Source organism: Eleutherodactylus coqui, chromosome 4 (assembly GCF_035609145.1).
Source record: "Eleutherodactylus coqui strain aEleCoq1 chromosome 4, aEleCoq1.hap1, whole genome shotgun sequence".
Taxonomy (NCBI): Eukaryota; Metazoa; Chordata; class Amphibia; order Anura; family Eleutherodactylidae; genus Eleutherodactylus; species Eleutherodactylus coqui.
Window position 1 is genome coordinate 52,403,567 of NC_089840.1, and position 72,089 is coordinate 52,475,655.

The 72,089-nt window shown below is 47.2% G+C and overlaps 1 protein-coding gene across 1 annotated transcript; it reads left to right on the forward strand.

Moving 5' to 3' along the window:
- Window positions 1-12,230: 12,230 nt before the first annotated feature.
- Window positions 12,231-36,971, forward strand: LOC136626479 (uncharacterized). The gene is made up of 7 exons (XM_066601539.1): window positions 12,231-12,267; window positions 12,396-12,479; window positions 15,608-15,976; window positions 33,171-33,440; window positions 35,065-35,322; window positions 36,740-36,795; window positions 36,846-36,971. Exons 1-7 carry the CDS (start codon window positions 12,231-12,233, stop codon window positions 36,969-36,971), a joined length of 1,200 nt encoding a protein of 399 aa, XP_066457636.1.
- The last annotated feature ends 35,118 nt before the right edge of the window (window positions 36,972-72,089 follow it).

The window sequence follows — 72,089 nt, forward strand, 5'->3', positions numbered from 1 at the left end:
AAAGGCCAGGCAAAAATATACAGTTAATTAATACAATTGAAGACCCTACTACTAGAAGTGGAAAGAAGAAAGACAAAAAATTCTGAAGGAAATTAGAGGAGCAAGAGTCACCGATCACAAACAAAAATGTTTCTACACAAATGCCCAGAGCATGGGAAACAAACAAGGAGAATTAGTGCTCCTAACACAGGAATAGGAATATGATGTCATAGACATCACAGAAACTTGGTGGGATGATACACATGATTGGAGTACAAGGCTTGAAGGATACAACTTATTTATTAAAAACAGACTTAATAAAAGGGGAGGAGGTGTTGTGTTGCATTTAAGAAAAGTATACATCACCACAGAGATTCAAGCTTCAGAGCATGGTAGTTCTGTAGAAACTATTTCAAAAAGAATACAAGGAGAGAACAACAGAAAGGACACCATTGTAGGCATTTACTATAGGCCGCCTGGACAAGCAGAAGATATGGATGAACTCTTTCCACATCAGATGGCCAAGCTCTTAAAAAAGCATGACATAGTGATCATGGGAGATTTTACCTATCCAGACATTTGTTGGGAATCGCTCAGGTAAAAGTAATGGATCCAACAAATTCTCATCCGTTCTTGCTGACAACTTTATCTTCCAAAAAGTAGAAGACAAAACAAGGGGATCTGCTATCTTGGACCTAATTCTTACCAACAGTGAGGGAATGGTTAAGGAAGTAAGGGTGGCTGGGATCTTAGGAGGCAGTGATCATGATATCCTTGAATTTTGGATAACAAAGGTAGGAAGACCTGTGAAGTTTCAGACTGCAAGCTTGGATTTCAGAAAGGCAGATTTTAGTGGACTCAAAAAGAAGGGAGGAAGGATCAAATGGCTGCATGCTGTTAAGGATAGAAATTTCCAAGAAGGTTGGGAAATATTGTGAAATGAGATTCTCAAAGCACAATCGTTAACAATCCCTAAAAGAAGGAAGAATGGGAAGCTTTTAAAGAGACCAAGATGGATGAACACAGAACTTGCACACATGTTAAAAAGGAAAAAAAAATATGTTTATCAAATAGAAAGAGGGGGGTATATCTAAAGAAGAATATAATGCGGTCTGCAGAAACTGTAGGGCAAGTGTCAGAATAACTAAAGCTAATAATGAATTGAGGCTTGCAACAGAGGCCAAAAGCAATAAAAAAGGATTTTGGGGGTATGTCCAAAGCGGAAGAAAAGTTAAAGATGCTATAGGATGTTTACAGGATTAAAATGGTGAATTGCTTAAAAATTATGTTGAACGATGATAACGGAACATTTAGCTAACTTTAATTCAAGTCTCCATGTCCAGCTGAATTACATCCTAGGATACTGAAGGAAGCAGTGGAGGTAATTGCTAATCCAGTCACTGAACCAATCTTTGAAAATTCCTGGAGTATAGAAGACGTTCCAGAAGATTGGAAAAGGGAACTGTCCTTATCTTCAAAAAATGAAATTGGTTGAATCTAGAAAACTACAGGCCTGTGAGCCTGACTTCTGTACCTGGAAAGGTCTTTAAACAAATTATCAAACAACATGTATGCAAGAACATGGATGAGAATGGAGTAATTAACCAGAGCCAGCATGGGTTTGTAACAAACAAGTCATGCCAGACTAATTAAATTTCCTTCTAGAACAGAATCACCAACTGAGTTTTTCCGGGAAATGCGGTGGATATAATATATCTTGACTTTAGTAAAGCATTTGACAAAGTATCTCATACCATTTTTATTACAAAAATGAACAAAAATGTATTCGACAAGGCAACTGTTAGGTGGATTCACATCTGGCTGAGTGATCGTAGTCAAGGAGTGGTCATAAATGGCTGCAAATCCAATTAGGAGAATGTCAAGTGGGGTACCACAAAGCTTTGTCCTAGGCCCAGTGTTCTTCAACATTTTTAGAAATGATCTAGATGAGGGAATTGAAGAGAAACTAATCAAAATTGCAGACAACACAAAGCTAGGAGGGATAGCTAACACTAGAGAAGAGAGGGGATCCAAAACGGCAGTGGGTGGCGACTAACAGAATGGTATTTAACAGGGAGAAATGCAATGTCCTCCATCGGGAAGAAAAAAATGAAAAAAAAAAACAAAACACACACAGAATGGGAGGAATCGGGCAAAACAGCACTTGTGAAAAAGACTTAAGTATACTAACTAGAGATGAGCGAACACCAAAATGTTCGGGTGCTCGTTATTCGGAACGAACTTCCCGCGATGCTCGAGGGTTCGTTTCGAACAACGAACCCCATTGAAGTCAATGGGCGACCAGAGCATTTTTGTATTTCGCCGATGCTCGCTAAGGTTTTCATGTGTGAAAATCTGGGCAATTCAACAAAGTGATGGGAATGACACAGAAACGGATAAGGCAGGCGAGGGGCTACATGTTGGGCTGCATCTCAAGTTCCCAGGTCCCACTATTAAGCCACAATACCGGTAAGAGTGGGCCCCCCCCCCTCCCAACAACTTTTACTTCTGAAAAGCCCTCATTAGCATGGCATACCTTTGCTAAGCACCACACTACCTCCAACAAAGCACAATCACTGCCTGCATGACACTCCACTGACACTTCTCCTGGGTTACATGCTGCCCAAACCGCCCCCCCTCCCCCCCACAGCGCACACCAAAGTGTCCCTGGGCAGCCTTCAGCTGCCCTCATGCCACACCACGCTCATGTCTATTTAGAATTGCGTCTGCCATGACGAGGGACCGCAGGCACACACTGCAGAGGTTGGCACGGCTAGGCAGCGACCCTCTTTAAAAGTGGCGGAGCGATAGCCCACAATGCTGTACAGAAGCAATGAGAAATAGAATCCTGTGCCACCGCCATCAGGAGCTGCACACGTGGGCATAGCAATGGGGAACCTATGTGCCACACACTATTCATTCTGTCAAGGTGTCTGCATGCCCCAGTCAGACCGGGCTTTTTAATTCATAGACACAGGCAGGTACAACTCCCAATTGTGAAGTCCCTGTCGACCCACAGCATGGGTGGCTCCCTGGAACCCACCGGCGGTACACAGAAATATCCCATTGCATTGCCCAACACAGCTGAGGTAGTAATGTCGTGCTTAATGCAGGTGGGCTTCGGCCCACACTGCATGCCCCAGTCTGACTGGGGTTCTTTATAAGTGTACAGATGTAGTAAAAACTCTGTGTGCACCTACAGCATGGGTGGGTGCCAGGAAGCCACCGGCGGTACATAGAAATATCCCATTGCATTGCCCAACACAGCTGAGGTAGTAATGTTGTGCTTAACCCTTTCCAATCCAATTTGTATATGGTTTTCCTAGGAGGCTTACTCTTTTTCTGCCGTTATACAACGGCGCTATATGCTGGCTAAAGCCAGTACTGCATGAGCTGACATGTAGGATAGGCTCGACAGCAGAGAGGCTGGCAATATACAGTAAGAGAACCCCGACGGACGTCTACCAACAACGGAGCTGTACAGCCTTAAACCCTAATGTCTTCACAGGTCACACAGTGGACTGGAAAGGGTTAATGCAGGTGGGTTTCGGCCCACACTGCATGCCCCAGTCAGACTGGGGTTCTTTATAAGTGGAAACAGATGCATTTATAATTCCCTGTGGACCCACAGCATGGGTGGGTGCCAGGAAGCCACCGGCGGTACATAGAAATATCCCATTGCATTGCCCAACACAGCTGAGGTAGTAATGTCGTGCGTAATACAGGTGGGCTTCGGCCCACACTGCATGCCCCAGTCTGACTGGGGTTCTTTAGAAGTGTACAGATGTATTAAAAACTCCGTGTGCATCTACAGCATGGGTGGCTCCCTGGAACCCACCGGCGGTACATAAAAATATCCCATTGCATTGCCCAACACAGCTGAGGTAGTAATGTCGTGCTTAATGCAGGTGGGCTTCGGCCCACACTGCATGCCCCAGTCAGACTGGGGTTCTTTACAAGTGGACACATGTAGGTTAAACTCCCTGTGGACCCACTGCCTGGGTGGGTACCAGGAAGCCACCGGCGGTACATAGAAATATCCCATTGCATTGCCCAACACAGCTAAGGTAGTAATGTCGTGCGTAATACAGGTGGGCTTCGGCCCACACTGCATGCCCCAGTCAGACTGGGGTTCTTCAGAAGTGTACAGATGTATTAAAAACTCCGTGTGCACCTACAGCATGGGTGGCTCCCTGGAACCCACCGGCGGTACATAAAAATATCCCATTGCATTGCCCAACACAGCTGAGGTAACGTCAGCTGTAATGCAGGTGGGCTAAAAATTAATTTGATTACACTGTAGGCGAGGGCCCACAAAAATTGCTGTATCAACAGTACTAATGTACATCCCAAAAATTGGCCATGGCCAGCCAAGAGGGCAGGTGAAACCCATTAATCGCTTTGGTTAATGTGGCTTAAGTGGTAACTAGGCCTGGAGGCAGCCCAGTGTAACGAAAAATTGGTTCAAGTTAAAGTTCCAATGCTTTTAAGCGCATTGAAACTTATAAAAATTGTTCAGAAAAATTATTTGAGTGAGCCTTGTGGCCCTAAGAAAAATTGCCCGTTCAGCGTGATTACGTGAGGTTTCACGAGGAGGAGCAGGAGGAGGAGGAGGAGGAATATTAGACACAGATTGATGAAGCAGAAATGTCCCCGTTTTGGATGGTGAGAGAGAACGTAGCTTCCATCCGCGGGTGCAGCCTACGTATTGCTTACGTATCGCTGCTGTCCGCTGGTGGAGAACAGAAGTCTGGGGAAATCCAGCCTTTGTTCATCTTGATGAGTGTTAGCCTGTCGGCACTGTCGGTTGACAAGCGGCTACGCTTATCTGTGATGATTCCCCCAGCCGCACTAAACACCCTCTCCGACAAGACGCTAGCCGCAGGACAAGCAAGCACCTCCAGGGCATACAGCGCGAGTTCAGGCCACGTGTCCAGCTTCGACACCCAGTAGTTGTAGGGGGCAGAGGCATCACCAAGGATGGTCGTGCGATCCGCTACGTACTCCCTCACCATCCTTTTACAGTGCTCCCGCCGACTCAGCCTTGACTGGGGAGCGGTGACACAGTCTTGGTGGGGAGCCATAAAGCTGGCCAGGCCCTTAAAGACTGTTGCACTGCCTGGGATGTACATGCTGCTCGATCTACGCACATCCCCTGCTACCTTGCCCTCGGTACTGCGCCTTCTGCCACTAGCGCTGTCGGCTGGTAATTTTACCATCAGCTTGTCCGCAAGGGTCCTGTGGTATAGCAACACTCTCGAACCTCTTTCCTCTTCGGGAATCAGAGTGGGCAGGTTCTCCTTATACCGTGGATCGAGCAGTGTGTACACCCAGTAATCCGTCGTGGCCAGAATGCGTGCAACGCGAGGGTCACGAGAAAGGCATCCTAACATGAAGTCAGCCATGTGTGCCAGGGTACCTGTACGCAACACATGGCTGTCTTCACTAGGAAGATCACTTTCAGGATCCTCCACCTCCTCCTCCTCCTCCTCCTCAGGCCATACACGCTGAAAGGATGACAGGCAATTAGCCGGTGTACCGTCAGCAGCGGCCCAAGCTGTCTCTTCCCCCTCCTCCTCATCCTCCTCATGCTCCTCCTCCTCCTCCTGTACGCGCTGAGAAATAGACAGGAGGGTGCCCTGACTATCCAGCGGCATACTGTCTTCCCCCGCCCCCGTTTCCGAGCGCAAAGCAGCTGCCTTTATGGTTTGCAGGGAATTTCTCAAGATGCATAGCAGAGGAATGGTGACGCTAATGATTGTAGCATCGCCGCTCACCACCTGGGTAGACTCCTCAAAATTACCAAGGACATGGCAGATGTCTGCCAACCAGGCCCACTCTTCTGAAAGGAATTGAGGAGGCTGACTCCCACTGCGCCGCCCATGTTGGAGTTGGTATTCGACTATAGCTCTACGTTGTTCATAGAGCCTGGCCAACATGTGGAGCGTAGAGTTCCACCGTGTGGGCACGTCGCACAGCAGTCGGTGCACTGGCAGCTTAAAGTGATGTTGCAGGGTGCGCAGGGTGGCAGCGTCCGTGTGGGACTTGCGGAAATGTGCGCAGAGCCAGCGCGCCTTTACGAGCAGGTCTGACAAGCGTGGGTAGCTTTTCAGAAACCGCTGAACCACCAAATTAAAGACGTGGGCCAGGCATGGCACGTGCGTGAGGCTGCCGAGCTGCAGAGCCGCCACCAGGTTACGGCCGTTGTCACACACGACCATGCCCGGTTGGAGGCTCAGCGGCGCAAGCCAGCGGTCGGTCTGCTGTGTCAGACCCTGCAGCAGTTCGTGGGCCGTGTGCCTCTTATCGCCTAAGCTGAGTAGTTTCAGCACGGCCTGCTGACGCTTGCCCACCGCTGTGCTGCCACACCGCGCGACACCGACTGCTGGCGACATGCTGCTGCTAACACATCTTGATTGCGAGACAGAGGAGGAGGAGGAGGAGGAGGGTGCTTTAGTGGAGGAAGCATACACCTCCGCAGATACCACCACCGAGCTGGGGCCCGCAATTCTGGGGGTGGGTAGGACGTGAGCGGTCCCAGGCTCTGACTCTGTCCCAGCCTCCACTAAATTCACCCAATGTGCCGTCAGGGAGATGTAGTGGCCCTGCCCACCTGTGCTTGTCCACGTGTCCGTAGTTAAGTGGACCGTGGCAGTAACCGCGTTGGTGAGGGCGCGTACAATGTTGCGGGAGACGTGGTCGTGCAGGGCTGGGACGGCACATCGGGAAAAGTAGTGGCGACTGGGAACTGAGTAGCGCGGGGCCGCCGCCTCCATGATACTTTTGAAGGACTCCGTTTCCACAACCCTATACGGCAGCATCTCAAGGCTGATGAATTTTGCTATGCGGACGGTTAACGTTTGAGCGTGCGGGTGCGTGGCGGCGTACTTGCGCTTGCGCTCCAACAGTTGCGCAAGCGACGGCTGGACGGTGCGCTGAACTACACTGCTGGTTGGGGCCGAGGACAGCGGAGGTGAGGGTGTGGGTGCAGGCCAGGAGACGGTAGTGCCTGTGTCCTGAGAGGGGGGTTGCATCTCAGTGGCAGGTTGGGGCACAGGGGGAGAGGCAGGGGTGCAAACCGGAGGCGCTGAACGGCCTTCGTCCCACCTTGCGGGGTGCTTGGCCATCATATGTCTGCGCATGGTGGTGGTGGTGAGGCTGTTGGTGTTGGCTCCCCGGCTGAGCTTTGCGCGACAAAGGTTGCACACCACTGTTCGTCGGTCGTCAGGCGTCTCTGTGAAAAACTGCCAGACCTTAGAGCACCTCGGCCTCTGCAGGGTGGCATGGCGCGAGGGGGCGCTTTGGGAAACACTTGGTGGATTATTCGGTCTGGCCCTGCCTCTACCCCTGGCCACCGCACTGCCTCTTGCAACCTGCCCTGCTGATGCCCTTGACTCCCCCTCTGAAGACCTGTCCTCCTGAGTAAGCGTTGCACACCAGGTGGGGTCAGTCACCTCATCGTCCTGCTGCTCTTCCTCCGAATCCTCTGTGCGCTGCTCCCTCGGACTTACTGCCCTTACTACTACCTCACTGCAAGACAACTGTGTCTGATCGTCATCGTCCTCCTCACCCACAGAAAGTTGTTGAGACAGTTGGCGGAAGTCCCCAGCCTCTTCCCCCGGACCCCGGGAACTTTCGAATGGTTGGGCATCAGTGACGATAAACTCCTCTGGTGGGAGAGGAACCGCTGCTGCCCAATCTAAGCAGGGGCCCGAGAACAGTTCCTGGGAGTGTTCCCGCTCCTGAGCAGGTGTTATTGTAGTGGAGTGAGGAGGCTGGGAGGAAGGAGGAGCAGCAGACAGAGGATTCGGATTGGCAGCAGTGGACGGCGCAGAACTGCGGGTAGACGATAGGTTGCTCGAAGCACTTTCTGCCATCTAGGACAGGACCTGCTCACACTGCTCATTTTCTAATAACCGTCTCCCGCGTGGACCCATTAATTGGGGGCGATGAATGTGGGGACGCCAGAAACGTGCCTCTCTCCTAATCGCGCAGCAGTCGGCTGCGACACACCTGGATCAGGAGCTTGGCCTGTGCCCACACCCTGACTTGGCCCTCCGCGTCCTCGGCCGCGTCCACATCCTCTAGGCCTACCCCTACCCCTCAGCATGCTGTATTACCAGTGATTTGATTTCACAGGCAGGAAATAAATTGGCGCAAGACTGCAGGCCAAATATAATTTTTTCCCTTTTTTGAAAACGAAAGGCCCCACTGCCTCTAGTGAATGAATAATCTAAGTTTAATAACTGTGCTCTTTTCCTGCTAATGTGTCACAGAACGTGAGGGTAGCAGAGTTATTAACTGTGGCAGAGCAGGTATTTTTTTTCCCAATTAAGGAAAGCAAATGGCGAAGCCAAGAGTAAAACGTAGCTGGGTGCGTATGATTTTTACAGGTTGCAGACGCAGCCGACACGTGTCCACCGGCGTTAGGACGGACAGAGGCAGGACAAATAGAATTATTTTCTGTTTTTTTGCACCAAAAGGCAGCACTGCGTATATTCTATGAACATGAGAAGTTTAATAACTGTGCTGTTTTCCTGCTAATGTGTCACAGAACGTGAGGGTAGCAGAGTTATTAACTGTGGCAGAGCAGGTATTTTTTTTCCCAATTAAGGAAAGCAAATGGCGAAGCCAGGAGTAAAACGTAGCTGGGTGCGTATGATTTTTACAGGTTGCAGACGCAGCCGACACGTGTCCACCGCCCTTAGGACGGACAGAGGCAGGACAAATAGAATTATTTTCCATTTTTTTGCACCAAAAGGCAGCACTGCGTATATTCTATGAACATGAGAAGTTTAATAACTGTGCTGTTTTCCTGCTAATGTGTCACAGAACGTGAGGGTAGCAGAGTTATTAACTGTGGCAGAGCAGGTATTTTTTTTCCCAATTAAGGAAAGCAAATGGCGAAGCCAGGAGTAAAACGTAGCTGGGTGCGTATGATTTTTACAGGTTGCAGACGCAGCCGACACGTGTCCACCGGCGTTAGGACGGACAGAGGCAGGACAAATAGAATTATTTTCCGTTTTTTTGCACCAAAAGGCAGCACTGCGTATATTCTATGAACATGAGAAGTTTAATAACTGTGCTGTTTTCCTGCTAATGTGTCACAGAACGTGAGGGTAGCAGAGTTATTAACTGTGGCAGAGCAGGTATTTTTTTTCCCAATTAAGGAAAGCAAATGGCGAAGCCAGGAGTAAAACGTAGCTGGGTGCGTATGATTTTTACAGGTTGCAGACGCAGCCGACACGTGTCCACCGGCGTTAGGACGGACAGAGGCAGGACAAATAGAATTATTTTCCGTTTTTTTGCACCAAAAGGCAGCACTGCGTATATTCTATGAACATGAGAAGTTTAATAACTGTGCTGTTTTCCTGCTAATGTGTCACAGAACGTGAGGGTAGCAGAGTTATTAACTGTGGCAGAGCAGGTATTTTTTTTCCCAATTAAGGAAAGCAAATGGCGAAGCCAGGAGTAAAACGTAGCTGGGTGCGTATGATTTTTACAGGTTGCACACGCAGCCGACACGTGTCCACCGGCGTTAGGACGGACAGAGGCAGGACAAATAGAATTATTTTCCGTTTTTTTGCACCAAAAGGCAGCACTGCGTATATTCTATGAACATGAGAAGTTTAATAACTGTGCTGTTTTCCTGCTAATGTGTCACAGAACGTGAGGGTAGCAGAGTTATTAACTGTGGCAGAGCAGGTATTTTTTTTCCCAATTAAGGAAAGCAAATGGCGAAGCCAGGAGTAAAACGTAGCTGGGTGCGTATGATTTTTACAGGTTGCACACGCAGCCGACACGTGTCCACCGGCGTTAGGACGGACAGAGGCAGGACAAATAGAATTATTTTCACTTGTTTTACAAGCAAAAGGCAGCACTGCGTATATTCAATGAATAACAACTGTGTTGTCGCCCTGCCTATACAATTCTTTCCCTGCAGTATCAATGGAGGGTGGAATGCTCTGCAGAGGCGATTTTGAGAAGCCAAAAAAAAATGCAGCACAGCTAACAGCAGCCTGGACAGTACTGCACACGGATAAATATGGCCCTAGAAAGGACCGTTGAGGTTCTTGAAGGCTACACTCACTCCTAACACTCTCCCTGCCTATGCAGCACTTCTGTCCCTAATGCCAGGTGCAACGCTCTGCAGAGCCGATTTTGAGAAGAAAAAAAATGGCACTGCTAACAGCAGCCAACACACAGCTATCAGTGGCCCTAATAAGGACCTTTGGGGGGTCTTGAAGCCTACACTAACTACCAATTCTTTCCCTACAGCAGCTCCGGTACAAACAGCACTGTCCCTCATCTAACTCACCAGGCATCTGAGCCGAACCGCGGGAGGGACCGACTTTTATGTTCGGGTGACACCTGATCTTCCCAGCCACTCACAGCAGGGGGGTGTTATAGGGCTTGAATGTCACAGGGGGAAGTTGTAATGCCTTCCCTGTCTTTCAATTGGCCAAAAAAAGCGCGCTAACATCTCAGGGAAGGAAGTGAAAGTAACCAGAACACCGCATGGTGTTCGTTACGAATAACGAACATCCCGAACTCCCTAATATTCGCACGAATATCAAGCTCGGAAGAACACGTTCGCTCATATCTAATACTAACAGATTACAGACTGAGCATGAGTCAACAGTGTGATGCAGCCGCAAAAAAAGGCAAACACAATTCCGGGATGTACTAAGAGAGGCATAGAGTCTACATCACATGAGGTAATTATCCTCTTCTACTCTTCCTTAGGGCTCATGTCCACGGGGAAAAGAAGAATTAAAATCCGCAGCGGATTTTAACTCTTCTCCCGCGCGCGGATCCGCACCCCATAGGGATGCATTGACCACCCGCGGGTAGCTAAATACCCGCGGATCGTCAATAAAAGTGATTTAAAAAAAAATGGAGCATGAAAAAATCTGGACCATGCTCCATTTTCATGCGGGTCTCCCGCGGGGACGGCTCCCGCGGGCTTCTATTGAAGCCTATGGAAGCCGTCCGGATCCGCGGGACACAAAAATCACATTTTACTTACCCGCTCCGTTTCTTCTCTTCGGCGCCGCGCCATCCTCTCTCAGCCGCGGCCGGATCATTTTGCTTCGGCCCGGCGCATGCGCGGGGCACGTCACAGACGTCATCGTGCACATCCGCCGAGCCGAAGAATGAAGATCCGGCCGCGACGAGAGAAGATGACGCCGCCGCGAAGAGAAGAAACGGAGCGGATGGGAGGTGAGTTTATTGTCATTTATTCTTATTTTCAGCGCTCATGTCCGCGGGGCAGGAGAGACCCGCTGCAGATTCTACATGTAGAATCCGTAGCGGGCCCGATTTTCCCCGTGGACATGAGGCCTTAGTCAGACCTCATATGGTGTACTGTGTCCAGTTCTGGGCACCCCGACTTAAAAAAGACAGAAAATCTTTAGCAAGTTCAGAGAAGAGCTACCAGGATAGTGAGCAGTCTACAAATCATTTCCTATGAGAAACGATTAAAGGATCTGGGAATGTTTAGCTTGGAAAAAAGAAGGCTGAGAGGAGACTTAATAGCTGTCTACAAATATGTGAAGGGCTGTCACAGTGCAGAGGGATCAGCCCTATTCTCATCTGCACAAGGAAAGACTAGAAGCAATGGGATGAAACTGAAAGGGAGGAGACACAAATTAGGTATTCAAAAAAAAACTTGTGAGTTTGACAGTGAGGGTGATTAATGAGTGGAACAGGTTGCTACGGGAGGTTGTGAGTTCTCCTTTAATGGAAGTCTTCAAACAGACGCTGGACAAATATCTGTCTGGGATGATATAGTGAATCCTGCACTGAGCAGGGGGTTGGAACCGATGACCCTGGAGGTCCCTTTCAACTCTATGATTCTATAATTCTATGACTATTCACAGTGTTACTATAATTTTTTTTAGAGGCATTGTGGGGGCAGTTTGGACACCAACACCAACACCCCTCTAACCTGAGGACACTGGTGTATGTAAATCATGCAGAGCATGTGATGTGGGGTTCAGGAATCAGCTATAGGAGGAGTAGGAGTGAGGGCGCCCACCCACTGGCGTTTGCGTTTTCCGCGGGAAAAAAACGCAGCGTTTTTCGCGGCGTTTTCGCGGCGTTTTCGCGGCTTTTCCATTAATTTCCATTGACTTTCATGGGTGCATTAGGAGAAAAATAAGGACACATATGCAACTGACAGTTCCTATGTTAAAAACGCAAACGCAACGCAAAAAAAACGCCAGTGGACAGGAACACATGTTATCTCTATGCCTGTGCAGGAAAAACGCAAAACGCAAAACACAGGTAAAAAAACGCCAGTGGGTGCTCGCCCTTACAGTTCACATACTATATATAATGTACATGTGGAGGCGCAGGAAGTGTGGCAGCTATGCTTGAGACATCGTCTTCTTCCGTTTGTCACTTTTCCTCAGAACTTCCCCATTTAGTTGTCAGCGAGAGCAGCAGGAATATGTTGTCTCTGTGTGCGCTGTGTGTCCTCCTGTCACTGGTACCAGGTATGTGATGACATATAGGATCCTGGGGCTGTACATGGTCAGGAGTGTGTGTAGGTAGGTAGGTGTGGGTATGTACTGTATGTGTGCATGGTGTGTGCAGTATATGTATAGTACATGCACTGGTAGACCTCTAGGGGTGCAGAGGAATAGCCATACATGTCCCTCTGCTTTATTACCGGTGGACTTTCTACTATCTATTATGGCCTATTGTATATACTATTCTTATATGTAGTCACACTTTATAATTGTCAGCACTCGCACTTTATGCTGTTCTTTATTTCTGTACTATAAAGGGATATTCCCATCTCGGGTTTTCATGACTGAGATGGGAAACCCAACGCTCTGCCCCGACCGCCTGTTGCCAAGAGCTGAGCACAGATAAGTGTACTACTCTGTTTCTGTAGCTCCATTCACTTCAATCAGAACTACGGAAACAGCGCTCGGCTGAAGAGCTCGGCTCTTTCCATAGGTTATGGCCGATAACCATAGGAGTCGTTTTCGATCTTGGCTATGAAAAGCTGAGATAGGAATATCCCTTTTAGCTCTGCTTTTTTATTGCACCCACTATGGGGGTTATGGCTCCCCTGACACCATACTCCATTTTTCAACTTCTTGGGCTGATAATGCCTGCTGTACCACTGACTGTGTTTTTTCCACCCCTTAGCTTTGATTGCTGAGAAAAACATATCAGCAGAGCCCGAAGCACATAGTCCACCAGTGCGTACCACAGTACAAAGTGCGAACCTGCCTGATGATAGTGAGCACGACTGGCCTCAGCGTTGTCCTCCGTGTCTCCCTTACTCAGTGTACGCATCTTGTTAGATAGAAGAAGAAAGAGGACAGACCATCGCTGTTGGCACTGGCCACCAAGTTGTAAATCCCCTTTAAGAACCCTATGTTTGCCCCTATGTTGTTCACCATTTTTAAAGGGAATACCCTACTATCAAGTTTTATCACCTATCCATATGATTGGTGATGAAAAACCGATCGGGAAGAAGGAGTGCGGCGTCTCACCGCTGAGACACTCACTGATCCTGGGACTCTGAGAAAGGGGGTCCTGTATCCCCCTCTCCTCCTCACCGCACCCCTCGTAGTGAGAAGAAGTTTCATTGGAGTGGCAGCCAGTTATATGCGATGCCCCTCCATTCGTTTTCCATGGGAGTGCTGCAGATAGCCAAGTACAACCAGACCGGTCCATACACTTTGCAATGGCCTAGCAACGTACTGCAGGGATATCTGTCATTGAAGTGAATGAAAGCTGTGCCTAAAATACCATGTCGGGCCACTGCAAAGTGTATGGAGTATGATTTCTGCACATAGAAACAATGGTCTAAAGCACAGCTGATCGGCTGGGGTGGTGGACCCCACTGTTGGTGACCCCCCTGAGGCTAGTTCATCAGTCTTTCAGATCTACACAACCCCTTTAGCCCGACATATATCTGTTCTTAATGACACTTTAATCACTTTATCTGTATGCTGTGACATTACTACCATGTTTTATACATCTGGTTGTACAGATATATATCCCAGTCAGCAGAGCTAACTGGTTTTGATCATGTTCGGTCGCTGAATGGCGTTGTCTGCCCCTCGCTCTGCCCACCTAAAGGATCTCCTTATACTTACCATTATAAGCTAGTAGATTCAGGAGGTTTGCTTGTGCTTCAGTTCAATTTTGTTCTCTAAGACCTAGATCCATTAGAAACGGAAGCCTTGATGCTGGGGAATATGGAGCCTAAGAGCGTCTCCTGTTTCATATTTCCAATTTGTTTTCACATAATCATATATCTGTCTGTCGGCTTCATGCCGCTACAACTGTGAACCAGTTAGTATAATTTATTTTGTCACATTCAAAGTGAGAGTGAGCGCTCTGTGACATTGCCCTAGTATTGATTGCTTGGCTATCACAGCGCAAATTATAACTACATCTAGGCCTTGTGAAAATTTTTATTCTATTGGCCAATTTTGATACACTGAGCATGCTCTGGTCTATGAATACTGAGAACGCCTCTGCATTGTGGAGATTTTTAGTCTATTAGCCCATTTTGATCAACTGAGCATGCTCAGGGTACTAACACAGGGAGTGCTTCAGCAACGAGTCTCCCATTGGCTGAATGTTATGTGTTTCTCTATTGGCTGCCATATACCGTTTCTCCTATTGGTCTTTGCACTGATGTCTATGCATTAAACCCACAGCCATTACTGGTTGATCCCTCTGTCTCTCACACAGCTGATTGGTGGTGGGGATGATACTGATCCCGCCTCTTACTGATATATATATCTGTTACTGCTGGGTGCTGCATCTATAGCTCCATGTACCCCTGGGATGCCAGTTGTCTGGCGAAGCATGTCAGGAAGCTCTAGTGCTATGTTTTAGCTTCAGATATATTCTGTAGGCAGTTATCTCCTCACTATTGATTGTGGTGCTCTCAGTATATCAGTATATGGAAGCTGCTGCGCAGTGATTGGCTTCACCTGTCATGTGAACAACAAAGGGCGTGGGAGTGCGGCGGGTGTACAGTGAGCTGTGTTAGTGATACAAGCATTGAGGCGGTGGGACTTCTGCATAACGTTTGCCTGTTGTGTCTAAGGATAAGATTTCTGTCTTTATGGCTCTATATTGTCCATATTGTTATTAGTAACTGGTGTTACTACGACATTTTGCAGTGCCAATCACAGCGCAGCTTTCATTTTTCCTCAGCGGTATAAGAAATGAAAGCTGCGCTGTGATTGGTTGCTATTGCCAACAAAAATTACAAGGGTAGTCAGCGAGTTTTCAATTTTTAATTCCACCAGTTTTCGTCGCCTGGGGCTGAAGAACGCTCATGCAGAATGTCACTCAGATCGGACCAGAACTGGATTTGTATCCGACACAAACAAGCAGATTTTGCGTTTTATATATAAGATATTGCTATTTATTCTGCTGGGTTTTTACTACCGACTCCACAGCTCTCTGACCATAATATATGGGCTCGCTTCCATACTTGTTACTTATAGATCTTTCTGTATCACTTATTATTAGGGGGCAGGGATGTAATTATAGGATTATGTATAGTATTCTATCCTCATTGTATACTTACCCCAATATAATATACTATAAGATGTTCACTGAATGTTCTCTTTACCTACAGGACTAAACACCGGGGGCGGTGACCACACCGAGATGTATGTCCGTCCGGGATCTGACGTTCTCCTCCCGCTGAGTTATAACCTGACTATAGATAAGACTAATAAGTGGTGTGATACCTTTGACTGGCAGTTTGAACAATCCAAGATCAGCAAAAGTAGAAGCTGTGATATACTAGACTATAATAACATTACACATTTCAATATGCTTAATACATCAGTTGCGCCTTTCTCTAATTATAAATCATCAGCGGATGGAACTATAAACCTCATCAACGTCACCTGGAAGAACAGCGGCAAATATAATGTTATTGTAAACAACCCAACAAAAGGATCAGCAGTATTCACTCATACGTATACTCTCCATGTACAGGGTAAGTGACCCCACTAGGTCTGTAAGATTCTACTTGGGACAAAACAATAAACATTATCACCCACCAGTGAGAATATAGAGAGGGATGGGAGGAACTTCTCAGGATTGGGAATGAGCAGGGGATATTTGTATGGTACGGTGGAATGAGCAAGGGATATATTTAGCATACAACGGGGTATAACTAGGGAGGGGGCAACTATGGCATTAACCCCTGGTGTAGCTCGGATTCGAGGGTGGTGGGGCACCGCTATAGGACAGCTGTCAGGAGCTGCTGGCAGTTTAATAAAGCAGTTAATGCAGGTGCTGCCCACCTAGCGTACTTGTCAGCGATCTGTAAGGCGCCCCCCTACCACACATGAACACTGCAAAGTGCCGTGCTTTAAATCGCAGCACTTTGACGCGTTTTACTTTTTTGGCATTTAGCGTTCCTCATCATTGATAGGAATTATTTGATACTATAGGCCAGTGATGGCGAACCTTTTAGAGACCAAGTATCCAAACTATAACCCAAAATTCACTTATTTATCGCAAAGTGACAACACAGCAATTTAACTTGAATACTAAGGTTTTAGTTTAGGAAAAAGATTGCATACATTAACATCTTTTGTCTGAGCAGGCCGCTGGGAACCAGAAGCCAGGGAGCGCTGACAGTGGGAAGCCTATGGAGGAAGTGAGGTGAAGCACCACATAGTATGAAATCAGCTACAGATAAGAGGCTGCTTTCCAGTTCAAATTGGTGCAGATTTTGACTGTTTTTTGAATGCGGAAATGCTGCATAATTTACCACCTCCTCCCTTCTCCTCTTCTGCAGAACAAAGGAGGAGAGGTCAGGGGAGGAGGATCCCAGGTGCACACACTGCTGTCAGTTTGTGCACCCGTAGCAGCGCCACTGAGTGTTTACCAGCCAGAGAGTCGCGGCACCCTGGCTGGTAATCACATTCATGGTGACCAGACATCCCGAAAGTGGGACAAAAGCGGGGCAGACATTAGAAAAACCGGACAAAAGGCTGCCCCGCTTAGGGACCCACCTATTGTCCCACCTAAATCTGGACTTCTGGTCACCTTATTTTAGTATTACTAATGAAAAATGGCACACATGCCCACAGAGAGGGCTCTGAGTGCCCCCTCTGGAATGTGTGCCATAGGTTTGCCACCACTGCCATGGGCTGTATTTGTACATGAGCTGTGCCCTGATGAGTGGGGACCTACAATGGGACAGTGGGTGGGGCCAATTGCCCATCCAGCAGCTGCGGGAACCAGTTGGGCCAAGGAGGACCCTCCAGTTCTCTAATGGGCCAGTCCAGCACTGACCTTATTGTTTTTTTTTTAAAAAGAGAGAAGAAAGCATTTTTCTAAAATATGCTACAGTCCAGATCAAAGGGTATAAAGTGCAGTTACTTATTTTCCTTTTACGTCTCAGCTGGGAGTCTCAGACAAAATCACTTGAAGTAAGCTTTGTTGGAATTGTAATAAGGTTATTGGTCCATGGCAATATTTAAGAAAATGGGCAATAGAACAATGACCCCTTCATTGTAGGAACAGCTTGTGAGGCACCCCACAACAATAAGGCCCACTCAATTCTTCCCTGGACCGCTAATGCCCAAACATCAATACTGACCGCATTTACATGCACCCCATCATTAAGCCAGTGGTTCCCATGTCCTAACTTCAAATCCAAATAGAGAACACAAATACCCTCATTTCGAACAACAAACTCCGAAATGGCCCTATTTAATTTAACACAAGCCTTATTCCATTTTTCTGCGAAGCGAACATTACACCAGGTTTTTCTGGGGATGACCTCGGATCAAACCATGATCAGCTAAGGGTGCTGGGACCAGAGGTGCAAGAGGTCACAGTGAATGTATTTATTCAGCTCACAAGATGGCTAGACTCCCCAATTATTACCCACAACATGTAGGACTAACATGTCTGGAACCCTGTGTCAAGTATGGCAAAACAATGCTTCTCCAGTAGAGATGAGCGAACGTGTTCTTCCGAGCTTGATATTCGTGCGAATATTAGGGTGTTCGTGATGTTCGTTATTCGTAACGAACACCATGCGGTGTTCGGGTTACTTTCACTTCCTTCCCTGAGACGTTAGCGCGCTTTTCTGGCCAATTGAAAGACAGGGAAGGCATTACAACTTCCCCCTGTGACGTTCAAGCCCTATACCACCCCCCTGCAGTGAGTGGCTGGGAAGATCAGGTGTCCGCCGAATATAAAAGTCGGCCCCTCCCGCGGCTCGCCTCAGATGCCGTGTGAGTTAGATGAGGGACAGTGCTGTTTGTACCGGAGCTGCTGTAGGGAAAGAATTGGTAGTTAGTGTAGGCTTCAAGACCCCCAAAGGTCCTTATTAGGGCCACTGATAGCTGTGTGTTGGCTGCTGTTAGCAGTGGCAATTTTTTTTTTTCTCAAAATCGCCTCTGCAGAGCGTTGCACCCGGCATTAGGGACAGAAGTGCTGCATAGGCAGGGAGAGTGTTAGGAGTGAGTGTAGCCTTCAAGAACCTCAACGGTCCTTTCTAGGGCCATATTTAACCGTGTGCAGTACTGTGCTGGCTGCTGTTAGCTGTGCTGCATTTTTTTTTACTTCTCAAAATCGCCTCTGCAGAGCATTGCACCCTCCATTGATACTGCAGGGAAAGAATTGTGTAGGCAGGGCCACAACACAGTTATTATTCATAGAATATACGCAGTGCTGCCTTTTGGTGGAAAAAAACGGAAAATATTTCTATTTGTCCTGCCTCTGTCCGTCCTAAGGGCGGTGGACACGTGTCGGCTGCGTGTGCAACCTTTAAAAATCAGACGCACCCAGCTACGGTTTACTGCTGGCTTCGCCATTTGCTTTCCTTAATTGGGAAAAAAAATACCTGCTCTGCCACAGTTAATAACTCTGCTACCCTCACGTTCTGTGACACATTAGCAGGAAAACAGCACAGTTATTAAACTTAGATTATACATTCACTAGAGGCAGTGGGGCCTTTCGTTTTCAAAAAAGGGAAAAAATTATATTTGGCCTGCAGTCTTGCGCCAATTTATTAGCTGCCTGTGAAATCAAATCACTGGTAATACAGCATGCTGAGGGGTAGGGGTAGGCCTAGAGGAGGTGGACGCGGCCGAGGACGCGGAGGGCCAAGTCAGGGTGTGGGCACAGGCCGAGCTCCTGATCCAGGTGTGTCGCAGCCGACTGCTGCGCGATTAGGAGAGAGGCACGTTTCTGGCGTCCCCACATTCATCGCCCAATTAATGGGTCCACGCGGGAGAAGGTTATTAGAAAATGAGCAGTGTGAGCAGGTCCTGTCCTGGATGGCAGAAAGTGCTTCGAGCAACCTATCGTCAACCCGCAGTTCTGCGCCGTCCACTGCTGCAAATCCGAATCCTCTGTCTGCTGCTCCTCCTTCCTCCCAGCCTCCTCACTCCACTACAATGACACCTGCTCAGGAGCGGGAACACTCCCAGGAACTGTTCTCGGGCCCCTGCTTAGATTGGGCAGCAGCGGTTCCTCTCCCACCAGAGGAGTTTATCGTCACTGATGCCCAACCATTCGAAAGTTCCTGGGGTCCGGGGGAAGAGGCTGGGGACTTCCGCCAACTGTCTCAACAACTTTCTGTGGGTGAGGAGGACGATGACGATGAGACACAGTTGTCTTGCAGTGAGGTAGTAGTAAGGGCAGTAAGTCCGAGGGAGCAGCGCACAGAGGATTCGGAGGAAGAGCAGCAGGACGATGAGGTGACTGACCCCACCTGGTGTGCAACGCTTACTCAGGAGGACAGGTCTTCAGAGGGGGAGTCAAGGGCATCAGCAGGGCAGATTGCAAGAGGCAGTGCGGTGGCCAGGGGTAGAGGCAGGGCCAGACCGAATAATCCACCAAGTGTTTCCCAAAGCGCCCCCTCGCGCCATGCCACCCTGCAGAGGCCGAGGTGCTCTAAGGTCTGGCAGTTTTTCACAGAGACGCCTGACGACCGACGAACAGTGGTGTGCAACCTTTGTCGCGCAAAGCTCAGCCGGGGAGCCAACACCAACAGCCTCACCACCACCACCATGCGCAGACATATGATGGCCAAGCACCCCACAAGGTGGAACGAAGGCCGTTCAGCGCCTCCGGTTTGCACCCCTGCCTCTCCCCCTGTGCCCCAACCTGCCACTGAGATGCAAACCCCCTCTCAGGACACAGGCACTACCGTCTCCTGGCCTGCACCCACACCCTCACCTCCGCTGTCCTCGGCCCCATCCAGCAGTGTAGTTCAGCGCACCGTCCAGCCGTCGCTTGCGCAACTGTTGGAGCGCAAGCGCAAGTACGCCGCCACGCACCCGCACGCTCAAACGTTAACCGTCCGCATAGCAAAATTCATCAGCCTTGAGATGCTGCCGTATAGGGTTGTGGAAACGGAGTCCTTCAAAAGTATCATGGAGGCGGCGGCCCCGCGCTACTCAGTTCCCAGTCGCCACTACTTTTCCCGATGTGCCGTCCCAGCCTTGCACGACCACGTCTCCCGCAACATTGTACGTGCCCTCACCAACGCGGTTACTGCCACGGTCCACTTAACTACGGACACGTGGACAAGCACAGGCGGGCAGGGCCACTACATCTCCCTGACGGCACATTGGGTGAATTTAGTGGAGGCTGGGACAGAGTCAGAGCCCGGGACCGCTCACGTCCTACCCACCCCCAGAATTGCGGGCCCCAGCTCGGTGGTGGTATCTGCGGAGGTGTATGCTTCCTCCACTAAAGCACCCTCCTCCTCCTCCTCTGTCTCGCAATCAAGATGTGTTAGCAGCAGCATGTCGCCAGCAGTCGGTGTCGCGCGGTGTGGCAGCACAGCGGTGGGCAAGCGTCAGCAGGCCGTGCTGAAACTACTCAGCTTAGGCGATAAGAGGCACACGGCCCACGAACTGCTGCAGGGTCTGACACAGCAGACCGACCGCTGGCTTGCGCCGCTGAGCCTCCAACCGGGCATGGTCGTGTGTGACAACGGCCGTAACCTGGTGGCGGCTCTGCAGCTCAGCAGCCTCACGCACGTGCCATGCCTGGCCCACGTCTTTAATTTGGTGGTTCAGCGCTTTCTGAAAAGCTACCCACGCTTGTCAGACCTGCTCGTAAAGGCGCGCCGGCTCTGCGCACATTTCCGCAAGTCCCACACGGACGCTGCCACCCTGCGCACCCTGCAACATCACTTTAAGCTGCCAGTGCACCGACTGCTGTGCGACGTGCCCACACGGTGGAACTCTACGCTCCACATGTTGGCCATGCTCTTTGAACAGCGTAGAGCTATAGTCGAATACCAACTCCAACATGGGCGGCGCAGTGGGAGTCAGCCTCCTCAATTCCTTTCAGAAGAGTGGGCCTGGTTGGCAGACATCTGCCATGTCCTTGGTAATTTTGAGGAGTCTACCCAGGTGGTGAGCGGCGATGCTACAATCATTAGCGTCACCATTCCTCTGCTATGCATCTTGAGAAATTCCCTGCAAACCATAAAGGCAGCTGCTTTGCGCTCGGAAACGGGGGCGGGGGAAGACAGTATGCCGCTGGATAGTCAGGGCACCCTCCTGTCTATTTCTCAGCGCGTACAGGAGGAGGAGGAGGAGCATGAGGAGGATGAGGAGGAGGGGGAAGAGACAGCTTGGCCCGCTGCTGACGGTACACCGGCTGATTGCCTGTCATCCTTTCAGCGTGTATGGCCTGAGGAGGAGGAGGAGGAGGAGGAGGATCCTGAAAGTGATCTTCCTAGTGAAGACAGCCATGTGTTGCGTACAGGTACCCTGGCACACATGGCTGACTTCATGTTAGGATGCCTTTCTCGTGACCCTCGCGTTGCACGCATTCTGGCCACGACGGATTACTGGGTGTACACACTGCTCGATCCACGGTATAAGGAGAACCTGCCCACTCTGATTCCCGAAGAGGAAAGGGGTTCGAGAGTGTTGCTATACCACAGGACCCTTGCGGACAAGTTGATGGTAAAATTCCCAGCCGACAGCGCTAGTGGCAGAAGGCGCAGTACCGAGGGCAAGGTAGCAGGGGATGTGCGTAGATCGAGCAGCATGTACATCCCAGGCAGTGCAACAGTCTTTAAGGGCCTGGCCAGCTTTATGGCTCCCCACCAAGACTGTGTCACCGCTCCCCAGTCAAGGCTGAGTCGGCGGGAGCACTGTAAAAGGATGGTGAGGGAGTACGTAGCCGATCACACGACCATCCTTGGTGACGCCTCTGCCCCCTACAACTACTGGGTGTCGAAGCTGGACACGTGGCCTGAACTAGCGCTGTATGCCCTGGAGGTGCTTGCTTGTCCTGCGGCTAGCGTCTTGTCGGAGAGGGTGTTTAGTGCGGCTGGGGGAATCATCACAGATAAGCGTAGCCGCTTGTCAACCGACAGTGCCGACAGGCTAACACTCATCAAGATGAACAAAGGCTGGATTTCCCCAGACTTCTGTTCTCCACCAGCGGACAGCAGCGATACGTAAGCAATACGTAGGCTGCACCCGCGGATGGAAGCTACGTTCTCTCTCACCATCCAAAACGGGGACATTTCTGCTTCATCAATCTGTGTCTAATATTCCTCCTCCTCCTCCTGCTCCTCCTCCTGAAACCTCACGTAATCACGCTGAACGGGCAATTTTTCTTAGGGCCACAAGGCTCACTCAAATAATTTTTCTGAACAATTTTTATAAGTTTCAATGCGCTTAAAAGCGTTGGAACTTTAACTTGAACCAATTTTTCGTTACACTGGGCTGCCTCCAGGCCTAGTTACCACTTAAGCCACATTAACCAAAGCGATTAATGGGTTCCACCTGCCCTCTTGGCTGGCCATGGCCAATTTTTCTGATGTACATTAGTACTGTTGATACAGCAATTTTTGTGGGCCCTCGCCTACAGTGTAATCAAATTAATTTTTAGCCCACCTGCATTAAGCGCGACATTACTACCTCAGCTGTGTTGGGCAATGCAATGGGATATTTCTATGTACCGCCGGTGGCTTCCTGGCACCCACCCATGCTGTGGGTCCACAGGGAATTATAAATGCATCTGTTTCCACTTATAAAGAAACCCAGTCTGACTGGGGCATGCAGTGTGGGCCGAAACCCACCTGCATTAACCCTTTCCAGTCCACTGTCTGACCTGTGAAGACATTAGGGTTTAAGGCTGTACAGCTCCGTTGTTGGTAGATGTCCGTCGGGGTTCTCTTACTGTATATTGCCAGCCTCTCTGCTGTCGGAGCCTATCCTACGTGTCAGCTCATGCAGTACTGGCTTTAGCCAGCATATAGCGCCGTTGTATAACGGCAGAAAAAGAGTAAGCCCCCTAGGAAAACCATATACAAATTGGATTGGAAAGGGTTAAGCACAACATTACTACCTCAGCTGTGTTGGGCAATGCAATGGGATATTTCTGTGTACCGCCGGTGGGTTCCAGGGAGCCACCCATGCTGTAGGTGCACACGGAGTTTTTACTACATCTGTACACTTGAAAAGAACCCCAGTCAGACTGGGGCATGCAGTGTGGGCCGAAGCCCACCTGCATTAAGCACGACATTACTACCTCAGCTGTGTTGGGCAATGCAATGGGATATTTCTGTGTACCGCCGGTGGCTTCCTGGCACCCACCCATGCTGTAGGTGCACACAAAGTTTTTACTACATCTGTACACTTATAAAGAACCCCAGACTGGGGCATGCAGTGTGGGCCGAAGCCCACCTGCATTAAGCACGACATTACTACCTCAGCTGTGTTGGGCAATGCAATGGGATATTTCTGTGTACCGCCGGTGGGTTCCAGGGAGCCACCCATGCTGTCGGTCGACAGGGACTTCACAATAGGGAGTTGTACCTGCCTGTGTCTATGAATTAAAAAGCCCGGTCTGACTGGGGCATGCAGACACCTTGACAGAATGAATAGTGCGTGGCACATAGGTTCCCCATTGCTATGCCCACGTGTGCAGCTCCTGATGGCGGTGGCACAGGATTCTATTTCTCATTGCTTCTGTACAGCATTGTGGGCTATCGCTCCGCCACTTTTAAAGAGGGTCGCTGCCTAGCCGTGCCAACCTCTGCAGTGTGTGCCTGCGGTCCCTCGTCATGGCAGACGCACTTCTAAATAGACATGAGCGTGGTGTGGCATGAGGGCAGCTGAAGGCTGCCCAGGGACACTTTGGTGTGCGCTGTGGGGGGGAGGGGGGGGCGGTTGGGCAGCATGTAACCCAGGAGAAGTGTCAGTGGAGTGTCATGCAGGCAGTGATTGTGCTTTGTTGGAGGTAGTGTGGTGCTTAGCAAAGGTATGCCATGCTAATGAGGGCTTTTCAGAAGTAAAAGTTGTTGGGAGGGGGGGGGGCCACTCTTGCCGGTATTGTCGCTTAATAGTGGGACCTGTGAACTTGAGATGCAGCCCAACATGTAGCCCCTCGCCTGCCCTATCCGTTTCTGTGTCGTTCCCATCACTTTCTTGAATTGCCCAGATTTTCACACATGAAAACCTTAGCGAGCATCGGCGAAATACAAAAATGCTCTGGTCGCCCATTGACTTCAATGGGGTTCGTTGTTCGAAACGAACCCTCAAACATCGCGGGAAGTTCGTTCCGAATAACGAACACCCGAACATTTTGGTGTTCGCTCATCTCTATTCTCCAGCATTGGGGCAAAATGATGCTTCTCCCAGTTCCAGACATAACTCTGACCCCAAGCCTCCTGATGACTGTGGCATTCCTTTCAAAACTAAGCTGCCTCCTGTTAGGATGAACCTTTGTCTACCATAGTAGACAAATGGATGGCCAAATATCCACACTAATGCTACAGCACAAAAAGAAAAAACGGGTAGGAGAGAAGGGGGGAAGAACAACTTTAAAGAGCAGAGTGAACAATTTCAACATACCACTAGGGATGAGCGAACGTGTCCGTTACGGACACATCCGCACCCGGACACCGGCTTTGCCGAACACTGCAGTGTTCGCGCGTAAGTGTCCGGGTGCCGCCGGGGGGCGGGGAGATGCGCGGCGGCGCGGGCGGCAGTAGCGGGGAACAGGGGGGAGCCCTCTCTCTCTCCCTCTCCCCCCCACTCCCCGCCGCACCCCCCCGCGCTGCCACGGCGGCCCCCGAACTTTTTCGCCCGAACACTGAAGTGTTCGCAAAGTTCGGTGTTCGGGCGAAAAAGGGGCGGAGCCGAACGTGTTCGCTCATCTCTACATACCACCCATAAGTGAATTCCCACCCATTAAATTTGTTTCAGCAATTGGGGATAAACATAGGACTTGACGCACTGTGACTCCCACCTTCAATTTTCCTAACCAACAACAGACTTAAACCTCAATTTTCCGCTTTGGTGGCTACCTCTATCCAAATAAAATGCGGAGCATATGGGGATCCATTTAGCCCAAAACGGACAGGGTTTTCCTTAAAAACACTGTAAAATTATACCTGGACAGGAAGGAACCGTCCTCATGCCTAAGCAAAGGACTGGGTTTTGCCCACCTGCAAGCTGTATAAGTGGACAAGCTGGATAAGGGACACATCCCTGCCCCCAGGACCCTCCTTAAAGGGGTTGTCCCGCGCCGAAACGGGTTTTTTTTTTTTTAAACCCCCCCCCCCCCCGTTCGGCGCGAGACAACCCCGATGCAGGGGTTAAAAAAACCACCCGCACAGCGCTTACCTGAATCCCGGCGGTCCGGCGTCTTCATACTCACCTGCTGAAGATGGCCGCCGGGATCCTCTGTCTTCATGGACCGCAGGGCTTCTGTGCGGTCCATTGCCGATTCCAGCCTCCTGATTGGCTGGAATCGGCACGTGACGGGGCGGAGCTACACGGAGCTACACGGAGCCCCATTCAGAAAAGAAGAAGACCCGGACTGCGCAAGCGCGGCTAATTTGGCCATCGGAGGGCGAAAATTAGTCGGCACCATGGAGACGAGGACGCCAGCAACGGAGCAGGTAAGTATAAAACTTTTTATAACTTCTGTATGGCTCATAATTAATGCACAATGTACATTACAAAGTGCATTATTATGGCCATGCAGAAGTGTATAACCCCACTTGCTGCCTCGGGACAACCCCTTTAACTCTAACTTTTTCCCCATCCTAGGTGATCCATCCTTGAACGCCAAACCCACAGCTTCATTATGTCACCACAAACCATTGCTTCTTCACTCAAGATCCCACTTAGCCTAGCAGTTGAAGAAGCTACCAATTCTCTCACCCTCAATGGCCCCAAAAATGCCAAGGAAAATGAAAGGCGAAATAGTACTCAAATGGCAAAGTACAGACCAAAGACACCGAGTCACTCCAGTAACCGAAAAGGCACAGGCCTCTGTCTATCTGACTGTATCCTACCCCTCGGAAACCCCTCAGGGGCTGGGCAATCAAAAATGACTTTGTAATATCCCTAAACCCCCGTAACTGGAAGCTGAAAGCCAGAGCCAACACAAATCGATTCAACCTTGCTATTGACCAGCCCACCGTAGCTGCTTCTCCCAATACATACAGAAGCGACCCAACCCAATGACGCCAGCCAAGATGGTGAATGTCTGCAGCCAGTTCATGAACGTCTGTGGGATTAAAAACACCATATCCACTTCTCTTCCTCCTTCTTGCTATCTTCCCTCTTCCCTTTGTCGAAATTACATTTTTCCAAAGGGAGGTGGGAGAAAATGTATACGCACTCAGCCCACTAATTTTCTTTCACCCCCTTTTCAGGTGCGCCCCTAGTGAGCTCTCAAAGCAATTGTAGATTTCATCTTTAGCTTTATCATCCAAACGAATACCATCCCCTTCTTTTTCCATTTGAAACAACACCGCTACGCCAGATTGTTTCGGTCTCTCGACAAAGAAGGCCCCACCTCTACCTGTTCTTCCGAAAGGTAGCAAGGTGCCACCCATGCAGACACCAGAATTGGGTTTTCGTATTCTCCCACGCAAGTAATTTTCTACCAATGCCTGCAAACCATCTCTCTCTGAACCCCCACCTGCATTTGCATGATCCCCACATGAATTCTGAGCACACCCGCTACCCAGTGAAGAATTCCGGACAAACGAAGGACATAGACAAAACATGGGGCCAAACTCACCAGGCTGTGCAGGAGCTGTGAGCCCACCAGCCGAACATATAAAATCTAGAAGAGATTCACCAAACAGCCCTATTTGCGCCAGCTGTTCCAGCCACAACTTTACCATCCTGAAAGGCAGAACACCCTTGCCCTCGTCTGGGCATAATTATGAAGGAAGCCAAGTGAACAGCTGATTCCTTCCCACTGGGAACAGGCCACTGCACCACAGATTACGGGCCAAATCCCAAAACCTAATATTGTCGACTTCTGCACTCTTAACTCCGTTAGGGAAATAACTCAGTTTTCAACAATGTCAGAACTTCTTGCGCTCAGCGTTCTCTTCACTCTAACTCCTCAGCACTATGTCACACACTCTGCCCCGAAAGCCTTAGGACTAACACTGATCACTTGACCTCCACCAAGTACATGACTGTCCAGAGCTTCTACCACTTAAAGGCACAGAGATCAGTTATAACAATGAAAGAATGTTATAAAACATAACAACACTAAGGTGGGCTATGTTGCTTTCATAGCTGTGATGGGGATTCTGCTTTCCTGCTTTACATAGTAACATAGTATGTTAGGCCAAAAGGAGATAACGTCCATCTAGTTGAGCCTGTTTCCAATGAGGCAGAAGCCAATTTAGCCCACATGGGGAAAAAATTCCTTCCTTGCTTTGTTTGGGAAGAGGTGAGTCCAGATTATTCATGAGATGCTGCTCGCCTTGCCCACCCACTGTTATTGACACTTTTGTAGCTGCTGAAGTGCATAATAAGTATGTGTCAATTACCATAGGTGGGTCGGGGGAGTAGCACTTCATGAATAATCTGGAGCAGCCAGGGAAAAATAAATAAGTAGTCATGGTGGCTCTGCCACTACCCTCCAACATGGGAAATCATGGTCACGGTCAGTGAGTCACATACAAAGGGCTTGAAAACCGTTTAAAGTAAAATAAAACTAAGCTATCGTGACGCCAGTTCGTGTATGGGCCGAGACCCATTATGAACAAAACAAATCAGCAGCACATGTGAAAAAGACTTGGGTATACTAATAGATCATAGACTGAACATGAGTCAACAATGTGATGCAGTAGCTAAAAAGGCAAACACAATTCTGGGATGTATTAGGAGAAGCATAGAGTCTAGATCACGTGAGGTAATTATCCCCCTCTACTCTTCCTTAGTCAGACCTCATCTGGAATACTGTGTCCAGTTCAGGACACCCCACTTTAAAAAAGACATAGACAAACTGGAGCAAGTTCAGAGAAGAGTTACCAAGATAGTGAGCGGTCTGTAAATCATGTCCTATGAGAAACGGTTAAAGGATCTGTGAATGTTTAGCTTGCAGAGAAGGCTGAGAGGAGACTTAATAGCTGTCTACAAATATCTGAAGGGCTGTCATAATGCAATGGGATGAAACTGAAAGGGAGGAGACACAGATTAGATATTAGAAAAAACTTTCTGACAGTGAGGGTGATCAATGAGTGGAACAGGTTACCACGGGAGGTGGTGAGTTCTCCTTCAATGGAAATCTTCAGGGATGATTTAGTGAATCCTGCACCTAGCAGGGGTTGGACCCGATGACCCTGTAGGTCCCTTCAAATTCTACCATTCTATGATTGTTGACAGCCAGGATCCTGCTCTAACAGCCAAGAATGGAGAACCCTCAGATCCTGGCAGTTTAACTCCTTGCATGCAACAAAAAAAGCTCAATAAAGTTTAATTTAAAGAAAAAAAAACATTTTGGCAGATACTTTGGCAGTAGAGATGTAGCATACAGCGTTCTCTTCAACATTGGGAGAGGTAGCCCAGTGTATTAAAGGTGTAGTAATGGTAAAACAAACTAAGATTGGTAGTAAAACAGGGTAAAGCACATTTGAAGGCAAATGAAGAGAAAGTACCCCCCCTCCAAATAGCAGCTCAATCCCCTTCACTTGAATGTACAAAAGTATACAGAAAAAGATGTTACACTGGAGTATAAGGAAACACAAGTATACACAACAAGAAACAGTACTTTTAAAATATACAGGAAGAAAAATAAAAAAAATAAAGTTACCAGATTTGGGATACACGGACCAAAGGGTCTGATTGGCGGAGTTCCGGGAAACAAAGGGACAGTCCATAAGCCGCAGCATATTTCCGTGGTCTGACAATTTGGTTCTGTGGAGCCCCCAATGTAAAGGATTCCCTAGAACACACCTTCTTCCTGTCCCCTTTGAGGTCATTTGGAGAGGGGCTTGTTGGATTTGTACGAACTCTGGAAAATCATTTTTCCCCTTTTCAGTCATATCTCGGCAGGAGGCCCTCCGATCGGTAATATAGGCCCAGCTTATTTCTAGTCATGATTATATCTAGTCATTGATATCAAGCGTGATACATAAATTATGCTCTGGTACACAAATATGCCGTTTGGAGTGATACTGAGATCGTACTGCAACATGTGTGGATGCTGGCCCGCCCGATTCTGAAAACATAATTCATATCAGGCTGGGACCTTTATACATCTAATAATCTGTATTAACCGATTCCCTTTGTATTTAACTCCATATCTTCATGCTAATCCTACCCAAACCGGCATGGGATTATACAGTGGATAAAAAATGGATGCTGAATATAGGTCTAAGGCCTGAAACACAGAACAAAATGGCATAACAGTCGCCATATCACAATGTGTAACATGGGGTATTGAACCTTTCACCCCTTCATGACATGGCCTATTTTGGACTTAAGGACGCAACGATTTTTGGCGGATTTTCTTCTCCACTTTTCAAAATCATAACTTTTTTACTTTTCCGTCGATGCGGCCGTATAAGGGCTTGTTTTTTGCGTGGTGAACAGTAGTTTTTATCGGCGCCATTTTTGGGTACATTGACTATATTATAAAACTTTTATTATTTTTTTTTATGATCGCAGATAGAGAAAACGCATCAATTCTGCCATAGGTTTTTTTCATTTTTTTTACAGCGTTAATCATGCAGCATAAATGACACAATCTATTTTTTCTGCGGGGCGGTACGGTTACAACGATACCAAAATTCTTACATTTTTTTATTACTTTTTTCCACTTTTCTGCAATAAAACCCCATTTTTTAAATCTTTTTTTTTTCTATATCGCTGCATTCAAAGTCCTGTAACTTTTTTAATTTTTTTATGTACAGAGCTCTATGAGGGCTTATTTTTTGCACGACGAGCTGTAGTTTTATTGGTACCATTTTGGGGTACATACGGCTTTTTTGATCACTTTTATTGTGTTTTTAGGGAGGCAAAATGCTACAAACTAGCATTTTGCCTCTGTTTTTTGTGTTTTTTTTCAAAAGCATGTGCAGCTTATTGTACACGTCGTTACGGATGCAACAATACCAAATATGTGGGTTTTTTTTACCCTTTTTTATGCTAATATAAGAAAAAGCATAAAAAAGGTTTTTTTAAAACTTTTTTTTATATTTTTCTTTTTTATTCATTTTTATAATTTTTTTTTTTTACACAATTTGTGTCCCTCTGGAGTACTTACAGTATAGCACTGGTGATCGCTGTAATAAGGCATGGCAGGCCTACTGCCCTGCTATACCTCATCGCTTATACAGCGATCCCAGGCTATGGCAATACAGGACACCAGTGTCTGGCGTCCTGTTGCCATAGCAACCAGCCGGGCTCTCTGCGATTGTATCGCGAGAGCCCGGTGACATCACAGAGGGAGCGCGCTCCTTCTGTGAGCCCCTCCCATGCCGCGATGTACATAGATCGCAGCAGGGAAGGGGTTAACAGCGGGGGGCGCATCTCTGATGCACCCCCGCTGTTGCAGCGGGAGGCCGGCTATGACTGACAGCCGGCTCCTGCTGCGGGATAGTGCGAGATCATAAGTGATCTTGCGCTATCCCCAGGCCGTAAGTTTACGCCCTGTTGCTGGAAGTACCCCGCTGCCAGGACATAAGCTTACACCCTGGAGCGGGAGGGGGTTAATGACCTGATAGAGGGGCTGCACAGTAAAATATCAATATTTGCAGATGATACAAAATTATATAAAACAATTAATACAACGGAGGACAATGTACGGCTACAAACGGACCTAGATAAGCTGGGGGCTTGGGCAGAAAAATGGCAAATGTAAGGTTATGCACATGGGCAGGAGAAACAGATGTCACCAATATTCACTAAATGGGGTACTGCTAGGGAAAAGTGATATGGAAAAAATACCTGGGGGTACTGGTGGATTGTAGACTAAACTGGAGTAACCAATGCCAGTCAGCTGCTGCAAAAGCTAATAAAGTCTTGAGGTGCATTAAAAGAGGTATAGGGGCGAGGGACGAGAACATTATCCTCCCACTATATAAGACACTTGTCAGGCCTCACATGGAATACTGCGTACAGTTCTGGTCACCGGTGCTCAGGAAAGATGTTAAAGTACTGGAGGGGGTTCAAAGAAGAGCAACTAAACTAATACATGGAATGAGGGGACTGGAATACCCAGAGAGGCTATCCAAATTGGGACTATTTACTCTAGAAAAAAGATGGCTAAGGGGTGATCAAATAACTATGTATAAATACATGAGGGGACAATACAAGGATCTCTGCCATGATCTGTTTATACCCAGGACTGCAACGGTAACAAAAGGGCATCCGCTACGTCTAAAAGAAAGCAGGTTTCATCGCCAACACAGAAAGGGATTCTTTAGTGTAAGAGCAGTGAGACTGTGGAACTCTCTGCCTAAGGACGTGGTGATGGCAAAATCCATAGAGGAGTTTAAGAGGGGACTAGATATCTTCCTAGAGCGCTGTGATATTACAGAATATAGACATTAGGTGACCAGCGGGTTGTTGATCTCGAAACTCAGGGATAACTCTGGCTGCCATTATGGAGTCAGGAAGTAATTTTTCCTCCAAATGAGCAAAATGGCTGCTTGGTGTTTTTTTTGCCTTCCTCTGGACCAGCAAGGGTGGGGGTTTAAAACTGGCTGAGCTACATGGACATTGTCTTCATTCAGTCAAACATACTATGTTACTGTGTAATGTGTGACCACATCTAGACAAGTAAATGATGTCTATGACGTGTGACGTGTTCTGTGTGTAAGGACGCTGCTCCTACGGGGCCTATGGTCAGAGATATGATGTGTGTAATGTTTATGCTACTGTTGCTTTAAGAGACTTTATGGCAAGTTAAGGGGCTTTTACATGGAACAATTATAAGTGTTATAATAGAAGGATTGTTCATCTTTGAGCCATAATTGTTTAGTGTAAACACGGGCAATGATGAACGAGAATTTGTTTGCTTCTCCTTCATTTTTCAATTTATGAAAGCATGAAAATCACCGTTTACTAATTGTTCAGTTTAAACTCCGATCATTCAGTCGTTCTCATTCCCGGGTGCAGAGAGCGGAACGACTGAAGGATCCTGTTAAAAAAAAAACAGTTTATCTTTGTGTTTAAACTGGTCGCCCGAGCGAACGAGCAATCTGTGACATTGTTTGCTTGTTCACTCATGCAAACGATTATCGCTACGTGTAAAAGTGCCCTTATTGTCCAATGTTAAGGTACACCAGCCTCCTATGGAGCACAATTATGTTCTTCCTGCTAATGTTAAGTAAAGTTATTTTGAAGAAAATGTGCCACCACTGCCTGTCACCGCATCACCATCTCACATCCTGCAACATCAGGCATTACCACCCACCCGTTATATATCATTGGTGAGAATCTGACTTAGAACTAAACCCATGTGATAATGGAGTCCCTACTCTACACCCTATCTGTATAACAGAACACTCCCATCCCCCTACTTGGTACATGTTGCATCGACGAAAACCTGACTATGGGCTCTTCTAATTACTAACCCCTATAATAGAGGAACCCCACACTGCTCCCTCTCTGTATAACACAAGACTCCCATCCTCATCATAGAATGGTAGAGTTGGAAGGGACCTCCATGGTCATCGGGTCCAAGCCACTTAACCTTCCATCTCTCTGGTCTTCTTCTACATGATTACATAATATTATTGTGAACCTGACTATAGGCTGCTCTAATATGGGCCTAATGTGTAGAAGAGCAACCAATCAGCATTCATCCTGTTAATTGGAGGAAGGCTGTGAGGCAGATTGGATTGGGAAGACCCTCTGTCCTCATATATTTCACATTCTTTCTTGCCCTTGTTCCTCATATAATCTCTATTCCTTCAGCGCCGGTATTGGAGCCTTTCCTGAATGTTTACTGTCGTCATGACGGTGGAGCCGACATCATCTGCGGGACTGACACCGGGGAAGATCTCTCATTCTCCATTATGGTAAATAAAGGTTTATTGCTGGAGAACGCTACCTCATCCACGATGGTGGGAAATGTCAGTGAGGTTCATACAGCTGCGGCTTCACCTGGACCTTGGGATATTACATGTTCTGTGAGGAACCGTGTCAGCGACAGCGAAACCAGAAGAACGATTGTGATCTGTCCAGGTGAGTGTTACTACCTGCTGAGGTCAGTAGCTGCAAGAACCATAGGAAGAAACACAAGCTGGAATCTGCTCAGGCGAGGGATAGTTATGTAAGAACATAACACGGCTTCCTGATAGAGATCCTATGTAGGTGAAGTGAGGGTAGGGAATGAGATACGCACGGGAGGCTGAGCCACTTCTGCAGACAGTTCATTATTGCCAACCCGGGGGCAGTTGGTGGCTATATCTCTTCGATAGGACCCCCGGTTGCACAGGTTGGACCATGCAGGCACATCCCAGGGACAAGTTAGAGTTGTGTTTCCAAACTCCAGTCCTCAAGTCATCCCAACAGGTCATGTTTTCTGGATTTCCTTAATATTATACAGGTGATGTAGTTATTGTCAGTGCCTCAGACACAGGTGTTCTTACTATATGATATCCTGAGTATATGTATGGTGAGTATGAAGCACAGCTCTCTGGACTCCCCATTTCCTCACCTTTGAGGCCCATAATGTACAATGTTGCGGTTTATTTCAGGTTCCCTTTAATAAGTGATGACAAACTGCTAGAATTATTTTATGGGCAGTTGGGTCTGACCGCTCGGACCCTACCGATCCTGAGAATGAGATCAGTGCTGCATTCCTTCACAGGAAAATTGTATGCTGGAGTTGAGCGAACATACTCTGCCGAGCTTGATGCTCATTCGAGTATTAGCGTACTCGATGGTGCTCATTACTTGAACGAGCATCAAATCGTGTTTGACCCAGACCCAGTTCTGGCTCCTCTCCGCTGTGACATGCCTGTTTTGGCCCCTCCCCGCCGCGACGCAGCACGCATTGTTGGCAAATTTTTTGTCGGGCAGGAATGGGGAGAGTGAGAGAGAACACGAACCAAGAAAAAAAAACCATACAAAAATGCTTAAGTCTCCCATTGTAGTCAATGGGGTTCGTTACTCGAGTAGAGCCCTCGAATTTTACGAAAATCTCGACTCGAATGACACAGACCCGAGCATTTGGGTGCTCGCTCATCTCTATTGTATGCGCTTCCAGACACCCGCTGTGCAGGGAAACTGCAGCCGGCCACATTGTAAGAATAGATGGGATCGGTGGGAGTTCAGAGGGCGGACCCTGACTGATCGTTAAGTGATGATCCTAGTGATGCCGTCAGCCTGTGGATTACCTGATCTCTCTTCTATCTTCCTGCATGTCCTGTATATTCCACTCCTTGTTACCAGACGTGTGATACCTTTTTGGAAAATAATTTCCACTTCTTGTAGAGTTGTGAACTTTTTCCTTTCATACTTCAGAGCCCCTTACATAGATGAACATCACCTCTCAAGTGTCCCTAAAGCTTCTGATAAGGCGATATAATCAGCATCGTATTGGACGTAGGTTTAGAACAAAGGATGCAATGATCACCTAGAGTAATGGTTTCCAAACTGTTGCTCTCCAGCTGTGATTAGACTACAACTCCCAGCATTTCTTGACAGCCACATATTTTTAGGGCATTTTGGAAATTGCAGTTTTCAACATCTGGAAAGCCACGGACTATAGACCATTGTTGTAGAGTGTCAGCTTTGTGACTCACATTGAATATTTGACCCCTTCTATATACTTCTCTTCACCAGCTGTCCTTCTATCTTGTAGTTCAATTATCAGACCCCGTCCTAGAGGCCTCGTGTCTCCACAATGGCAGCCTGAATATCTCTTGCTCTGTGGAGAACGGAACGGATACCATCTTTTTTCTGAGTTTGAATGGGACATTATTTTCGTCAAATGTCAAAAAGGGAATGAAAAGAATCAATCATGTCACAGTGCCATCACCTGATCCTTGGGATGTTCATTGCTATGTGAACAACAGTCTTGGAGAGAAGAATGCAAAGAAGACAAATATCACTTGTCCAGGTGAGTGGTAACATGCTGCATCACAGCCCAGCAACCTGCCTACATTATCCGTGGGGGTCTGACTTTCTCCAATCCTCAGATCTGGGGTCCTGTTTTCTCATAATGCACTGATCAACTAATATGAACTCTGATCAGATCAAATCAACTTTGGTCTGACCAGAATTCATCTTAGATGATCCATCAGGACACGCCAGGATCTGGAGACTGGGCCATCCGAGAGTCTGTTTGACCAATTTACTAGTAAATGGTATTCTGCAGAATGTACGGTAATACACAGAAGCTGCAAAAGCCAAACAGCAAACTAATTACAAAAGTATTTCCGAGCTCATAATACAAATACAATAGCAAAAATGAACCAAAGGTCTCCATAGGCTTTAAATAGACATTTACGATGGAATGTGTCCTTGGAATATCTCTGTCTGATAGTCCAACTTCCGGTGTCTCTCCTCAGCTTCCAGCACAAATATTTTCTCTGTCCGCTCACTTCAGCTCAGCAGTCTGTATCTCGCCCTCTGACCTTCACTTCCAGCCAGGATTGGATACCGGCCCTTCTGTTGCCCGTGATGTCATCACAGGGGACTGGCTGTTTCACGCATTTCAATATTTATGCCAGCCCCCTTCTCTGTCTGTGCAAAGGAAGGGTCAGCTTAGTTATTGAAATGAGGTGTACAGCAAGCCCCCTCTGAGAAGGACGCAGCTTCTGACCTGCGAATTAATGCTTACTCAAATGTTCGCATGTATGAATAAATATTCACTGGATGCGTGAAGATTCTCTAATGCCCTCACATTACCCCTTTAGGGCTTTTACTCACTAGCGTTTTTTTAACGCTGTGATATCGCTGCGTTCTTTTTAATGGGATTTTCTAATGTTAAAAACGCATCGTACAAAAAATAGCAAGTTTGTGCGAACACATTAGACAATATTAGCAAAAATCCTCTTTTTGTATAAAAAAAAATACATTAACCCCCCCCCCCCCATACACACACACATATGGTATCATTGTATCCATACAATCACTACAGTGCTCGATGAACCAATCACAGCCATCACATTGAACAACCCTATTAAAAAACTGAGAATATAAGCAACTGTATTTTACCCTGCGAGGGCAGTTGAGCTGGAAGTCTGTTGCAAGTCATGAAGTTACAATTGCTTTACCAAAGACTTTTTAGTACAAAAAGTTTATTGTGCAGTTGAAAGACTGAATTTAAATCTGAACTGACCGGCAAGCAGATACAGCGTTACAGAGATTACCAAGTCTGTGTTGCTCATGGTCTCATGAACTTTGTCTCTGAACTCTTGTAACACCCCCATAAAGTAATGTGTTTTGTGTGGCGTTATTTAACCCTTGTGATTTTTAGGTGATATTAAGCCTCACATAACCCTGATCTTCCTAAATGTCTCTTCACCCTTTAGGTATTTGGAATGAGAAGAGCATTTCATGGGCTCGCCTCCTCGTCTTCCATAGTCTGGTGTGGGTCCTGTACTCTATACTCTTCCTCTGTATAGTCCGTGACCTCAGGATGTTGAAGGATTTCTCATAAAGAGGATGGAAAAGAAAAAGGCATCTGATGTGAAGGAGGAGTCAGCTCACACAGTGCAAACCCTTCACAACTACTGGTGGAAATGCAGGATGTATCAACTTTAAGACATTGTCGCCGTTAAATAGAGTATTTATGTGTGATCATCGTAGAATCCCTTTACTTCCATTCCCGGGGCCGCTAACACTGTGTGGGGACCTAATGCTTCTACTGAACAGATTAATTCCTCAGATAAGAAAACAGCTATACGATATTGTAGTCATAATTCTGATTGACAGAAACTGTGTAGTAAAGATCGCTCAGCTGTTTCTGTAAGTCCCAACCATCCCTGCCATTACATTCAGCTGGTCTGGGAGCAGTGGGGAGCAGAACTAGAGATAAGTGCAGGAACCAGAGGTGGGATCGGCAGGCCTCCCAATAAAAGTTAAACATTGGAGCTACTGGTGCCATTGGTGAAGGCTCATCCCGCTACTCCTCAGGTGAAGCACACGGTCGTCAGTAGGGATGCACCACCCTTGTTGCCCAGGGTCCATGCTCTCACTCTATTCTCATGTAATGTACAACTTTCCCCATGGAAAGATTGTGCAATAAATCAGGCAGGTCAGGATGTTTAATGGACTGCCTACTGACCAGGACCTCTTCCCTGGTGTCAGACTGTCTGAACCCAAATTCCCTCCTCAAACTAAAGTGGGTAACAGTTTCCTGTACTGTTATCTTTAGTTCTTTGTTGATGGCTACCTCTTGTTAAGTTACAGCGCTCTCCTCTTGCATCACTTTCTCAGCTATCCTAAGTCATAAAGATCTGACAGAAGTTCTGGTGCAGGAATCTCCAGCAGCTGTGCTCTCTGTAGGGGTGGAGGTGGTATTAGCCTCTGCGGAAAGCCTGTGGTGGAGCCGAAACAGCAGACTCTATTGTACCTCCTGGGTTGGCAATGCGAGATGTCTGAGGTGCAGCAGTGGAGGCAGAGTAGGTTCAGGAATGGGCATCACATACATCTGTAATCTCAGCTGTATAGGCCAGACCACATTACATGGCAGATTGGCAACACTACTCCAGTCAGTGAGCACAGGGTGCTCCAGATATTTTAGGATTTCTGGCTCATCCCTGAAAAAACACTCTGGCTTGACTAGTAGATAACCCAAAGGTCTACCAGTGAACCCCTCAAAGAAGTAAATTCTCTCTCTTTATCACTTTCACCCTGTCTCAAGACACACCCAGAGTGCAGGATTCTTTTTAACATTGTTTTCTGAACTGAGCCCTAACACAGGTGTGAAACCACCCTTAGGCCTCCTTCCCACGAACGGATTTCCGCCGCGTAATTCGCGGCGAAAATCCGCTGCGTTGCACGCAGCTATTAGGTTCTATTGAATCTAATAGCTCCATGCTCACGATGCGTAATTCCACCGCGGAATTACGCACCGCGATTTCTCCCGTCCTCACCCGCAGCATGCTCTATTTTCTGCGGGTGAGGACGGGCTGTACGCACTGACGGCTTCCATTGCAGTCAATGGAAGCCGTCCATTCACGCTATCTCCCGCTGTAACCAGCGGGAGATAGCGTGAAAAAACGCTTTCCCGCCCACCGCCGAGCGTCATATGACGCCAAATGACGCGGTCCGGCCGCGTCACGTGACACGGCTGGTGACGCGAGAGCGGTGGGCGGTGACGAGCGGTGACGAGCGGTGACGCGGCGGTGGTGGGCGGGGAAGCGATTTCACGCTATCTCCCGCAGGTAAGTATAGGGGCTCTGGGGGGCGCCGTGACGGGCTTCACAGCGGAATATTACGCTGCGGAGCCCGTCACGCTCGTGGGAAGGAGGCCTTACTCCAGCCACTAGCCTAATGCTGATTGGCTATGGTGTGTGCAACTTCAATCTGGGCTGATTAACTCTCTCTATAGTAAACTTTACCTACACCACCGCCTGTAAGATACAGTGGCAAAACATATTAAAGGATGTGCAAAAACATTAGAAAAAACTCAAGTATACACGGCAAACATTATACAGATATTACATGCACATTCTAGATTTAACAAAATGTACAGAACTTTCTTGTGATGCCGGAGTTTCACTCTGTGACACCAAGATAACCTATCCTGCCAGGAAAATTTCAGAAGGGAATACAGCTGTAAAGGACTAATCAGTTCTGTCCTTTACAACTGACGCTCTCTGCAGTCTTTTACTGCTTCTTTCTCTTGATGGGTGGGAGGGGTGTAATAGTAAACTTTGTAAGGTTTCATCACTGATGACAAGTGTGTTTTTTTAGTTACGTTAGTCCCCATCATCAGAGATTTTGTGAAATTGACTCTGTAATAGGATAATAATAAGCCAATTTTTTCTAGTATATTAGTGATGGCTTCTAGTGAGGTCTCTAGGTTAGTGGGTGTTAGGATAACTTTGTCTGCAAAAAGGGTTATTTTGTGTAAAGTTGGACCCTCCTCAAGACCTCCGATATTTGGGTTGTTTCTAATGTCTTCTGCAAGTGATTCCATAACTAAATGAAAAGATCAAAGGTGACGGGACATCCTTGTCTTGTGCCATTGGATATGGTACATTGTTTGGATGGGAGTCCGTTGATCCGCACCGTAGCTGACAGAGAAGAGTATAAGATCGGACTCCTCGAACCTGAATCTCTGCAATGTTTGAAACACATATCCACAGTGGACCCTGTCAAAAGCCTTCTCTGCATCTAAGGAGCATTGCAGAGAAATAGGGTGAAAATTGTTCACTGTTTACTTGGTTTACGGACGACTATTATTATGGCTTTTAGTTCTGTGTTAGCACTCTCTCCTCCTGAAGATGGACTCCTTTCCGGCTCTCAAGCGTTCCTATTTATACCTTCTCTCATACCACATGACAGGACAACCTGATACATCTACATGCAGGCAATGATTTTGTTACTGTTAACCTCTCAAGCGCCGCAGCTGTGCAACACACACACGGGATATGACAGGCCAAGCTTTGCACAGTGCATCTACATAGGACAAACATGTATGACATTTATGGAGGGGACCAGGGTGGTCTTCTGGACTATTACACCAGAAACTTTTCGATGCAGTTATTGCTGCACAATGTGGATCACACCAGAAACTGAGAACAAAGGTTCACATACTTTTGTAACTCACAGATATGTGATATTAGATCATTTTTCTCGATAAATAAATGACAAAGTCTAATATTTTTGACTCACTTGTTTGATGTGGTTCTTTTTATCTACTTTAGGACTTGTGTGAAATTCTGATGAAGTCTTAGGCCACATGTTGGAACTGTGAAATGTTAATTAATAGGCTTTAACCCCTTCCCGCTGCAGGGCGTACGTTTACGTCCTGGCAGCACGGTACTTCCCGCAACAGGAGGTAAACGTACGTCCTGGAGATAGCGCGGGATCTTATGTGATCCCGCGCTATCCCGCAGCGGGAGCCGGCTGTCAGTCACAGCCGGCGTCCCGCTGCAACGGCGGGGGGGGGGGGGGGGAGGCATCGGAGATGCTCCCCCCGCTGTTAACCCCTTCCCTGCTGTGATCTAAGTAGATCGCAGCAGGGAAAAAGTTCACAGAAGGAGCGAACTCCCTCTGTGTCTCCGGCTCTCACGATAACATCGCGAGAGCCCGGCCTGTCACCATGGCAACAGGACGCCAGACACTGGTGTCCTGTATTGCCTATGCCTAGGATCGCTGTATAAGCAATAAGGCATGGCAGAGCAGTAGCTCTGCCATGCCTTATAACAGCGATCATCAGGGCAGTGGTCAAAGTCCTCCAGGGGGACACAAACAGTGTAAAAAAAACAAAGATTAAATAAATGAATAAAAAAAAGAGTAAAAAAAACATTTTCTCAGATTAGCATAAAAAAAGGTAAACCCCCCCCCCCACATATTTGGTATTGTCGCGTCCGTAACGACGCGTACAATAAGTTGCACATGCTTTCGACTGTGCATGGAAAAAAACGCAAAAAAAAACGCTAACAAACTGAGGCAAAATGCTAATTTTTAGCATTTTGCCTCACTAAAAACGCAATAAAAGTGATCAAAAAAGCTGTATGTACCCCAAAATGGTACCAGTAAAAAATACAGCTCGTCTCGCAAAAAAATAAGTCCTCATAGAGTGCCGTACATCAAAAAATAAAAAAGTTACAGGACTTTGAATGCAGCGATTTAGAATAGAAAAGATTTTTTTAAAAAACGGTTTTTATTGCCCCCCGGCGCCCCCCGAATCTTTACGCGCGAGTACTGAAGTACTCGAAAATGGCGGTACTCGGGTGCGTAAGTACTCATTACGAGTACGTTCGCTCATCTCTACTGTTTTTCACTATCTTTTTTTCTTTATCCTATTTCAATTTTATCATGGAACAATCCCATTTCTGGCTTTCTATTCTCTACACCTAACTCTTGATATGAGCAGCCCAAATGATAATAAAAAGTAAATGAATCAGAGACGATGATAGAGCGACAGACCAACAGCCTTGATGGTAGGCTTATGGCATCAATGAGCTCCTTCCAACACAGCCTCTTATATACCTAATAAACCAATAAGCCCATGTCTGCATCAGAGGGAACCATCCTCTGACTTCAGGTGCCTGACAGATCACCCTGGTAACCAGGGAAGCATGTAGAGCAATCTTTAGATACAGTAGGATCAGTTGTTACTTTTCTGACCGATCAACCAGATATCTGTTCTAATCCATTATGCTCCATCATGTTACATTGTCCAGTCATGCCCTGGATATACCACAGCACAGAGGGGATTTCACTCTATTTATTACTCTCTGGGTACACCTCACCTCCCCAGGGGCGCAGCCGGCATATTGTCATCTACTAGAGCCTACTGCGTTCCACCATCTTTGGAGAGTGATAAAAAGATTGTGATCAAACTCTCGGATAAAGGTGGAAACGTGGTTATAATTGATCATGATAGATACATTGATGTCTGTATGGACTTCTTGGGAAATAAAGACATGTGTGGTTTATTAGCATCTGACCCAACCTTTCCCTTTCAAAATGAACTTACCATGATCTTGAATAAAGAACTAAGCCTGATTGGAGTCTCAGAATTTGATTTTTTAACTGCAAGATGTCCTAAGATAGCTACATTTTATACCCTCCCTAAAATCCACAACAGCACAAATCCATTAAAGGAGATGTCCCGAGGCAGCAAGTGGGGTTATACACTTCTGTATGGCCATAATAATGCACTTTGTAATATACATAGTGCATTAATTATGAGCCATACAGAAGTTATAAAAAGTTTTTTACTTACCTGCTCCGTTGCTGGCGTCCTGGTCTCCATGGTGCCGACTAATTTTTGGCCTCCGATGGCCAAATTAGCCGCGCTTGCGCAGTCCGGGTCTTCTGCTGTTCTCTATGGGGCTCCGTGTAGCTCCGTGTAGCTCCGCCCCGTCACGTGCCGATTCCAGCCAATCAGGAGGCTGGAATCGGCAGTGGACCGCACAGAAGAGCTGCGGTCCACGGAGGAAGAGGCCATCTTCAGCGGTGAGTAGAGAAGTCACCGGAGCGCCGGGATTCAGGTAAGCGCTGTGCGGGTGGTTTTTTTAACCCCTGCATCGGGGTTGTCTCGCGCCGAACGGGGGGGGGGTTTAAAAAAAAAAAAACCCGTTTCGGCGCGGGACATCTCCTTTAAGGGGCCGACCCATAGTGTTGGGTATTGACAACCTGAGCCAAAATGCCAGTACATATATTGATCGAATCCTGAGACCGTTTGTTTCCTCACTCCCCTCTCACATAGAAGACACGATGGACAGCTTGCAACCAATTGCAACTTTTTAGTTCCATATGTCATCAAGGTGGCTTAAAAGCAGTTGATTATTTTTTGAAACAGAGAGGAATTATAGCAGCAGTGCTGAGATCGCTGCCGGATTGACTAAGTCCAGTGCGGGTTTTAGACTTGGTCTGCACCTTCTAGCTCAGTAGGTGTGACGTAATGAAGTCACACCTGTGGGTAATTAGCTGGGTATTTACCTGGGCTGGATACCAATCTAAGCTGCTGTGAATTGCCAGTTGCTCGCTGTCTCAGCTGGTAGTAAGTGGCTCCCGTGGACAGCATGGTCTCCGCTATGACGTGAACAGAGGACTGCTCCATGTACTGCGGCTTCACTACCAGCTAAGTGTGGTGTTTCATTTGTGTTTTCTTTTGGGGTTTGCTTTGTCCTTTATTTTGTTGGCCAAGTAGGGTTACTTAGGTCCCAGGAATGAGTGCAGGCACGCATCTATCGGAGCGATCAGTCTGCCATGCTAGGCAGGGCCCTCTCCCTCATTGTCACGTATTTAGGGAAAGACTTCCCGTTTATTTTGTGTTAGTTATTTCAGTTGCTGCATATTGGGATATTATTGTGCATAACCGCAGGTGCAGGTCCAGTATGTCATTTGCAGACGTAACAGGAATACAGTTTCTGGATCATAACAACTTTGTGAAGCATCTGCTGGCATTTGTATTAATACACAATTATTTTTTATTTAATGGTCAGTACTTCCACCAGCTCAGGGGAATGGCGATGGGAACCCCATGTGCCCATTGTGCTCCAACTTGCAACTGGGCTGGTGAGAGGGATACCATGTATTTACTGAAAGAACTCTCACTGGTCTAAAAATGTCATCCTCTGGATTCGTTTTATTGACACCATCTTTCTATTGTGGTCAGGTGATCAGTAGAGATGAGCGAACGTACTCGTTCGAGTATTAGCGTGTTCGAGATGCTCGTTATTCGAAATGAGCACCACGCGATGTTCGAGTTACTTTCACTTTCATCTCTGAGACGTTAGCGCGCTTTTCTGGCCAATAGAAAGACAGGGAAGGCATTACAATTTCCCCCTGCGACGTTCAAGCCCTATACCACCCCCCTGCAGTGAGTGGCTGGGGAGATCAGGTGTCACCCGAGTATATAAATCGGCCCCTCCCGCGGCTCGCCACAGATGCATTCTGACAGAGATCAGGGAAAGTGCTGTCTTGCTGGAGTTGCTATAGGGAGAGTGTTAGGAGTATTTTAGGCTTCAAGAACCCCAACGGTCCTTCTTAGGGCCACATCTAACCATGTGCAGTAGTGTGGAGGCTGCTTTTTGCAGTGTTGCACTTTTTCTTTTTTTTGTATATCGGCCATGCAGAGCATTGCGTCCTGCAGTAATTTTACATAGTCCAGGGCCAGTAGTGATGACGCAGGGACAGAAGACATATTTAGTGTATATAGGCAGTGGGCCTTTCCAAAAACATTTGGGAAAAAAAATCTATTTGGGCTGCCTGTGACCGTCCTCAGTGTACTGGGTCTCTGCTGGGGGTAGTTGTCCTAATTCATATTTAGCCAGCTAAGTGTTACAGCAGGCTTGCGCAAAATTCTTTCCTGGCTCTGTGTTGGCTGTTACATCACCGCTGTATTCCTGTCCACAGTGCAACAGTCTGCAGTAATTTTACATAGTCCAGGGCCAGTAGTGGTGACGCAGGGACAGAAGAGATATTTAGTGTATATAGGCAGTGGGCCTTTCCAAAAACATTTGGGGAAAAAAAATCTATTTGGGCTGCCTGTGACCGTCCTCAGTGTACTGGGTCTCTGCTGGGGGTAGTTGTCCTAATTCATACGCAGCCAGCTAAGTGTTACAGTAGGCTTGCGCAAAATTCTTTCCTGGCTGTGTGTTGGCTGTTACATCACCGCTGTTTTCCTGTCCACAGTGATACTGTCTGACTCTGCAGTAATTTTACATAGTCCAGGGCCAGTAGTGGTGAGGCAGGGACAGAAGACATATTTAGTGTATATAGGCAGTGGGCCTTTCCAAAAACATTTGGGAAAAAAAATCTATTTGGGCTGCCTGTTACCGTCCTTAGTGTACTGGGTCTCTGCTGGGGGTAGTTGTCCTAATTCATACGCAGCCAGCTAAGTGTTACAGCAGGCTTGCGCAAAATTCTTTCCTGGCTCTGCTGTGCGTTCCGTAAGCGAAGTCAGCCTCCAACCACAGGCCAATAAGCGGCACATTTAATTACAGCGTTCTGTTTCTGCACCACTGGTAATACACCATGCTGAGCGGTAGGGGTAGGCCTAGAGGACGTGGACGCGGGCGAGGACGCGGAGGCCCAAGTCAGGGTGTGGGCACAGGCCGAGCTCCTGATCCAGGTGTATCGCAGCCGACTGCTGCGGGATTAGGAGAGAGGCACGTTTCTGGCGTCCCCACATTCATCTCACAATTAATGGGTCCACGCGGTAGACCTTTATTAGAAAATGAGCAGTGTGAGCAGGTCCTGTCGTGGATGGCAGAAAGTGCATCCAGCAATCTATCGACTACCCTGAGTTCTGCGCCGTCCACTGCTGCAACTCTGAATCCTCTGGCTGCTGCTCCTCCTTCCTCCCAGCCTCCTCACTCCATTACAATGACACATTCTGAGGAGCAGGCAGACTCCCAGGAACTGTTCTCGGGCCCCTGCCAGAATGGGCAGCAATGGTTCCGAATCCTCTCCCACTGGAGGAGTTTGTCGTGACCGATGCCCAACCTTTTGAAAGTTCCCAGGGTCCGGGGGATGAGGCTGAGGACTTCCGGCAACTGTCTCAAGAGCTTTCAGTGGGTGAGGAGGCCGATGACGATGAGACACAGTTGTCTATCAGTGAGGTAGTAGTAAGGGCAGTAAGTCCGAGGGAGGAGCACACAGAGGATTCGGAGGAAGAGCAGCAGGACGATGAGGTGACTGACCCCACCTGGTTTGCTATGCCTACTGAGGACAGGTCTTCAGAGGGGGAGGCAAGGGCAGCAGCAGGGCAGGTTGGAAGAGGCAGTGTGGTGGCTAGGGGTAGAGGCAGGGCCAGACCGAATAATCCACCAACTGTTTCCCAAAGCGCCCCCTCGCGCCATGCCACCCTGCAGAGGCCGAGGTGCTCAAAGGTCTGGCAGTTTTTCACTGAGAGTGCAGACGACCGACGAACAGTGGTGTGCAACCTGTGTCACGCCAAGATCAGCCGGGGAGCCACCACCACCAGCCTCACCACCACCAGCATTCGCAGACATATGATGGCCAAGCACCCCACAAGGTGGGACGAAGGCCGTTCACCGCCTCCGGTTTGCACCGCTGCCTCCCATTGTGCCCCAACCTGCCACTGAGATCCAACCCCCCTCTCAGGACACAGGCACTACCGTCTCCTGGCCTGCACCCACACCCTCACCTCCGCTGTCCTCGGCCCCATCCACCAATGTCTGTCAGCGCACTGTCCAGCCGTCGCTAGCGCAAGTGTTGGAGCGCAAGCGCAAGTACGCAGCCACGCACCCGCACGCTCAAGCGTTAAACGTGCACATAGCCAAATTTATCAGCCTGGAGATGCTGCCGTATAGGGTTGTGGAAATGGAGGCTTTCAAAGGTATGATGGCGGCGGCGGCCCCGCGCTACTCAGTTCCCAGTCGCCACTACTTTTCCCGATATGCCGTCCCAGCCCTGCACGACCACGTCTCCCGCAACATTGTATGCGCCCTCACCAACGCGGTTGCTGCCAAGGTCCACTTAACAACGGACACGTGGACAAGCATAGGCGGGCAGGGCCACTATATCTCCCTGACGGCACATTGGGTGAATTTAGTGGAGGCTGGGACAGAGTCAGAGCCTGGGACCGCTCACGTCCTACCCACCCCCAGAATTGCGGGCCCCAGCTCGGTGGTGGTATCTGCGGCGGTGTATGCTTCCTCCACTAAACCACCCTCCTCCTCCTTCGCAACCTCTGTCTCGCAATCAACATGTGTCAGCAGCAGCACGTCGGCAGCAGTCGGTGTCGCGTGGCAGCACAGCGGTGGGCAAGCGTCAGCAGGCCGTGCTGAAACCACTCAGCTTAGGAGATTAGAGGCACACGGCCCATAAACTGCTGCAGGGTCTGACAGAGCAGACCGACCGCTGGCTTGCGCCACTGAGCCTCCAACCGGGCATGGTCGTGTGTGACAACGGCTGTAACCTGGTGGTGGCTCTGCAGCTCGGTAGCCTCACGCACGTGCCATGCCTGGCCCACGTCTTTAATTTGGTGGTTCAGCACTTTCTGAAAAGCTACCCACGCTTGTCAGACCTGCTCGGAAAGGTGCGCCGGCTCTGCGCACATTTCCGCAAGTCCCACACGAATGCTGCCACTCTGCGCACCCTGCAACATCGGTTTCATCTGCCAGTGCACCGACTGCTGTGCGACGTGCCCACACGGTGGAACTCTACGCTCCACATGTTGGCCAGGCTCTATGAGTAGCGTAGAGCTATAGTAGAATACCAACTCCAACATGGGCGGCGCAGTGGGAGTCAGCCTCCTCAATTCTTTACAGAAGAGTGGGCCTGGTTGGCAGATATCTGCCAGGTCCTTGGAAACTTTGAGGAGTCTACCCAGATGGTGAGCGGCGATGCTGCAATCATTAGCGTCACCATTCCTCTGCTATGCCTCTTGAGAAGTTCCCTGCAAAGCATAAAGGCGGACACTTTGCGCTTGGAAACAGAGCCGGGGGAAGACCGTATGTCGCTGGATAGTCAGAGCACCCTCCTGTCTATATCTCAGCGCGTTGAGGAGGAGGAGGAGGAGCATGAGGAGGATGAGGAGGAGGGGGAAGAGACAGCTTGGCCCACTGCTGAGGGTACCCATGCTGCTTGCCTGTCATCCTTTCAGCGTGTATGGCCTGAGGAGGAGGAGGATCCTGAAAGTGATCTTCCTAGTGAGGACAGCCATGTGTTGCATACAGGTACCCTGGCACACATGGCGGACTTCATGTTAGGATGCCTTTCTCGTGACCCTCGCGTTACACGCATTCTGGCCACTACGGATTACTGGGTGTACACACTGCTCGACCCACGGTATAAGGAGAACCTTTCCACTCTGATACCCGAAAAGGAAAGGGGTTCGAGAGTGATGCTATACCACAGGACCCTGGCGGACAAGTTGATGGTAAAATTCCCATCCGACAGCGCTAGTGGCAGAAGGCGCAGTTCCGAGGGCCAGGTAGCAGGGGAGGCGCGGAGATCAGGCAGCATGTACAGCACAGGCAGGGGAACACTCTCTAAGGCCTTTGACAGCTTTCTGGCTCCCCAGCAAGACTGTGTCACCGCTCCCCAGTCAAGGCTGAGTCGGCGGGAGCACTGTAAAAGGATGGTGAGGGAGTACGTAGCCGATCGCACGACCGTCCTCCGTGACGCCTCTGCCCCCTACAACTACTGGGTGTCGAAGCTGGACACGTGGCCTGAACTCGCGCTGTATGCCCTGGAGTTGCTTGCTTGTCCTGCGGCTAGCGTCTTGTCAGAGAGGGTGTTTAGTGCGGCTGGGGGAATCATCACAGATAAGCGTACCCGCCTGTCAACCGACAGTGCCGAAAGGCTTACACTCATCAAGATGAACAAAGCCTGGATTTCCCCAGACTTCTCTTCTCCACCAGCGGACAGCAGCGATACCTAAACAATACGTAGGCTGCACCCGCGGATGGAAGCATTGTTCTCTCTCACCATCAAAAACGTGGTCCTTTTAGCTTCATCAATCTGTGTATAATATTCATCCTTCTCCTCCTGAAACCTCACGTAATCACGCCGAACGGGCAATTTTTCTTAGGCCCACAAGGCTCAGTCATATAATTTTTGTAAACAATTTTTATACGTTTCAATACTCATTAAAGCGTTGAAACTTGCACCTGAACCAATTTTTATTTTAACTGGGCTGCCTCCAGGCCTAGTTACAAATTAAGCCACATTAACCAAAGCGATTAATGGGTTTCACCTGCCCTCTTGGTTGGGCATGGGCAATTTTTCTGACGTACATTAGTACTGTTGGTACACCAATTTTTTGGGGGCCCTCGCCTACAGTGTAATCCAATTAATTTTTTGCCCACCTGCATTAAAGCTGACGTTTCATCAGCTGTGATGGGCACTGTAATGGGATACTTTTATGTACAGCCGGTGGGTTCCAGGGAGCCACCCATGCTGTCGGTCCACACAGAGTTGTAACTGCATGTGTCCACTTCTAAAGAACCCCAGCCTGACTGGGGCATGCAGTGTGGGCCGAAGCCCACCTGCATTAAACATGACATTACCTCAGCTGTGCTGGGCACTGCAATGGGATATATTTATGTACCGTCGGTGGGTTCCAGGGAGCCACCCATGCTGTCGGTCCACACGGAGTTGTAACTACATGTGTCCACTTCTAAAGAACCCCAGTCTGACTGGGGCATGCAGTGTGGGCCGAAGCCCACCTGCATTAAACATGACATTACCTCAGCTGTGTTGGGCAATGCAATGGGATATATTTATGTACCGCCGGTGGCTTCCTGGCACCCACCCATGCTGTGGGTCCACAGGGACTTCACAATAGGTAGTTGTACCTGCCTGTGTCTATGAATTAAAAACCACGGTCAGGTTGGGGCATGCAGTGTGGGCCGAAGCCCACCTGCATTTAATCTGACGTTAGCTCTGCTGTCCAGGGCACTGCAATAGGATACATTTATGTACAGCCGTGGGTTCCAGGGAGCCACCCATGCTGTGGGTGCACACGGAATTCCCATTGCGGAGTTGTACCTGCCTGTGACTATTTATAAAAAAAATGCGGTCTGACTGGGGCATGCAGACACCTTGACAGAATGAAAAGTGTGTGGCACATAGGTTCCCCATTGCTATGCCCACGTCTGCAGCTCCAGATGGAGGTGGCACAGGATTGGATTTCTCATTGCTTATGTACAGCATTGTGGACTATCGTCCCGCCCCTTTTAAAGAGGGTCGCTGCCTAGCCGTGCCAACCCTCTGCAGTGTGTGCCTGCGGTTCCTCTGGCAGACGCACTTATAAATAGACATGAGGGTGGCGTGGCATGAGGGCAGCTGAAGGCTGGGCAGGGACAGTTTGGTGTGCGCTGTGGACACTGGGTCGTGCGAGGGGGTTGGGCAGCATGTAACCCAGGAGAAGTAGCAGTGGAGTGTCATGCAGGCAGTGATTGTGCTTTGCTGGAGGTAGTGTGGTGCTTAGCTAAGGTATGCATTGCTAATGAGGGCTTTTCAGAAGTAAAAGTTGTTGGGAGGGGGGGGGGGCATTCTTGCCGCTATTGTGGCTTAATAGTGGGACCTGTGAACTTGAGATGCAGCCCAACATGTAGCCCCTCGCCTGCCCTATCCGTTGCTGTGTTGTTCCCATCACTTTCTTGAATTGCCCAGATTTTCACAAACGAAAACCTTAGCGAGCATCGGCGATATACAAAAATGCTCGGGTCGCCCATTGACTTCAATGGGGTTGGTTACTCGAAACCAACCCTCGAGCATCGCGAAAAGTTCGTCCCGAGTAACGAGCACCCGAGCATTTTGGTGCTCGCTCATCTCTAATAGAAACACCTGTGGTGTTACAAAGTTATCCATATACAGATAACAGAGGTGCATTTGGGTCCCTGAAGAGCTCCTTTGTGAGGGAAACGTATCAGACCAGGACCCATTTATTTTTAGAGAACAACTTTTTTCTGGGTTGACCAAATTGACACCTTCCCTTCGCTTCAGGGAGGTGCCACATAAGATCAACTATTTGTCATAAGGTTATAGTGACACCAAACATAACCATATAATCGTCTAATAAAGTGGATGAAATAACATTCCACATAATCCTGACTCTATCACTCACAAAAATAAGTAGGAAATGTTCTGTGGTTTTATATTCTCATTAGTACGAGATGTTTGTTTGTGAGTCTTTGTTTAAGATTTTAACAGTATGATTAAAAGTTAAGCAAGTGAATAAGTTCTCTCTCTATATATATTTGGACTATTCTTGCCCCATTGAAGTCAAAAGAAGACATTACTTTTAAAAGGAGGCAAAGGGGGTATTACTTTTAAAATGGTGTCAAATAATAGCAAACTATGTGAGGCCTACAAATGGCCCAAAAACTGGGACAGTAGTGTTGTGTGAGGTACCACAAGTGGCATTATTACAACCTTGGATGTAGTGGCCCAGAATGTATATTCCTGGCCCATCCATAAATGTCATACATGTAATGTCTTTTGCGTAGATGCACTGTGCAAATTGTTTAGTCTCCTATTATGTGTTTTGCATAGCTGTAGCAAATGTGGAGATAATGCTTGCATGAGACTGGGAGATGTCTGCAATGTATCAATATTTGTCTAGTCATGTGCTCTATGTTGTCTATAGGTATGAGTAATTGTGGTATTGTAGGTAGTCTGGAGTTAGATTCCATCATCTTCAACGGTCAGGAGTGAGTGGAGTGCCGGCCACATGGGGGTACCTTCAAACCTCATCTGGTAAAGTGATGGAAGAAGAGGAGTGGTTCCTGACCGTTCAGATGCCAGGAACCATGGAGGAGACAGAGCAAGAGAAGTAACAGAGAGAGAGCAAGATTGGGAGTGTGTGTGTCCAGAAAAGGCAGAGATCACCGTGCAGAGGTACTGACCTACGTGAGTGTCTGTGGAGTCACCCTACCCCTATCATTCTCTGGAGTGTTCCCCTGCCAGGAACGGTTCCTATCAGATAACTGAGACTGCAGGACTGGTGTCATCCTGTGTTTCCTCCCTGACCTCAAAAAAAAAGTTTTTTTACCTGCATGGCTGTCTTTTGCATTTTGTGCCTTGTACCAAGTTTTCTGGCAGTAAAGTTTTACTAGGCCCTGACTGTTCTCAGGGACCTGAGGTACTTTAATACTGTCTGCAGCTCTTTTGTTTATTTACCGCCGAGGGTCATTCTGGTGTGTAACGGAACGGTGCCATCACCCGTGACAACCTTACATCCTGTCTCCATGTTTATTGGCCTTCCCTCTCCTAGGGGTGTCCAGAAGATGCCCAGCGCTGCTCTGGCCGAGGCTGCGTGTGTCCCTCTGAGAGGGAGCCTGGTTAAGTGCCACCGTGACAAGTATACACTCTATCCTTCCAGCTCCTCAACTTATGCCTTGTGTCCGGAGTTACCCTACAGGTCGCTGCATGGGTAGTATACAAGAAAGGATTGTGTAAATGTGTAGATAACATAGTGAAAGTGGTGGAAAGGTGAGGAGACAAAAATATCTGTGTGCCAAATTCCGCAGAAACAAGTTGTGGGCAGGAGAAGTTCTTATGGCAGTCTAGAGCAGATACAGAAGAAAAGGGAAACGGAATGACTCAAATCAGAGAGGACGTCCCCTGTGATCACTGTAGATAACTGAAATGTCATCACTAATGTCTGTGTAGGGCTGGTATCTACTGTCATATGATTACTGCGCTGCTGCAAATTTACTGCCGCATGTATCGTGACAAACTGCAAAGGGTGCCTGTCAGGGAACTGGGGTCCGGGTAACTGGGAGTCCCTGAACTTCCCGCAACCCCTGTCTCTACCTACTTGTCCCCCTAGGCTAGGCCCTAGGGCGACAACTGGGCGATAGTCCCTAGACTCGCTAGCGATGCAGGGCAAAGTCAGACACACAGACAAATGCAAGAAACAAACAAACACAAAGGCAATCCGGGTCGACAACAGAGAAGAGAACAGGAGAAGTCCCAGAAGATTGGAAAAGGGCAAATGTTGTCCCTATCTTCAAAAAAGGGAAGAAGTTGGATCCAGGAAACTACAGGCCTGTGAGCCTTACTTATATTCCAGGAAAGATCTTTGAACAAATTATTAAACAGCATGTATGCAAGTACCTGGATGAAAATGGAGTAATAAACGAGAGCCAGCATGGGTTTGTAACAAACAAGTCATGCCAGATGAATCTAATTTCCTTTTACGATAGTATCACTGGCTGAGTTGATCATTGAAATGCGGTTGATATAGTATATCTTGACTTTAATAAAGCATTTGACAAAATATCTCATACCATACTTATTGAAGAAATTAGCAAATATGGGATTGACAAGGGAACTGTTAGAACTCCTGAGTGATCGTACTCAGAGTGGTCATAAATGGCTGCACATCCAAATGGAAGAATGTATCAAGTTGGGTACCACAAGGCTCTGTCCTAGGCCCAGTGTTGTTCAACATTTTTTATAAATGATCTGGAGAAGGGAAATGATGGGAACTGATCAAATTTGCTGATGACACAAAGCTAGGAAGGATAGCTAACACTAGGGAAGAGAGAGAGAGTATTCAAAAAGATCTAGAAAAGCTTGAACAGTGGGCAGCGATTAACAGAATGGTATTTAACAAGAAGAAATGCAAAGTCCTACATCTGTGCAAGAAAAATGAAAAAAAGCACATACAGAATGGGAGGAATTGAGCTAAGCAGCACATGTGAAAAAGACTTGGGTATACTAATAGATCATAGACTGAACATGAGTCAACAATGTGATGCAGCAGCCAAAAAGGCAAACACAATTCTGGGATGTATTAAGAGAATCATAGAGTTCAGATCACGTTAGGTCATTATCCCCCTCTACTCTTCCTGCAATAGAAAGGCATTGTAGTATATTTTAAAAGCGATCAGACAATCGCATGTTCAAGTCCCCTATGAGAACTAATGAGCAAAAAAGGAAAAAAATAAGTTTAATATATTTTTATTAAACATTTCAAAAATTAAACGTTCAACCCTCTTTTTCCAAGTTTTCACATAAAAAATCAAAACAACAAAAAATAAACATAATTCACATTGCTGCATCCATAAAAGTCTTAATTCTTAAAATACTGTAATATGTATTGCACATGGTAAATGCTGTAAGGAAAAAAAATCTGTATGCAAGAATTTCAGTATTTTTGTCACCTTGCCACCTAAAAGAAATTGAAGAAAAAAGTGATCAAAATGTTGTATGTACCCCATAAGGGCGAGCACCCACTGGCGTTTGCGTTTCCCGCGGGAAAAAAACGCAGCGTTTTCGCCGCGTGTCCCGTGTTTTTTCAGCGCGTTTTCCGCGGCGTTTTTCGCGGCGTTTTCGCTGCGTTTTTGCGGCTTTGCCATTAATTTCCATGGAGAAAAATAAGGACACATATGCAACTGACAGTTCCTATGTTAAAAACGCAAACGCAATGCAAAAAAAAACGCCAGTGGACAGGAACACATGTTATCTCTATGCCTGTGCAGGAAAAACGCAAAACGCAGGTAAAAAAACGCCAGTGGGTGCTCGCCCTAATGGTGCCAATTAAACTACAGCTCTCCCTGCAAAGCACAAGTCCTCACAGAGCCCCATTAATGCAAAAATAACAAAGTAAATATTGGGGTCAGAATAAGGTTAAAAAAATCGTATTTATTTAAAGTAATGAAACATAATAGACACTATATAAACTTGGTATCACAGCAATTGTACTGACCCACCTATAAAGTGAACAGCACAGATGGCACAATTATATTTTTTTTCACCCCAACTAGAATTTTTTCTATAGTTTTTCCATCTGTTATATAGAACCAATGACAAATACAACTTGTCCCACAGAGCAAGCCCTCAGAAGTTATTAATATGTTCTCTGATTTCTGCACTTCTTCTTTTTCTACTTTATATTTACTGTAACACATCTGTTCAAGTGAAAACTAAATTGCTGACTTGGTAATAAAACAAATAAATTAAGATGATTTCATTCCTTGAGGCTTTATTCCCACGAGTGTATATCGGATGCCGTTTTCACGGTGGCAGATATATGCTACGATCTGGGGAATAAAAACTCGTGAATGGGCGCACAAATCTAACGTTTGTGCGCCCGTTCAGATGGCATGGGCAAATGCGTATATATGCCGTGGCCAACGTGCCGTGGCCCCTTCACTCACCCTTGCCGGCTCATCTCCTCTCTCCTCCTCCCGGCTACTTGCAATGTGAGGGGATGGAATGGGGGTGAAGCTAAATTCCCACCCCCTCCCCTCCCCGCCCCTTGTCCGCAGCCAGCAATGGGAGGTGGGGATGGGGGAGAGCTAAGTGCTGCCCTGTCCTGCCTCCTCCCATTGCTGGCTACGGACAAGGGGCAGGGAGGGGGCAGGAGCTTAGCAAGCAAGCTCCTGCAAGCAGCCAGAGGAGAGGAGAGAAGAGGGATGGAGTTTAGCAGTCACGCTGCTAAACTCCCTCCCACCCCCCTTCTCCGGCCTCTGTCATTGGCTCCAGGACTATCTTTTGGGCCCGACGTAAAAGCTATATTGGCCAGCAGGGCACTTTTACGTCTCGGGAATGCGGCCATGTGATCTGATGCATTGGAATCCAATGCATCAGATCATAGCATATATCGGCCGACTGTGAATATGGTGGGCTGATAAATGCTCGAGAGAAAGAGGCCTGAAGGGGAAAAAGTGTCTCCTGTTTCTCCAGAAACTGCATCACATCTGCCTTTGGCAATATCTAGTATTGTAATTCATCTACATTCACTTAACAGTTGTGGCGCTGTTTCTGGAAAAACAGCATAATGTCAGGACTCGGACATTGTTTTGTTTTTTTTCATTTTTCTTTCCCAGATGGAGGACCTTGCATTTTTCCCTGTTAATGACTTAATAGCTGTCTACAAATATCTGAAGGGCTGTCACAGTGCAGAGGGATCAGCCCTAATCTCATTTGAACAAGGAAAGACTAGAAGCAATGGGATGAAACTGAAAGGGAGGAGACACAAATTAGATATTAGAAAAAACTTTCTGACAGTGAGGGTGATCAATGAGTGGAACAGGTTACCACGAGAGGTTGTGAGTTTTCCTTCAATGGAAGTCTTCAAACTAAGGCTGGACAGACATCTGAGATGATTTAGTGATCCTGCACTGAGCAGGGGGTTGGACCCGATGACCCTGGAGGTCCTTTCCAAATATATGATTCTATGACTATTCACAGTGTTGCTATATTTTTATTTTAGGGACATTGGGGGAGGCAGTTTGGACAGAGGTGAATATAATCTCTAACCTCTAGGGGCCACAAACACCTCTCTAACCTGAGGACACCGGTGTATGTAAATCATGCAGAGCATGTGATGTGGGGTTGAGGAATCGGCTGGAGGTGGAGAAGGAGTTACGGTTCATATACTGTATATAATGTACATGTGGAGGAGCAGGAAGTGTGGCAGCTATGCTTGAGACGTCTTCTTCTGTTTCTCCCTTCTCCTCAGAACTTCCCTGTTTAGTTGTCAGCGAGAGCAGCAGGAATATGTGGTCTCTGTGTGCGCTGTGTGTCCTCCTGTCACTGGTACCAGGTATGTGATGACATATATGACCCCAGGGCTGTACATGGTCAGGAGTGTGTGTAGGTAGGTAGGTGTGGGTATGTCCTGTATGTGTGCATGGTGTGTGCAGTATATGTATAGTACATGCACTGGTAGACCTCTAGGGGTGCAGAGGAATAGCCATACATGTCCCTCTGCTTTATTACAGGTGGACTTTCTGCTATATATTATTGCCTATTGCACATACTATTCTTATATGTAGTCACACTTTATAATTGTCAGCACTCGCACTTTATGCTGTTATTTATTATTGTACTATAAAGGGATATTCCCATCACAGGTTTTCATGGCTGAGATGGGAAATGCGGGGCTCTCCACCGACCACATGTTGTCAAGAGCTGAGCACAGGTAGGTGTACTACTCTGTTTCTATAGCTCTCATTCACTTCAATGAGATCTATGGAAACATAGCTCGGCTGAAGAGCTTGGTTCTTTCCATAGGTTATGGCCGGTAACCATAGGAGTCGTTTCCCATCTTTGTTATGAAAAGCTTAGATGGAAATACCCCTTTAAGCTCTGCTTTTTACTGCATCCACTATGGGGGCCGATGGCTCCCCGGCCCCATATTGCAGTTTTTCACTTATTGGGCTGATAATGCCTGCTGTAGCATTGAGGGCTTAGTCACACGGGGGTTTGTACACGCGTCTGACAGTTGCATTTGCGATCCGCATCTATATAGACCCAATGCTTTGCAATGGGAGCAGTCACATGTGCGAATTTTACATGCACACAAATGCATGCGGCGAAAATTATAGGACACAACAATTCGCAGAACGCATGTAACTGCATTCTGCGACAAATCAGTGTTCTGTGTATGTGGAACCCCTGGATGCTGTTGCATCCAGGGGTTTCACCTTGCGCTCAATGCGGCAGCAGCATCGACCCCATTGAAAACATGTTCTGAAGATCGTGATCCTCTGCCACAGCTGTCACAGCTGTGGCAGAGGAGAACGATGTTCTGCCATTGAATTCAATGGCTGCCGGCCAGCGCTGTAGTAATTTTCGGGGAAGGGCTTAAAATATAAGCCCTTCCCTGAAAATAATCCTAAAATGGTGAATTCATGAATGGGTGAGTGCTGCCTCTGATTGGCTGAGCGCAGGGCCCAATCAGAGGCAGCTCTCAGCTGTCATTCAATAGCTGAGAGCTGCCTCTGATTGGTCACAGTGCTCAGCCAATCAGAGGCAACCCATTAAGCAGGCAGGGATTTTAAATTCCCGCCTGCTCAATACTACTGAGAGCAGTGCAGGGAGAAGAGCCGGCTGGACGCAGCTGAGCCCTGGCAACTACAGAGAGGTGAGTATACATTTTTTTTTTATTTTTACACATTTTAAGGATGGTTTTCAGGGAAGGGCTTATATTTTAAGCCCTTCACCGAAAATTACTACAGCGCTGGCCGGCAGCCCATTGCTTTTAATGGAGCCGGCTGTATTGCCGGCTCCATTGACTTCAGTAGGAGAACATCGCGCTGCTCTGTGACAGCTGTGGCAGAAGATAGCGGGCAGCGCTCTTTTTGAGCGTGAAAATGACCATGTGACCGAGCCCTTTTGTGCGGATAAACGCTGCTAGCAGCGTTTTTTCCACTGTGACGCCAGCCTCGGTCATGCGATTTTTTTGAATGCATCAGTTATGCGCACAAAAAAAGCGTGCGTCAAAATGCCCATGTGACTGAGCCCTGGCTGTGTTTTTTCACCCCTTAACTTTGATTGCTGAGAAAAACATATCAGCAGAGCCAGAAGCCCATAGTCCACCAGAGGGGACCACAGTACAAAGTGCTAACCTGCCTGATGATAGTGCACACAACTGGCCTCCGCGTTGTCCTCTGTGTCCCCCTTACTCAGTGTCTGCATCATGTTAGATAGAAGAAGGAAGAGGACAGACCATCGCTGTTGGCACTGGCACCAAATTGGAACTACCCTTTAAGAACCCTATGTTTTCCTCTATGTTGCTCACCATTCTTAAAGGGAATACCCCACAATGAAGTTTTATCACCTATCCATATGATTGGTGATGAAACACTGATCGGGAAGAAGGGGTGCGGAATCTCACCGCTGAGACACTCACTGATCCTGAGACTAATTTTTTTTGTCTTTCCATATACTGTCTCAGTGTCCAGTGAACAGCTGATCTCTGGGGTCCTGAGTGATAGTCCCCAGCCGATGAGCTATTTGATGATGTATCCCAGGTCATCAATTTTTAAGAGCTGGAAAACCCCTTTATGTCCATGACAGCAAGAATATGGCAATTTAACTCTTTACTATACTGAATTACTCTATAGTAGGGCATTACTTCACCATTAGAGCAAACAGCATGTTGGCAGCACAGGAGCAGGAATACACATATCGGTTAATAAATAATCCTCCATCGGAAGAGGCACATCAATTGAACGGCAGCGACGTTTTAATGGCAGCTGACAACATTGCAGTAGCCTGGTTTGGTACTGCAGACATTGATCCCACTGAATTCAATGAGAGCCATGCCTGCAATACCAGCCCGGGCCACTGCACTATGGACAGTGCCGTCTGCTTCCTGCACTGTTAGGCCACTGTCACACAGGTGCTTGTGAAAACAGTGCATTTTTCAATGCTACGTTTTTAGCTATGTTGACATGCGTTTTTGACAGCGTTTGACTGCGTTTTTACCACAGTTACAAATGGAGCCAAGCAAGATGAAATGCAGTCAAAAACACAGTATCCACATTTTCCCACGATTTCAGCAGGGCTTCAAACGTCCCCCATTCATTTGAATGGGCAAAGCATCGCATTTCAAAACGCAGAAACGCATGAGAATAGAACAGACAAGCCTTGAAAAATGCAGTGTTAAAAACACTGCATTTTAGCGCATGTCTGGGGAGCCCCATATAAATGGTAGCATTTGACAGCATTTAGCGCTGCGCTGAAAACAACACATGTGTGAGTGGCCCAAGTGATGACATCGGCACTGGGAATCTGCTTACTGTCGGGGATCCAGAGCAGCAGACCTCACCGATCATCTGTGGTGACCAATCGTGAGGAGGTTCTTCAATAGAAAATGCGCCAAAAGTCCCAGAAAAGGGACTATTAAAAATATTGAAACAGAGAACGAAGGTAACAGGAGCCCTGAAAGCTTACAATAGTATATAGTTTGTTAAAGGTGTTTTCTAAGACTTAAAAAAATTCTCACCAACAAATATGCTAAAATACCAAAAACAAAAAAGCACTCCTTTAAACGCCCTTCCCTCCGGCGCAACAACGGCAGTTCTGGAAGCTGCTGCGCAGTGATTGGCTGCAGCTGTCATTTGAACAGTGAAGGATGTGCAAACACGAAGACCACAGTGTGGGTTAACAGTAAGCTGTGTGTTAGTGATACAAGCATTAAAGCTGTGGGACTTCCGTATAACGTTTGCCTATCATGTTGTTAAGGATCACTACGCAGTCACATAACCTTTCAGACCTTGGGTTCCAAATTAATTTGTATCTGGTTGCACCAAGGAGGCCAAGAACTGCACAAAGGGTCAGTTTCCAGTCCTCCTCAGATATGTAGAGAGAGCCCCGGCAAATATACAGCTCACTCTGCTTAAGGCGCACGTACTCTGAATCTTTATTAACTTTGCATAGCGTTTCTCAATACAGGAAAGGAATGCGTCATTAGTCACGGCGTTAATCTCATTGGGTTAAAAAAAACATTGCAGCATAGTGTAAGAATATATGTCCTTCAAATGTTTATTCCTCCCGGACGTTATCTCGTCCTCCCTTGTGAGTTTGGATAATCGCAGCATCTTGTTAGCACGAGTCGTTCTTTTCCCAAAGCTCAGGGCGTGGGGGAGTCTCTTCTGATAACAATTGTACCAGGCTTGGTTCTCGGAAGAATAGAAACAAATCATTAGACACTGTACCGTATCTCATGCTCTAAAGTTATTTCTGCTTGAATTATTGTTTCACTACGCACAAGCTTATTTATATATTACTAGCTTACCCGTCGCGCGTTGCTGCGAAGACAGACATACATGCATTCGTTTTTATATATAGACTAGCTTACCCGTCGCGCGTTGCTGCGAAGACAGACATACATGCATTCGTTTTTATATATAGATGACATCAGGAAGTGAGAGAATTAGATTCCTTACATAAAATTGACATCAGTGATGACATCACAATAGCAGGTGACTTACTTATTCGATCTACGTGGGGGGGTCGTAACTTTCGACGACGCTCGCGCGCCATTTATCGTAGGATAGTTGTACTATGCCTATAATCTTCCCAGGAGTGTACTCAACAACTTCTGTGGGGAGGTGAAAACTTTTCTTTTTTTACACTTTTTTTCACTTTTCCGCGATCGCCGTTATCCGTTGTATAATGGCGATCGCGGTATCGGGGACCGCTCACCGTGGTCCCCGCTGACATCTCCTGCCTCCCGGCTACCTACAGGAGCCGGGAGCCAGGAGATTTTAAGTCTCCCGCGCCGCCGGGCCTTCTGCGCATGCGGCTGACGTAATGCCGCCTGGCACGCATGCGCAGAAGGACGGCTACGGCGCCCGGACCATCGGGACAGCTGGGAGTCGTGCGGCGGACATCGGTGAGTAATTTCAGCTGCTCCGATGGACCCGATCCATCAGAGCAGCTGAATCTTTAACTTTTATTGCACTTTTATTTACTTTTTTGCGATCAGCGCTATCCATTGCATAGCGCCGATCGCAATACCGGGGGGGGGGGGGGCTCTGAACAGCCCGGGATGACAGCTCCATGCTGTCAGCTACGTGCGGACACCGACAGCATGGAGCTGTCACGTCCACAGCCCGAGGGGCATTATTCTCTACAGGAAGCATGTTTTTACGTCCTCTGAGAATAAAGCCCACTTCGGGAGGACGTAAAAACACTATGGGCTGGTCGTTAAGGGGTTAATATATTAGTATATGAGCAGGAGGTCTCACAATGCAGCTTTATAGAACATGTTGGGGCATGTTCAAGGGCGTCCGATGTTGATGACATCAGTGATGACATCACAATAGCAGGTGGCTTACTTATTCGATCTACGTGGGGGGGGGGTCGTAATTTCGACGACGCTCGCGCGCGCGCCATTTATCGTAGGATAGTTGTACTATGCCTATAATCTTCCCAGGAGTGTACTCAACAACTTCCCAAAGTTTCACGGCGATCGGATGAATGGTGTAGTAGCGCATAAAGGACAAACAGACACGCAGACAGACAGACACGCACGCACACAGACATACATTCATTTTTATATATATAGATAATGCTCCATTTTGTATCTAGTGGCCATTTTGAGACAGATTCTTCCATTTTATGAGCCTGTACCTTCTCAATGTCTAAGGATTAGATTTCTGCCTTTATAGCTCTATATTGTCCATATTGTTACATTTCATTGGACATTAGTTGATATACCCGTGCGTTGGACGGCACTATAAGCGCAGTGATTGAACTTTTACATTTATTTCCCCCTTCTACATAATAACTGGTGTTACTATGTCATTTTGCAGTTCCAATATCATTGTTGTATGAGTATTACACTCCCATAAGGGGAGGATCTCCATGACTATATCAACCATGCTGAGACACAGAGCAGGTTAATAGCCGCCAGCCTACCACTGAGGCTGGTGCTGCTACTTTATTATTTTGTTCCTGACAATTACTGGGGTGGGAAACTGGGTTAATTTCTTTATACCTAGTGATAGGATCGTCTGTCTCTCACCTCCATACTCTTATAGTTCTGCTTTCTCAACTTAGGAGTTTACTTGATTAGGGTCTCCTACCCTGACCTAACGGAGCTTTCACGCAGCCCGGTTCCTGATGAGGCTACACCACTTTTAGCTGAAACGCGTAGAACCTTTGCTCTTTTCTTCTTACTGTTACTCTTACAGGAAGCTTCTCAGTTCTCAATCACCCGTGTATCAGAATTCTGGATGACGGTGAACTTATTGCTCTTATCTGTTTATTTATGCGCCTACAAGAAGCTCCTTAACCCCTTAACGACCGCCCCATCGGGAAACTACGTCCTCAGTAAGTGGGCTTTAATCCTAGAGGACGTAGTTTTATGCGTCCTCTTTGGATTAATGCCCACTTGCCTGAGGACGTGACAGCTCCATGCTGTCGGTGCCCGCAGGTAGCCGACAGCATGGAGCTGTCATCCCAGGATGCGGGCAGTCCCCCCCGGCATTGCGATCGGCGCTATAAAATGAATAGCGCCGATCACAAAAAAGTTAAGAAAAGTGCCTAAAAAGTTAGATATTCAGCCAGCTGAAAATTCTTACCTGGCTTGTCGGCGGTGTCCCCCGGAGTTCGGGTCCTCCCGGACCCGCCGGCGGTCTTCTGCGGATGCGCGCCAGACGATGACGTCAGGCGCATGCGCAGAAGCCCGGGAGCCCCCGGCAAATTTGAAATCTCCTGGCTCCCGGCTCCTGAAGGTAGCCGGGAACCAGGAGGTGTTACTGGGGACCGCTGTGAGCGGTCCATTGGATAGCAGCGATCGCGAAAAAGTTAAAAAAAAGTTTAAAAAAAAGGCAGTTTCACCTCCCCTCATGGATCGGATCCATGAGGGGAGGTGAAAATACTCACCTAAGTCCTCCCCGATGTCCCGGGACACGAATCCCCGTCTGCGCATGCGCGCCCGATGTCAATGCACAGACGGGCTCGAGCCCCGGGAAATTTAAAATCCATCTGCTCTTGGCTGCCATGTATAGCCAAGAGCAGAGGGATGTCACTGGAGACATGATCACTGTCATCTAATGGATGACAGTGATCATGTAAAGTAAAAAAAAAAAGTGAAAAAAAAAGTGTAAAAGTAAAAAAAAAAGTTTTAAAAAAGTTTTAAAAAGTTTTAAAAAAGTTAAAAAAGCTTGCGTTTCATCTCCCCCCACGGATCATATCCGTGAGGGAGGATGAAATGACGTACCTAAGGCCCGCGGGTTTATCCGCGGACCTTACGCCAGCTTCTGTGCACGTGCCCGTCGCCAAAATGGCGGACGAATGCGCAAAAGCTGTGGATTGCCAGGATAATTTAAAATCTCCCTGCTCCTGGCTACAAAACTTAGCCGAGACCCTGGAGATTTCATGGGGGGCCACGGTGAGCGGTTCCTCGTCACGTGTTCGCCGTTATCCAATGGATAATGGCGGTCACGTAAAAGTAAAAAAAAGGTGAAGCTTCATCTCCCCTCACCGATGCGATCGGTGAGAGGAGATGAAACTTTTTACCGGAGGCCTCCGTATTTGCACCCCGACGCGATCTTCCTCCGTGAACTTACCCAGATTCTGCACATGCGACCGCCGGCAAAACAGCGAACACATGCGCAGGAGTCGGGGAGCACAGGAAATTTAAAATCTCCTTGCTCCCAGTGACCAATGGTCACCGTGAGCCTGGAGCAGTGACGGGTGGCCTCGTTGAGCGGTCCCCGGTCACGTGATAAAAAGGTAGCGATCTACCTTAGGCCGGTCTCACATGACCGGATAGGAATTACAGATTCTGCATGCGTCTGATCCGCGGTAATACGCAGATCAATCGCATTGGATTACACAATTCCGCTCACATTAGTGGGTTGGAATTGCGTAATCCACTCACAGAAAAGAGAACGCAGCAGGTTCTATTTTACCGCGGCTATCCGCAGCATAGAGCCCATTGTGCTCCATGGTCGCGGATATACCCGCAGCCCATACGCAACTACATTGTATATGGGCTGCGGGTACCCGTGTCATCACTAAGCGACGGTGCGGGAAATACAAATTTAAAAAAAGTACTGCGAATGTCCGCCCGTGTGAGTAGGCAGTTATGCGAAGTACAATAGGCGGCCGTACGCAGGGACACAGCCAAGCTCACAGCTGGGATCCGCTGCGGGCCTCCGCAAGCGGATTCCACCTATGGCCGTGTGAGCCCGGCGTTATTCAGACCGCTACATGTAATACGCAATTTACAAGAAGCCCCGGGAACGCTCGCCTTCATGCAGTTCCAGGAGCAGCTTGTTGAGCGTCTTCTGTGCGAGACCGCCGCACCTCAGCAAGATTACGGAGACTCACAGAGCGCCACTTTTTACATCCTATACCCACCACTGAGGTCAAGAAATGACCCCCAAAAAGCATGAGAGGAGGGGGGATACACGGTTTTATTGCCCCATGTACCCATCCCAACCAGCCTCCGTAATTACCCCTGTCTTCGGAAATACCACACAGTTCACATTATTACTTTTATCTAAGATTTGGGGAACGCCGAAAAGGGCGCAGAGTGTGTGGGTGAGGGGCGGGTATTTTTAGGGAGTCAATTTTTATTCCGTACAAATGAACAATGGGTCCTTGAATTTATTCAGTTCTGCCCTGAAATCCAACGGGTGTTCCCTGCATTACAGGCCTAGCCATGTGTCCTGTAAGTAGATTAAGGCCACAATGGGTACGTTTTTGAACACGGGACAAACGGGGGGATCCATTTTGGGGTGAAGGTCTTCATTTCTATGTAAACTGTACAAAAAAAACAGTTTTTAAATTGACAAAATTGCCAAAAAAATGAAAAACATATTTTTTTCCTTCTGCTTTGCTTAGATTTATTCAAAAACTGTGGGGTCAAAATACGCAGTACACCCCTGGATGAATTCATTAAGGAGTCTAGATTTTAAAATGGGGTCATTTGTGGGGGTTCTTTATCGTTTTAGACGCTCAATGGCTCTATAAGTGGGCAATGGGGCCTGGAATTTATTCCGTTGTACCCTGAAATCCAACGGGTGCTCCTTCCATTATAGGCCTAGCCATGTGTCCTTTAAGCAGATTAGGGCCACAAGGGGTATGCTTCTGAACACAGGACAAACAGGGTATCCATTTTGGGGTGAAAGTCTTCATTCCTATGTACACTGTACAAAAAAACTGTTTTTAAATTGATACAAATGCCAAAAAAATGAAAATTGTATTTTTTTTCCTACAGCTTTGCTTAGATTTATTCAAAAATTGTAGGGTAAAAATACACGGTACACCCCTAGATTAATTCGTTAAGGGGTCTAGTTTTCAAAATGGGGTCATTTGTTGGGGTTCTCCATCGTTTTGGCCGCTCAAGGGCTTCACAAGTGGGCAATGGGGCCTAAATGGGGCCTAAATCACCTTCATGCTCAATTTCTTTTCTGAAAGCCATCGACTACTTCTTTCATTTTGGGTCCCGTTGTGCATCCAGACAAAAGATTAGGGCCACAATGGGTGCAAGTCTTCATTCATATGTGTGCTGTACAAAAAAAGCTGTTTTTAAAACGACAGAATTGCCAAAAAAACGAAAATCACATTCTTTTCCTTTTGCTTTGCCTGAATTCATTCAAAAACTGTGGGGTCAAAATGGACAGTACACCCCTAGATAAATTCGTTAAGGGGTCTAGTTTTCAAAATGGGGTCACTTGTGGGGGTTCTCTTTGGTTTTGGCCGTTCAAAAGCTCTAAAAAAGTGCTATGGGTCTAAAACGCCTTCAAGCAAAATTTATGTTCTGAAAGACACCGACTACTCCTTTCATTTTGGGTCCCGTTGTGCATCCAGACATAAGATTAGGGCCACAATGGGTATGTTTCTGAACACGGGAGAAACGGGGGTATCCATTTTGGGGTGTAAATCCTCAGTTTCATGGGCAATATAGGAAAAAAATATGTCTTAAAAAGGACATATTTGCAAAACTATGAAATTTTATTTTTTCTCCTCTAAATTGAATTAATTCCTGAAAAAAACTGGTAGGGTCAAAATACTCATGACACCCCTCAGTGAATACATTAAGGGGTGTAGTTTTTTAAATGGGGTCATTTGGGGGGGTATCTATTATTCTGACACTCATGAGCCTTTGCAAAGTTGGCTTGGTGCAGGAAAACAAAGTGTTCCTCAAAATGCTGAAAAGTATTGTTAAATTTGTACTTCCTATAAATGGTTAAAAAAAACACAAAAGTTTTTCAAGTGTGCATTCAGAATAAAGTAAACAGATGGAAATATATATCTTATCAAAAATTTGTACAATATGTGTGGACATATTTGAGATATTACAGTTGAAATTTTGAAAAAATGACAATTTTTTCAAAATGTTTCCAATATTGGTACTTTTACTAAATATACACAAATTATATCGGTCTCTTTTTACAACCAAAATGAAGTACAACATGTGGCGAAAAAACAATGTCAGAATCACTTGGATATGTAAAGCCTTTACGGAGTTATGCTACGTTGAACGACGCATGTCAGATTTCCAAAATTTGGCTCCGTCACTAAGGCGCAAACAGGCTTTGTCACTAAGGGGTTAAGCTTTCAGTCACCTTTGTGTAAAATAATCCGAGTGACATTCGTGACAGCCGGTTTTGGTGTGGTGAATTATGCATTAGTTGTTGGATTCACTAGCTCCAACTCCAAACCACCCACACAACAGCTGCTTTCCTTTTTAGGAATTTTGTGTATGATAGGAACACTATTCTCTCCTAAGCATGCATAATTACTTTATGCTGAGGTTGAACGGGTTTTTTACTTGATTTTGCTTACGGAGGAACCCCGACCTACGACAGGTTCCCCTTCTTCGGTCCAGTTTCCCCTCAAGACGTTTGGGGACTTGACCTGAACTTATATGTGTGTGTTTGTCTGTGTCTCTCCAGGATTTAGAAACGCTCTTTTCTCCTTAGGGAGAGCAACTATATACTATAAACTAAGTGAGGAGACTCAAATGGCCACGCACGCTCCTCTGGGTAATATGCAAATAAGGGAGATGGAATAAATCCTCCACAGTGCCACCTATTGAAAGGCAGCATTCCTTCGAGTCAAAGTGGGACTATTTATAACCCGGAAACAGCTGTATGTACATGGAGTCTGGCTTTGCTTTTGATTCCCAGTCATTGTAACAAGACTTGTATAAAAAGTCCCACTTTGACTCGAAGGAATGCTACCTTTCAATAGGTGGCACTGTGGAGGATTTATTCCATCTCCCTTATCTCCAGGATTTGTCCTACATAATCCTTTTTAGTAATTCTTTTGATTAAAAGTTACGTTTTAGAGTTTAGTTGAACCCTCTCTGTGAATATTGATCCAAACATCTAGGTGTTCCTCCTGCTACTGCCAATCACAGCGCAGCTTTCATTTTTTCTCAGCAGTATAAGAAATGAAAGCTTAGCTGTGATTGGTTGCTATGGGCAACAAAAATTACAAGGGAAGTTGGCAAGTTTTCAATTTTTAATTCAGTATTTGTCGCCTGGGGCTGGAGAAAGCAAATGCAAAATGTCATTCAAATCGGACCAGAACTGGATTTGTATCCGACACAAAAAGATAGATTTTACATTTTATATATAAGATATTGCTATTTATTCTGCTGGGTTTTTACTACTGACTCCACACCTATCTGACCATAATATATGGGCTCGCTTCCATACTTATTACTTATAGACCTTTCTGTATCACTTATTATTAGGGGGCAGGGATGTAATTATAGGATTATGTATAGTATTCTATCCTCATTGTATACTTACCCTGATATAATATACTATAAGATGTTCACTGAATGTTCTCTTTACCTACAGGACTAAACACCGGGGGCGGTGACCACACCGAGATGTATGCCCGTCCGGGATCTGACGTTCTCCTCCCGCTGAGTTATAACCTGGCTATAGATAAGACTATTAAGCTGTGTGATGCCTATGACTGGCAGTTTGAACGATCAAAAGTGTTATCTAAGATCAGCAGAAGTAAAGGCTGTGATATACAAGACTATAATAACATTACACATTTCAGTACGTTTAATACATTCGTTTTGCCTTTCTCTAATTATAAATCATCAGCGGATGGAACTATCAACCTCATCAACATCACCTGGAAGAACAGCGGCAAATATAACGTTACTGTATACAACCCAACAGGATCAGCAATATTCAATCATACGTATACTCTCCATGTACAGGGTAAGTGCCCACCAGTGAGAATATAGAGAGCAATGGAAGTAACTTCTCATGATTGGGCATCATGGAATGAGCAGGGGGTATTTGTAGGGTAAAGGGTAATGAGCAGGGAGATATGTAGCATACAACAGGTATAACTGGAGGGGGCAACTATAGCATTAACCCCTGGTGCAGCTCGGGGTGGTGGGGCACCACTATAGGCCAGCTGTTAGGAGCTGGCAGTTTAATAAAGCAGTTAATGCAGGAGCTGCCCACCCAGCGTACTTGTCAGTCATCTGTAAGGCCTTCCCCACACATGAATGCTGCAAAGTGCCGTGATTTAAATCGTGGCACTTTGCCACGTTTACTTCCGTTTTTAGCATTTAGCGTTCTTCCTCATTCATAGGAATTATTTGATACTATAGGCCAGTGATGGCGAACCTTTTAGAGACCAAGTATCCAAACTGCAACCCAAAATGCACTTATTTAGTGCAAAGTGCCAACACGGCAATTTAACTTGAATACTAAGATTTTAGTTTAGAAAAAAACAATGCATACATTAACATATTTTGTCTGACCAGGCCGCTGGTAACCAGAATCCAGGGAGCGCTGACAGTGGGAAGCCGACGTAGAAAGTGAGGTGGAGCGCCACATAGTATGAAATCAGCTGCGGATAAGTGGCTGATTTCCAGTCCAAATTGATGCAGATTTTGACTGTTTTTTGAATGCGGAAATGCTGCATAATTTACTGCCTACCCCCTTCTCCTCTTCTGCAGAACCAAAGAGGAGAGGTCAGGGGAGGAGGATCTCAGGTGCACACACTGCTGTCAGTTTGTGCACCCGTAGCAGCGTCACTGGGTGATTACCAGCCAGGGAGCCGTGGTACCCAGGCTGGTAATCACATTCATGGTGACCAGAAGTTCCGAAAGTGGGACAAAAGCGGGACAGACATTAGAAAAGCTGGACAAAAGGCCATCCTGCTTAGGGACCCAAGGAATAGCGAGACACATGGCCACAAAGCAGGACTGTCCCATCTAAATCTGAACGTCTGGTCATCTTATTCTAGTAGTACTAATAACGAATTGCAGGCATGCCCACAGAGAGTGCTCCGAGTGCCCCTTCTGGCATGTGTGTCATAGGTTCGCCACCACTACTATAAGCTGTATTTGTACATGAGCTGTGCCCTGATGAGCGGGGACCTAGAATGGGGGATCCTCCAGCCCTCTAGTGGGCCAGTTCAACACTGATCTAATTGTTTTTTTTTAATAGCGAGAAGGAAGCTATTTCCTAAAATGCTACAGTCCAGATCAAAGCGTATAAAGTGCAGTTACTTCTCTTTCTTTTACATCTCCCCTGGCAGTGTTTAGACACAATTCACTTATAATAAGATGTTTAGTCCATGACAATGTTTAAGAAAACAGGCAATAGAACAATGGCCCCTTCATTGTAGGAACAGCTCGGGTCCCAGTGTTCAGACAGTGAAGGCCAGTTAAATGTTTTTTGGCATGTATGTGTGTGTGTGTAGGGGGGGGGGGGGTTGTTTCTTCTTATAGAGACGTTCAAATTTAAATTTGCTTAGGGAGTCTCATAGGCCAGACAATTCTCCCTGCCTATAAGACTCCCTATGTCATTTCACAGCCCCAACAAGGAAAAACATGACGAAGATATTTTAAAATCAGGTTCCATTGTACTAAACCTCTCTCCAAAAAACCTTTTGAAATAAATGAAGATGTAATACAAGCTTTTGGATTAAATTGGTTACAGCAGCCATTTTATTAACAAATAACCATAAATAACAATAAATGTACCACCAAGCAACACCAGACTTGGCTCATGGGCACCACTAGCCACCAAGATGGTTGCCTTAATTAAACAGACTATTTAGGACTTGACCACCTATGAGACCCAGATGATCCAGACCAAGCACAACTCTTCCATGAATGAAATCCTCTTCCACCAATTTACGACCAACTTCATGGACCCCTCCCCTCACCACATCGAGTAAGCCTTTGTCAAGTGGGGCAAAACGATGCTTCGCTGGCATTGGGGCAAAGCTATGCTTCTCCCAGTTCCAGACATACCTCTGACTCAAAGCCTCCTGATGACTGCGACATTCCTGTCAAAACTGAGCTGCCTCCTGTTAGGACGAATCTTTTCCTGCTCTGCCCAAGTAGACAAATAGATGGCCAAATATCCATACTAATGCTACAGCGCAAAAAGAAAAAACGGGGAGGAGAGGAGGGGGAACAGCAACTTTAAATATCCATAGGAAAAACTTTAAAGAGCAGAGTGAACAAATTCAACATATCGCCCATAAGTGATTTCCCACCCATTAAATTTCTTTCAGCAATTGGTGATAACCATAAGCCTTGACGCACCGTGACTCTCACCTCCAATTTTCCTAACCAACAACAGGATAAAACCCCAAACTTCCGCTTTGGTGGCTACCCCTATCCAAATGGAATGCGGAGCATAAGGGGATACATCTAGCCCCAAAATGGACAGAGTTTTTCTAAAAAACGCCGTAAACTTATATCTGGACAGGAAGGAACTGTCCTCATGCCTAAGTAAAGGATTGGGTTTTGCCCACCTGCAAGCTGTATAAGAGGAAAAGCAGGATAAGGGACACATCCCTGCCCAGGGACCCTCCTTAACTCTAACTTTTTTCCCCGCCCCAGCTGATCCATCTTTGAACGCCAAACCCACAGCTTCATTCTGTCAAACACAAACCACTGCTTCTTCGCTGAAGATCCCACTTAGCCTAGCAGTTGAAGGAGCTACTAATTCTCCTACCCTCAATGGCCCAAAAAATGCCAAGGAAAATGTATGATGAAATAAGGCAGTCTCAAATTACAAAGTACAGACCAAAGACACTGTAACTCCCCAATACACTTACAGTTGGTATTGCCAGAGGCCTTTTGTTGTTGTGGTTATGCCACACTCTATTTGCACACTTCGGATGATGATGACACAGAAATAATGGAGACCAGTCCAGTATAGCTTAGTAAACTGAGAGTGAGCAGTTTTACTAACTTTGGTATAAAGAATTCCAGACAAACGAAGGACATGGACAAAACATGTAGCCAAACTCACCAGGCAGTGCAGGAGCTGTGAGCCCACCAGACGGACATCTGAAATCCAGAACAGATTGGCCTACAGCCCTATTTGCGCCAGCTGTTCCAGAAGCAACTTTGCCATCCTGGTACACCAGCCGTCCTATGGAGAGGAATAATGTTCTTCCTGCTAATGTTAAGTAAAGTTATTTTGAAGAAGACATGCCGCTTTTGTCTGTCACCGCACAACCATCTCACATCTTGCAACCCTGGCATTACCACCCGCCCGTTATATTATCATCGGTGAGAATCTTCTTTAGGACTGAACCCATGTGATAAAGGAGTCCCTACTCTACACACTATCTGTATAACAGAACACTCCCATGCCCCTCCTTGGTACGTGTTGCATAGACGAAAACCTGAATATAGGCTGTTCTATTTACTAACCCCTATAACATAGGAGCCCCACACTGCACCCTCTCTGTGTAACACAAGACTCCCATCCTCATCATAGAATGGTAGAGTTGAAAGGAACCTCCAGGGTCATCGGGTCCAACCCCCTGCTCCTCAATCTATCTAGTCTTTTTCTACATGATTACATAATATTATTGAGAACCTGACTATAGGCTGCTCTAATATCGGCCCAATTTGTAGAAGAACATCCAATCAGCATTCATTGTGTTAATTGGAGGAAGGGTGTGAGGCAGATTGGATTGGGAACACCCTCTGTCCTCATATATTTCACATTCTTCCTTGCCCTTGTTCCTCATATAATCTCTATTCCTTCAGCACCGGTATCGGAGCCTTTCCTGAATGTTTCCTGTCGTTGTGATGGTGGAGCTGACATCATCTGCGGGACTGACACCGGGGAAGATCTCTCATTCTCCATTATGGTAAATAAAGGTTTATTGCTGGAGAACGCTACCTCATCCAAGATTGTGGGAAATGTCAGTGAGGTTCATACAGCTGCGGCTTCACCTGGACCTTGGGATATTACATGTTCTGTGAGGAACCGCGTCAGCAACAGTGAAACCAGAAGAACGAATGTGATGTGTCCAGGTGAGTGTTACTACCGGCTGGAGGTCAGTAGCTGCAAGAACCATAGGAAGAAACACAAGCTGGAATCTGCTCAGGCGAGGGCTAGTTATGTAAGAATGTAACATGGCTTCCTGATAGAGATCCTATGTAGGTGAAGTGAGGGTAGGTGATGAGCTGGGCATGGGAGGCTGAGCCACTTCTGCAGACAGTTCATTAGAGCTGGCTTGAGGGCAGTCGGTGTCCATATCTCTTCG

Excerpts from the sequence above, each read along its gene's own strand:
- LOC136626479 (XM_066601539.1), top strand. The coding sequence starts at position 12,231 with ATGCCTGTGCAGGAAAAACGCAAAACGCAAAACACAG. Across the intron at positions 12,480-15,607 it reads CCTCCTGTCACTGGTACCAG|GACTAAACACCGGGGGCGGT; the intron begins GTATGTGATGAC and ends CTTTACCTACAG. Across the intron at positions 33,441-35,064 it reads AACGATTGTGATCTGTCCAG|TTCAATTATCAGACCCCGTC; the intron begins GTGAGTGTTACT and ends TCTATCTTGTAG.